The sequence below is a fragment of the Lagenorhynchus albirostris genome, chromosome 4 (genome assembly GCF_949774975.1).
Source record: "Lagenorhynchus albirostris chromosome 4, mLagAlb1.1, whole genome shotgun sequence".
Taxonomy (NCBI): Eukaryota; Metazoa; Chordata; class Mammalia; order Artiodactyla; family Delphinidae; genus Lagenorhynchus; species Lagenorhynchus albirostris.
Window position 1 is genome coordinate 85,366,089 of NC_083098.1, and position 72,089 is coordinate 85,438,177.

The 72,089-nt window shown below is 41.9% G+C and overlaps 1 long non-coding RNA gene across 1 annotated transcript; it reads left to right on the top strand.

Annotated features, from left to right (window-relative positions):
- Positions 1-7,895: 7,895 nt before the first annotated feature.
- On the top strand, positions 7,896-53,602 carry LOC132519906 (uncharacterized). Its single transcript, XR_009540364.1, has 4 exons — positions 7,896-8,443; positions 44,227-44,291; positions 49,032-49,100; positions 53,274-53,602. It is a non-coding gene; the product is annotated as an uncharacterized LOC132519906 (long non-coding RNA).
- Positions 53,603-72,089: the final 18,487 nt, after the last annotated feature.

A 72,089-nucleotide genomic window follows, 5' to 3' on the forward strand; every position in this document is an offset into this window, starting at 1 on the left:
GAACTCACCAGGGCGTGGAGTTCCTGGGATTCTCCATGGTTTCTGATACACGTTCACTTTCACAGGCTGATCGTTTGCCTGTAATGACATCCTCAGCTGCCTAACACGCGTCCTGTCCTTCAAGACTCAGTTTCAGCATCACCTTCTCCAGAAGATCTGGCCCCCTAGCCACCTCCAGCCCAGTGGTTAGGGTGCTGCTAAGTGCTCCGTGTCTTGAGGCATACCTCCCATATTATACCACTTTTTGTGCCCTACTGCCACTTTAGTATCTGTTTCTTCTAGGTGAGAACACCCTGAGGACAGAAGCTGTGCTTTGTGTCACTGTGTTCCCGGTGCCTGGCTACAGGAGGCCCCCACTAAGTCGGAGGGTAAAATGCCCACACCCCCTTTCCGGGATCCTCAGAGAAGTATGAGACACCGAATTTTAAAATTTCTTGCGAATTACTTTTTCACATGGAGCCTAAATTGAAATTTAGAATCACAAAACCACAGCACTTTCTAAACGGAAAGGACTTAGAAGTTATCTAGAGGAGTTGTTTTCAATTAAGAGTCTGTAGACTAGTGCAAGTTTCCACACTCCAAGGAAAAATGAGAAAAATATGAGCAATGGAGCAGATTAAAAAAAATTCAGGTTAAATGCATTCAGTTTAAATAATATTTCCTATTCTGAGATTATCTCTCCCTCTCATTTTAAGGTTAGTTATGAATTATATGCTTGTAGTTTTAATTGTTCTATTAAATCAAAAATTCTGGAAACTCCAGCCCTTGTGTCTTTCCCCTCAGAACTAAGACCCAGAGAGATTGTGGCCCTGCTCACAGCCAAACCAAGAAATAAACATTTCAGTCTGGTATCTTTCTGCTGTTGTGTGTAATGCAATTGTGTACATTCAAAAATTTTATAGCTATGTTTGTTGTGATTGGTTTTCCGTTCAGCATTTTAAATTAAGGAATGAAATAATCGGTTAACATATTTGTTGTGTTATAATCAGAAACAGGCTTGCTCTCTGAGAAGTATCTATAACCATATGACATTGCTGTCTGTCAGTATTTGGTGAGGTTTTAAGAAATGTCAGAGTCTTGAAATTATATCTATGTAATATTAATATTGAGTTTGATATGGAAACAAAGACTGTTTTCTTTCAAGTTTTGGATGCTTCTTAAGTTTGAAGGTGTTCTAAGCACCTTAAAGAAAGAATTTAAAGAGACTTTGGATTCGGCTATTGATATAATTCTGATCTTAAACATCTGAATACTGTCCAGCAAAAAAATTCCACTTCTAAAAGTTTATCATAATAAAATAATGAGAGATGCATGCAGAAATGCATGTATAAAGGTATTCATTAAAACATTTGTGTTAATGAAGATTAGAGAAAAATTAAATGTGCAGTTATAAAGAATTGGTTAAATATTTCGATCTAGTCATTTTACAGAAAGTGCTTTGGTTATTAAATATGGCTGTATTTTTATCTTCTTCTAGATACTCTATTTTCTAATTTTTATCTACCACAAACATTTTGTACTTATATAACTGAAAAATCTGACATTATAATTTAATAGCTAATCAAAGTTCAGTATATGAAACTCTGTTAAAATTTTTTAACTTTAGCTTTTACATCTTCTGTTTTTATGTAGTTTAGCTTAACTTCAGCACCTGACACTGAGCTGCTATAGAACAGCACACAATCCAATGGAAAGCTGTCATTTTCATTTTGAACACTGTGTTCTCCTGCAAGTTCACATCTGAGGCCTGTACATTCTAATTAAGTATCAAGAAGGATACGCACAACCATAAACTCAAAGATCTAGAAAACATTTGAAGATGTAATCAGTTGAAATATTCCTTTTTTTCTCTAGACCTGGCTGCATCTTAGCTCGGAGTAAGAATTTTGGCCATGGCTTTTGCCAGGGTTGCAGCCTAAAAGCCAGAATGAATAGTATCTTTAGTATTTGCAGCTCAAAAGTTCTCTCTCTGAAAGAGGAAGATAGGAGGTGCCTGATTCCATCACAGCTATGTATGCCTGTGTGTGCCCCTGTGTGCACACGAGTGTGTGTGCATGTATGTGTGTGTCTGAGAGAGGAGGGAGAAGGGGAGAGGAGGCGAGGGGATGGGGGAGAGGCAGAGAGAGAAAGAGAGAGAAAGTGAGTGGGACTGTGTAAAGGGTTTCTGTTATCTTCGGCACTAGGTTAATTTGTCCTTTTAAAGTTCTTATAGACTCTGACAGTTCTTCCTAGTAGTTGTCCTACTTTTAATTAATTAATTAATTAATTGTTCGATGTCTGACTCCCTTTCTAGAAGGTAAGAGACATGAGGGCAGGAGCCATGTCTCCACCCCCATCTCTGTTTCCTTAGTTCCTAGCACAGTGCTTTTTGCATATGTAGTGAGGATTTAATAAATATTAGTTGAATAAATGCATGCATAGATCTCAAAAAAACCTTCTTTTTTTTTTACCTTGTCTAACAGCGTCTGTGGCTGCTGTAGCTTCCCCCTCACCCTTCTTCCAGCTGCTTCTTAAAGCCATTTTTAGGACAGGAGAGGACCATTTCCGCAGACTGAAGGAGGTGCTTGTCGGTTACTTCTGCAGCAGGAGGGTTGACCCACCCTCCATCCATTGAGAGCTTCGAAAGGTGAGACCTAGGCTTCAGCCCCGTTTTTTTTTTTTTGCTTAAAAATTTTATTATTTTTTTTTACATCTTTATTGGAGTATAATTGTTTTACAATGGCGTGTTAGTTTCTGCTTTATAACAAAGTGAATCAGTTATACATATGTTCCCATATCTCTTCCCTCTTGCATCTCCCTCCCTCCCACCCTCCCTATCCCACCCCTCCAGGTGGTCACAAAGCACCGAGCTGATCTCCCTGTGCTATGCGTCAGCCCTGTTTTATGGACGTTAGGATCAGTGTTTGCACATCCCTTCTTAGCTGCTCCTATGCTCTAGATAGTTCCGTGACAAAAGCCAAGCATCTATTTTACCATCTGCAGAAATATAGGGCTGTCGCCTTTTTAGGGAGGCTGATTTGGATGCCAGTGTGACTGTGGGAACCCCAGCTCTCTCATAGACAAAGTACACATCCATCTTTAATTTGTGCAACATGCTAGGCTTTGCCTCGGGGAAACTTGGTGCAGGCAGGCATTTTTGTCTGTGCTCTTCACTGCTGTCTCCATCCCTAAGGACAGGGCTTGAATGCCCACTCTGTGGGCCCTCGGTAACTATTTGCTGAATGAGTGAATGAATGATGAAATAGCCTCATAGCCGGTGAATGTCGTCTTGTGTTTGATGCGCCATTTTGCCTGTATTTCACCCAGTTAAGAACTTGAAATGTGTGCTGTTTATGAAGAGGGCAACCTTTTGCTCACCCTTCCCACCCCCAATCCCCCATCACAGTTCTGATACTCTGCTGCACAGTCCTTCTAAACTGGATGCCATTTCTCCCATTTTCCTTTAGAGAACAGGCCAAACCATAAATGTTGGCAATCATGTGCTAGTGAGTATGTTGTTACAAAATTTCCAAATCTTCTGATCAACCCACAGACTTTACAAGTATAATAAATTCACTTTTTTTTTGGTAAAATGCTATACTTTCAAATCAATGTTTTCCATAAGAATACTGATCTTTGCTGTGTGATTCAGAAATCAGAGAACAAATGGTGATAATATATGCTAAAATTAAAATTAGTCCACCTCCTTTTATAAACAAGAAACTTGTCACTTCCCAGTTTGCCTTTTCTCTCAGGAAGTTCAGAGTTATGCCCACTCATGCTACCTATTCTTACCCTCAATTTTCTGAAACAGGGATTTCATCTCTGTTTCCCTTCAGTATTTTGTTATTTTAAGCTTAAAAAAATATATATATATGGCATTATGCTTTGTTGAAAGTAGCCTCAAATTCTTTTTTGGTAGATGGTAAATTGTAATTAATGAGAAGGTGCTTTTCAAAGCCTGCCTTCCCTGATGGTATCAATGCCTCCCTCTAGCTCACTGGATATCAACCCTCTTCATGAGCCCGATTTTTCCAGTGTCACAGGCACTGGGAAATAGGCATGTTATTGCTAGAATGTAAGCGTACAGCAGAAAGAGCCCCGGGTTTGGAGTCAGCAGAACTGGGCTCTTATTACAACTCCATGTACTACTGGAGTGATCTTGGACAAGTCACTTAACCTCAGTTTCTTTTCTATACAGTGGGTGTACAATCACTTGCTCTACCAACTACCTTGGGTTCTTGAGATGTAAATGAGATGAGAAGTGTCCATGTGTTTTATAAACATTGCAGTTGTTTACACAGCTGTGTCTCCACAAGTCTGTATATTCCTTAAGATCAGGGACTACATCTTGTTCATATTTGTGTCCCTAGGGCTTATCCTGTTTACTAGAACTGAAGCCACAGAGGGCACTGAACATGGGGGACACTAATTTATTCATTGTTTCCTTTCAGAAAAGTTCCACTGGTGTCTGTTCATTAATAAGCCTTCATTGGTCAGCTGATCTTAATTGAGTACCTTCCACATGCGTTCTACTACCCCTAGGATATTTAATTGAGGAAAAAGTATGGAGGATAAACACAGAAAAATGAAAATGCACACACACACTGTTACAGATTTGTAAATGTCAGAGGTCACAGAATGGTGGCTTAAGGGCTAAATCTGCCTTTAGATGTGCTTTCTTTGGCTCAAACATTAATTGTTTCAATGTAAACAAATAACTTAAAATCCAGAGATGTGGATTTTGCTTTCTCTTGAAATTGTGAACAGCTGGTCATACCAGGCCGGTCCCTCCACAGGGACAGCTGGCAATACAGCTGCAGCCATTTCAGGTACATCCTCGACAGGCCAGTCCAGAGGCAGCCCTGTCACCCCCCGTTGTCTCCTGAACACCAAGGCAGATAGGAGCTACCATTTACGATCACATTTATTATGCTTGCATTTAGGTGGTAGCACTTACTGCATATCAGGCACTATTCTAAGCTCTTTGGTTACCTATCCATCTAGATATCTACCCATGAATTACAGGTAGGGAAATTGAGGCACAGTTAGCGTGTGGCGGATCAGGATTCAACCCCAGGAGTCTGCCTCGCAGGTTCTGGCTCTTAATCGCTCAGCTATATCACATCTTGGTGGGGAGGGAAGGGTATCAAAAATCATACCTAAGTGCCGTGCAAGGTTGAGCCAGAGCCTCTCGTGCAGGACACTGTGTTCTAATTAGAGAAAGATTCACAAAAGAAGTGATTTTTATAGAGTTTTAAAGGTAGAGAGACTCATGAGTCCAGGCAGGTTCAGAGCACTGTGCAGAGACCTCATTGGAGATCTGAGCACTGGAGCCTTCGGAGCATCTGAGCATTGGGGCATCTGAGCCTCCTCATTGGAGGCCTGGCTAACTGAGCTGCGTGAGGGCGCAGACGGAAGACAAGCAGGAGGTGAGGTGTGGCAGTCGGGACTTGGAGCTTGGATCTGATACCCCAGGGAAGGGGACTGCCCTGGGTAGCTGAGGGAGGCCGGCGATAAGGTTGAAGTCCTGTTGGACCAACGTGATGTGGGATGAATCTGCGTTCTTACAGGAGTCCTGCTGAACTTATTCATTGCTTTCACAATAAAGTCAATTTTGTAACACAGGTGTCCCTATAATACTGGCCTGACTGTTTGCTTCTGCTTCGGTCCCTGAGCGTATGAGCAAACACTTCAGACACTACAGCGAGCAGAAACTTGAGACAGAGCTTATCTTGTAATGCTGGGTTTTGCATCATATCCAGGGTGTGGTGTTACTTTAGAAGGCAAGTTCAATAATGATGTGTTTACGGGTTGAGCAAACGGTGCCTGTGCCCTGCGAGGGCTCAGGATTTATACTTTGAGAGCCCAGCAAACTGATTAATTTAGCTGGTCAGCGGGCTTAGTACCTGGATGTAGCAAATGGTCACCATATATGCAATATATATATGTGTGAATGTGTGTGTGTATATTTACATTGAGTATTTATGTAGCCCCTTGTATTTAATCATACTTATTTACAAAATAGCCCAGGGAAGCTTGGAGATGTTAAATGAATCAGTAAAGCTAATTCAGGCAAGCCTTAGTCATTGACCCACCCAGTGTGTCCTCTCTTGTTTCATGTGATATATTAAATAAAGCATTTTGTGTTTTTGGTGTAACCCAACGATATAATGAAGTGACAAAAATGAATGTTAAAAGCATTTGGGTCACCTAAACTGCCTTCTTTAGAAAATAAAAATGCCTATTAAACAGTTACACTCTTTATTCTCTTGGCCTATTTTTATTTCTCTCTCCAGGAGAGAGATTGGAACCATGTTTATTACTCTGTTCTTAACAGGTCTTGTCAACTACCGTCATTACAGTAAGTGTTTATAAGCATCGGTAATAGTGAATTGCAGCCCACACCCCTGCCTAATCTCTGTTTCCCTGCTTTATTGCCCTTAGATAATTTCTTCCATTTCTATTTTTGCCTTTTCAAGGACAATGCAAGGCAGGATAGTTATGTGATTCAGGACTTTTAAACACATTTGAAATATGGCAATTACTTGTTATTCTTGATAACAAACTTAAAGGCAAGCTTTCAAGCACTGACTTGTCTTCTCCCTGCTCATTCCAGCTACTACAGACTTAAAGAGAAGGGCTTTGAAATTATCTCCTTAATTGGGCTGCAGGTCACTGCTATTTGTACAAGTGGCTTTGGGATGCAGGTGTTGGTTTTAGGGGCCCCCTTTGCTGTGGTTTTATATGTCTTGTTTTCATTGCTACACTGGCTTCAAGGACCAGGCAATATCCTTGGCTTCCTCTGGGGGGAGTGGCAAGGGGCACACTTGGATTGTTCTATTCTCTTTGAGGTAGATGCCATCTGACCCTGGCCCTCCTTTTTTCTGTTCTTTTAGGTGTTCTGGGCTTGAGTTTCTGCTCCTTGTGGAATAGTCATCAGATGTCCACATACAGACTTTTGCTGCACTTAGAGCTATGCTAGGAGAAGCATGAAATTACTTCCCAAAGGATGTGGTTCCTGCCTCCTTGAGAACTAGAAAAGGGAATGTCATGGTTGGAGCAGTAACCCATCCTAGGTGACTGTCAGTTTCCTTATTTGTAAAGTGTGAAGGTCAGACAAGATTGCCTCTAACATCTTTTTCTGCTCAAATTTTCTACGAGCCAAAGAAGGCTGAGAACCCATCTAAACTGAGAATCCTGTAATTTTAAGAAATTTCTGGAAGAATGGGATGTTGGCACCAGCCAACAAGACTGAGATAAAGTTTGCAGTCAAATGGAATTAAGGATAAACCCAGTTCTGCCAGTTCCTTGCTCTGCAACCTTTAGCAAAGTCACTTCTCTTTGAGCCTTAAGTCTCTCATCTTTGAATGAAAATACTACAGTCTACCTAGCAGAGTTATTGTGTGGATTTAAGACACACACATAGCATATTTGTAATGCTACATGCATAGCTGACACAGAGGAACCACTCTGTAAATGGTTAAAGTTACTCTGATGACAGTGATCTTATGAGTGTATGGTTTGGGAAATAGCTAAGGGTTTGGAATAGATTCGATCTAAGGAAGATGGCATGTGAAGAAGTGTTTGAAGTTGAAATAGGACTAAGAATGATTTTGAGGATAGGGTAGCTACTGAAAGAAATGATGCCAAGGGTGTGATAAGAAACTGAGGTGAAGGGCACTGATGGGCAAGATCATTTATTCACTTTTTTTCTAGCACTTGCTACAGGTGTAGATACTGTCAAGATACTTTCAATGAGACAATCTCCTCACAGTCAGTATTGTCTTGTGCCTTGTCCAGCATGTTAGCTTCCAGATGCAGTCATTCTCTGTATTCAAAGATGGTGGCATGTTGATGACATATTGTTCCTCTTGCTATCCATAGTGGATATGGGCGTGTCTGAAAAGACCAACTCAGGATCAAACCCAAATACGCTCCAAAACCCAAATATGAACATTGCTTTTGTTTTGTAGCTACTATCTTGCATAGAGTGCGTGTCGCTTTTGTTGTTTCTGCCAACATCTGGATTCTTGGCAACTTCTCCTTACTTTAGATCTTTTTAACTTGGACTCCTCTAGTCTCGGGGGATTTTTGAAGTCCTTGAAATTCTTTGCAGAATTGCATGTATATAAGCGTATGTGCATTTTGGGAGGCGGGGGCGGGGTGGGGACCCTGGCCAGAGCAAAGGGATCAGACTCAAAAAAGCCAAGAACTGCTGCCGAATGTGTCTTAGACTAGGAAGGAATTAAAATGACTTCACAAGATGAAAACATGGTCTAACACAAACACAGAGATATCCCCGAATACCTGTTTGCTTCCATAGCTCTAATAGGTCCGCACCTTCTCCTTTCCTCTAACAAACAGTGCAATGGGTGAGTCTCTTTGGCAAGATCTTCACAGTTTCCAAGCAGCTCTTCATGACGTGATCCGGAGTCTGGTTGAACGGTCTGGAGGGTTTCTGGTGAGTGGATGTGAAGACTTTGCACTTTCTTCATTGTCCCTAGAAAGAGCATTAACAATTAAAAACAATTAAAAAAAATTTCTTTAGGAAGACTAAAGAGTCAGAGAATAGCGTTTCCAGAGAAAGAAATGAAAACTGATTTTGACAACAGCAACTTAGAAGTGTAAAGTAGAAGTGGCAGGGTAAGATTTTTAAAGGAAAAGAAAGAAAAGTACTTGTTATCCAGATTTCATTTGCAAAGAGAATCAGTCCTTTGTGCCTGGCTTTGCCTCTGGGCCAGCAGGGGCCACAGGGCCACGCCCCAAGGTTGGTTTGGGATCCTTTCAGTCTCTTCCTCCTTTTCTTCCTTGCCCTCCTCCTCCCCCCTCCTCCTCCCCTTCCTCCTCCTCCCCCTCCTCCCCCTCCTCCTCCCCCTCCTCCCCCTCCTCCTCCCCCTCCTCCCCCCTCCCCCTTCCCCTCCCACTCCTTCTTCTCTACTCTCTCACATGTGCGTACACACACACACACACACACACACACACACACACACTCTCATCTTTAAAAGAAGCAAACTTTATCACCAGTGTTAGGATTTGGAACATCTTAAGGAGATGTTGACCACCACAAATATAGATTAGGAAAGGAAGTGAATTTTAGCTGAACCTGTTTTGAAAATACAGAATTTCTGTTTTAAGAACAAGCGGAAATAAATAAATAGAATTTTTTGAGCCTCTGTGAGTCCAAAGCTCCTATTAAGCTTTCTGAGAGAGTCAAAAGGCCAAAGTTTATCATTTGTCAAGTTATTACATAGATGCAATGATTCTATTAGATACTAGCCATAGAAGTTGCTCTCTAGAAGTTTACTTTCTAGTCTGGGAGACAGACCTCACATACGTGGAACAAACTAAGGAGAATAAAGTACAGTCAGACTTCTGAGAAGGGAAGGCTTAAGTAGGCTGGAAGAATGCATTAGATTAGCAACAGACAAATACTGAAAGTACTTCAATAGGGAAATGGGTAAATAAAAGTGGTGGTTTCGAACCATGGAGTACTATTCAGCAGCCAAAAGTATTGAAATAAATCTATATGAAGCCACATGGATAAGTTTCAAAATACTGTTAAATAAATAAAGCAATTTTTAGGATATGTATAGCATTATACCAAATATTTAAGAAAAACACATAAAATAACATCATTTATTCTGTGTGTGTGTGTGTGTGTGTGTGTGTGTGTGTGTATTTCTTTTTAAAGATTTGGAAGGAAACACCTTGACTCATAATCATGGTTACTTTTTGAGGATGGAGAGGAGATCAGGATAAATCTCTTTAGTTTCCATGTGTTTTGTGCTGATTTTGCATTTTGTAATTTACTCTGCTGACTGGGAGTCTAGAGGCCCAGCTTTCTTCTGCAGAAAGCAGTTGATGGTTTTGTAAATATCTTGTCTTCTCTTAATACACCACATGTCTTCCTGGTAGCCAGGGCCTCTCAGAGGTCCCGAGAGCTGGGTCTCTTCCATTATTTTGCGGCTTCCAGCACAGTAATAAATGAAGAAATGCCAGAAGAATGTTACAATCAGCACAGTACATTTAAAATGTTTATATTTAGCCATTAAAGTTGTTCAATGAGTCCTTTCTCTTCAATCCTATCAGGGTATCTCTGTGATAACATCAAAAGTCTATATTTTAAATCCTGGGCCAATGGTCCTCCTGCTGCACTCCTCCAAGTGGCTCCAGGGAACCAGAGAAAGGCTCTGCGTGAAGCAGGCTGATGGAATGATAGTGGGAGGCGTGTGAAGGCAAGCTCTAGTGCCTTCAGTCCTTCCCCAGGGTTCGAGTTTTCCCCCAGGCCTGGCATTTGTATCTATAGGTCTCACCTGCAAAATGGGTTGAGTTTCAGCTCTATGCATGTGTCCTAGAACATCAAATGGAGAAAATTTCACCTTTCCAATCATCCTCCCCTGGCCCCGTCAGGGCATTTAAGGTCAAACAGGCTTTCAGTACACACTGTGTCAGCCCAGCCCAACACTGCCTCCCCCCATGTTCAAAGAGAACTGGGGTTAAATGTATCATCGGTACAGTTTCATAGACTGTAAAATGTCCAACCATTTGATTTTTTAAGTAGGAAATGTTCACCCCAAGAAAAAGTTGCAAAGGGGCATAAAATATTAAAACTTGCATCTGTTTCACTTTATAAAAGGGAAATGGATTTCATCTTTAAGTTTTTGCACTTGGTGAAATTCTCATAAGTATCTGGAGAAGTTGATAGCCTTAGCCAATTATGAACACACTTCTGAAACGTTCTGAAGAGGTTTGTCCCTCTAGTCTCCCTCTTTTTAATATTATATCGAGAGTTTATGTCTAATCTAAAGCAGTCTCATTATGACAGCACTACTAATCATTTGAATGAATACATTCATATAAACAAATACTACACTCCAAAGAGAATCAAATGCTAATGCATTTTATTAGATAAAAAGACAGACAATATAATCATACTTGAATTTCAGGGAATCAAATGTAGTAAAACAAAGTTTACATCAGAGCCCAGGGCCGGATCTAGGTTAGCCATACATGCCTTCATTTTTCCAAGTTTGGAAAGTTTGCTCGTTCGAGCTGAGGGCTACTTCACCAGACTAACAAAAAGGAAAATGTCTATCAGTTTTTTCTTTTGTTCTTTTCAGATCCTGTTCAAGTGCACACAGAACTAGCAGGTTCACCAGAAAAGCTATTGAGCATTTGCTGGAACACATTATGCAGGGTGAATTTCTTCTGGAATGTTGCCAAGGGTTTTTTATGCTTCTGTGGTAGGCATTTCTGGAACATTGTCATTTAGCCAAGCAAAGAACATTTGTTTAAAGGACAGAAAGTGTTTAAAAATTCTTGTTTGTTTAAAAGCAAGTTAAATAGCAATATGAGTTCAGGGTAGGGCAGGGAAAAGCACTTATTTCTCTAAGTGATCTGATTAGGTCATTTAATTTGGGGGGGCGGTGTTAACAGAGTCATAGTTTCTCCTAACATAATTATATATTAATACTGTTTTCTAGAAAGTGTCTTCCAGTGCCTACTTTTCTTTGATGTGATTAGCTGTGTTTTTCAAAACTGAAAATTTACTTTAGAGATTTCTCACGTGTTTGTGTATATAGGAGCTACTAGTAATGGCTAAAAAAATTGGAAGTGCAGAGAACATGCTAAATTAGGATTTCTTTTTTCACTTATAATTCCAGAACTACATCAAAAAAATAACATAAAAAAGGAAAACGTGAAAATATCTCTAAATTAGAGGAGATAATATTTTTAAAGTATTGCAAATTGGAGTATAAATCCCAAGTTCAAATTTTTTTTTTTTTTATGTTGGGGGTAGGAGTTTATTAATTTATTAATTTATTTTTGCTGTGTTGGGTCTTCGTTTCTGTGCGAGGGCTTTCTCTAGTTGTGGCAAGTGGGGGCCACTCTTCATCGCGGTGCGCGGGCCTCTCACTGTTGCGGCCCCTCTTGTTGCAGAGCACAGGCTCTAGACGCGCAGGCTCAGTAGTTGTGGCTCACGGGCTTAGTTGCTCCGCGGCATGTGGGATCTTCCCAGACCAGGGCTCGAACCCGTGTCCCCTGCATTAGCAGGCAGATTCTCAACCACTGCGCCACCAGGGAAGCCCCCAAGTTCAAATTTTGACATGTTAAAAAATACAATACATAAACACTTTCCCAGAAATTCTTCTCTAATGAGTAGTAAAATCTGATCCCAAATCATTTCACTTTAAGAAGTTTCATTAATACCAATGTCTGCATCATACTCTCTGTAATACCCAGTGATATATATAAAGACTCTTATTAAATGTGGCAAGGAAAAATCCTAAGTATAAAAATTTGAATTTTGTCTCTGCCATTCACTGGCTGTGTGATCTTGGGTGAGTTACTTAGCTTCTCTGAGCTTCAGTATCCTCATCAGTAAGATAGGAGTAGTAATACCTATCTCATGGGACTGTTGTAAGGATCAGAGATGTTTGTAAGGAATCTCAACAGAGCCTAGCATTTTGTAAAGGCTTAAAAAATATTCATTTTTAAATGAGATAATATTAAAATATATATATATTCATCATTCATTCATCAATATTCATTCCTTTCTCATCTTTCCCAATCCATTCCACCAGTATAAGTCAATCTGGAGATTAAAATAGGCAAAACTGTGATCTAAGTTAGAACTGTGTTGTTTTAGTGTTAGGATATTCCTGGCTGCTTCATTTTACACTTGGACTTTAAATATACAAGTTTCTATAAACATTCTTTAAACAAAGTTAAACTGTTTTTATTTTGATGAAGCTAGGACTGAGTCTGATATAATGCTTGGAGAACTAAATGACATGCAGGAGAATTTTGTTTCTGTAGGGCTGACCCTATCATGAAAATGTACTCAGTGAAAAGTAAATATGGTGCTACCTTCTCCTACTCAGTATTTAAATTAACTCTTAAAGAAAAATATGACAATTCTCCTTTATACCTAAATACTATGGAATTCGCTGCCTCCTGTATTCAAGTTCGGGTTATGATCTTATACTTGGCTCCCTTCAATTGAGTTTTGTTATGTACTTGGCATGTTCCCAGAGCCAAACCTCCCATCTGTAACCTGCACCTACAGTTCACAGTATTCAGCCCAGAGAGCTCTGTACTTCCGGGCCACTCAGGTACTTGCAAGCTTGGGCTATGGGCTTTCACACTAGTTTCTTGGCCAGTTTAGACACTGCAAACATTTGGGCGTTCCAGTTTCTGCAATTTTGCTTTGGTTCTTTAAAAACAGCTCTTCCCCCACCCCTGGCACATCACCATTCTCCAAGGCATTCATTGTGAGATGGGAAGGCTGGTGTCTGTCATTTGCATTCCAGATTGAAATGAACAGAATCTAGACTTTCTCTCTCTCTCTCTCTTTCTTTGGTGCCATGACAAACAAAGGAAGATATGAGATGTGTTTATTTTTTTGTAAAATGCAGAAGTATCATTTCCAGGAGATGTTGAGCTTTCCTCATTTGCTTTGGACTGTTCGCATAAACTATAGCCCCATGCTTTTTTAAATGAACATTTTTAAAAATTAATTAATTAATTAATTAATTTGGCTGTGTTGGGTCTTAGTTGTGGCACGCAGGATCTTCGTTGTGGCATGCGGGGGCTTTCATTGCGGCAAGCGGACTCTTGGTTGCAACGTGTGGGCTTCTTTCTAGTTGTGGCGCATGGGCTCCAGAGTGCGGGGCTCAGTAGTTGCAGCACACAGGCTTAGTTGCATGTGGGATCTTAGTGCTCTGACCAGGGATCGAACCCGTTTCCCCTGCACTGAAAGGCAGATTCTCAACCACTGGATCACCAGGGAAGTCCCCATAGCCCCAGTTTTTAATAGATACGTGGAAAGTATGAATTTGGTGGAGATGTTGAGAGGAGAAGATGGTGATGTGGGAAAACTATTTCTTTTTCATTTGCCATGAGGCATTTAATTCCTGGAAAGAACATATATAATGGCAAATAAAACGTCTTGGTCTTTGGGGCCAGAATATCTGTTGTGAGTGTGTGTTATGAGTCTCGCAGAGGCTAGGTGCAGGTTTGTGCATTTACGGCTCTCACAGCCTTGGCTCCTGTGGTTCTTCCCCCTGCACAGCATATTCTTCCAAGGCAAAGCAGCTTGCTGTTAGACCAGGATCTTTGGATAAAGAAGAACAGATATGATAAATTCATAACAATTAACGATTTCTTTTACAAGAACCATTTAAAAAGAGAATGTTAGGAAGGAGTGGCACCAAAATGGCACCCTCCCTCAAATGGATTCTAGTCTGAGGGGTGGAGTTGGAGGCAGATGTGATATGACGTAAATGGGGGTTCTTAAATATTTAAAAATATTTATTGGGAGGACAATACTGAGAATCTATGGGTCAATATAATGCTATTTAACATTATAAGTTTTGGTTAAGGTAAACCATTAAAATTTGGAGAGTTTACAGCTCAGGCATCAGCATTACTTCCCACCTTCCCTCTTCCCCCCACCATCTTCTTCCTCTCTTCTCAGCTTCTCTCTAGCAATGGGCAAGAAACTTGTCTTCTTCAAGATGCTTGTGACGTAGTAAAGGAGACCTCTAGGCAAAAAAATGCAGATAGGCCAGAGTGAAAAGGGCTATAGAGAAAAGGATATGTACCTGCCACAAAGGGAATCAATCCAGAAGGGCTTCACGGAGGAGGTGTCTTGCAGATGCCTAGACAAACAGGAGTGAGGAGCTAGTGGTGGCGATGGGATCCTGTGGAACTAGCACAGACAAAGGGAAAAGGCATATGAACACTAATAATAGTAAGAGTGCCTAGTACTTGTTGAGAGTTTATTGTGTGCAGCCCCCTGCCAACTATTTTTCATGGATTATCTCATTGAATTCTCACATGAAAGTTTTGGGGCAGATTTTATCCCTATTTTAATCAAGAGAAAATTGAAGCAGAGCAAGGTTATGCTGCTTGCCCACAGCTGCACGCTAGAGAGTGGGAGAGCCGGGATCTGAACCCCAGAGCCCAGGTTCTTAACTTCTTCAGCAAGGGTCTGCTGTTTGGGGACTATTGAGCGGCTTGATAGAGCTAGAGCCCAGTCTGTTTCTTGAAGGTGTGGTGGGAGATTGTTTCATTTTTATCTGGGGAGTGATATGTTTCCTAATGAAAAATCTGGTCAGAATTTGCAGATGGTTTTTTTTGGGGGGGTGGAGGTGGGAGATGGGATGGGGTGGGGTGCTGGAGGTGATGGTAGAGGTGTAGAGGGGAGCTGGGGTGTAGCACACTTGGGGGCAAGAGAATAATGAGGAGACTCCTGCCATCTCAGGTAAGAGATACTGATGATGAAGATGATAGTTACTGTTTAACTGCGTCCTTACCATGTGCCACCATATCCTTATTTAATCTTCACAGTTGCCCCATGAGATAAATAGTCATACTCTCAATGTACAAATGAAGGGACTGAGGCTCTCAGAGGTTAAATAACTTGACTAACATCACACTGAAGGTAAGAAGCAGAGCCAGAACACGGATAAGGGTCTGTCTGATTTCAGACTCTTAACCCTTAAGCTGACAGCATGCTATGGTAAGTGAGGTAGGCGTATTTAGGGAAGCGTAGGGCTCCTGAAGTGTCATCCAAGTGTGGAGATGTCTAGGAAATAATAGAAATATACACATTTGGAAACTTGGAAGCTGACAGGTGACAGAGTCCGGGGGAGTGAATGTGTGTACAGGAAAATGTTGGGTGAGGATGGTGTCCTGGGAACCACTCCATGGAGGGAGACAAGATGGAACATGAAAGACCTTTAGAAGAGGAGATGGGGAATGAAGACCCTACCCCTGGGCTCTGTGACTCACCCACTGGGTGGTTGTGGACAAGACCCTTACTTGGCATCTCAACCCCAGCACCTGTGAAAATGAAGAAAAGAACCCACTTCCCCATCATCAGTGAGGTGCGGTACATAAACATGCTTTAAGAACTCCAAAATTCTTTACGACAGATCGTGTATGAAGGCAAGAAGGGAGCAGTGGAGGCTCTGAGCCCAACAAGTGGGCTGAGGATGCTGGGGGAGCAGAGCTGTGCACTTTTAAGTAGGACAAGGGGAAGTTACTGAGATGTGCCTGTGGGCTGGGTTTGGATGGAAACTCTGGAAGAAAAAAACTCCCTAAGGAAGGTTCAATAGTAGGATGAGAGAGAGGAACAGGAAGAGAGAAACTCTGAAGAATGTAAGTGAAGAGGCTGGTGCCACAGGAGGAACCTGGTCTGGGTCTGTAAGGTGGGGATTCCTGCCGCATCTCTGACCCTAACAGGCTCTTTGCCCTTTAGCACGTTGGCCTCCACTTTCTGGGCTTCTGTAAAAATGATTCGTTTGGTTAGCATAGATGGACCAAACCAGCCCAAATTGTGAGTAACGAGTACCACTGTATCTTACCCCTGGTCCCTGGCTCTGTGACACTGTGTTGAGAAGGTGGGTGAGGCCAAGAGAACAGAAGTCAGGGTTGATGAGTGAAATCTGCTGATGGTGTGTAATGAGGGTGGTGCTTCATCCAGGCCCCTGACCCAGCCCCAAGCAAACAGGAGATTCACAGTCCAGGACACTGAGAAGGGTCCGAGGAGAGCCCTCTCTGGAATTCTGGGGACAAGGTAATTACCCGTGAGATGTCAGCCTTGTGGCCTTGCCCCTATGGGGTGGACCTGGCTCCTTGGGAAAAGTCTCTGCTTTGTGAGGAGACTGAAAGAGGGCGTGCTGGGAGTGGCCAGATTCTTCTGAAAGGTGACTCCTGGGGTCTGGGCCAAGAAAGGTTTATGAACAGGAAAGGGGATTCACAGCAGGGCATACTTGAGAGGAATTGTTTAAGGCTTTAAACCCTTGCCAAGGCAAGTAACATGAGCCGGGACCTATAAGTTACTTTGGATCGATCTATCTATCATCTGTCTATCTATCCATCATCTATCCTGTGTAACCTGAAAATCCCCGGCAGCATTTGTGTTTTTGAACTCCCAGAGTGTGCCTCATGGGGAGGATGGAGTGGGGGAAGGGATTCCGCTGGGGACAGACAAAAGTGGGGATGCACTAGCTTTGAAGACCGAATTTCCTCCGTTTTTATGCCTGGGGTGTAACCAGAGACCAGTGTCAACAAGGAATCAGGCTCAGGAACGCTTTTGTTTGCAGCTCTCCTTGGGGCGTGACTTGCTTTTATCAGAGGTCAATGAATTGTAAATTGTGTAATTTCAGGTTCTGCTGAACGAGGGTAGGGGGGACTTTTGAGGGGGGTGGATGGTGGCACTCAGGCATCTAGGAAACTCTTGGTGTCTGTCTGTGAGTCCAGACCTGGCCATGTGGGACTTCGCAGGGGAGAAGAAAATATATGTGGATTAGGGTGTTTACGTCTGAATTTGCTATAGCAAATGGATCTGTGTCAAATCTCCAAAACAAGTTAATATCCTACGTTCAGACCAGCAAAAGCAATAAAACCAGTTTTTGGTGTGCTTGATTACACTTTTCTGGGTAAAACTATTTGTTGTGACCTACAAAGGTATATACCCTATGCTGTGGGGAAGGGTACCAAACGGGGAGCTTCCAAAAGTCTTAGTCATTTGTTTTTAAACAATGTTTTGACTTCTATATTTAATTTTAAATTTTTAAATGGAAGTATAGTTGACGTATAATATATTAGTTTCAGGTGTGCAACATAGTGATTTGACATTTATATACATTAGAAATTGATCACCAGGATGAGTCTAGTAACCATCAGTCACCATACAATATTATTACAATATTATTGACTATATTCTCTGGGCTATATATTACATCCCCATGACTTGTTTATTTTATAACTGGAAGTTTGTACCTCTGGATCTCTTTCACCTATTTCTATGTACCTTTCCCTCTAGCGACCACCAGTTTCTCTGTATCTACGAGTCTGTATCTCTTTTGCTTGTTTTGTTTTTTAGATTCCACATACAAGTGAAATCATGCAATATTTGTCTTTCTCTGTCTGATTTATTTCACTTAGCACAATACCCTCTAGGTCCATCCATGTTGTTGCAAACAGCAAGATTTCATTCTTTTTTATGGCTCAGTAATATCCCATTGTGTACATAGGTCTTAAGCATTTTTTATCTACATTTCTCCTCCTATACCCTAGGATTTACAAAAGACTTGCTATTTATTCATGCACTCAACAAAAATCTATTGAGGATTTATCTTATTGCAGCCACTGTTCTAGGGGCTGAGGACAAAGAAATCAAACAAGCTATTGCTCTCCCAGAACCTACAATCTACTGGGGTGGGCCAGACAATAAAATTAATGTGTTGTATAATCTACCAACTAGTGAGACCTGCTAGGAAGAGAAATATAGAGGGCTCTAGGAGATGGAAAGGAGTAGTATCTCTGAGGAAGTGGAGTTGGAACAGAAGTGAGGGAGTGAGCCCTGAGGCTGACTGAAGGAAGCAAGTCCAAGACAAAAGGGGCGGGGCTTCCCTGGTGGAGCAGTGGTTGAGAATCTGCCTGCTAATGCAGGGGACACGGGTTCGAGCCCTGGTCTGGGAAGATCCCACATGCTGCGGAGCAACTAGGCCCGTGAGCCACAACTACTGAGCCTGCGCGTCTGGAGCCTGTGCTCCGCAACAAGAGAGGCCGCGATAGTGAGAGGCCCGCGCACCGTGATGAAGAGTGGCCCCCACTTGCCACAACTAGAGAAAGCCCTCGCACAGAAACGAAGACCCAACACAGCCAAAACTAAATAAATAAATTTAAAAAAAAAGAAAGAAAGAAAAGGGGCGTCCAGAGAGGGCTCAGGGAAAATGGTAGGCAGTGAGGTCAGAGGGAATCCGGAAGCAGAGGCGGTGCAGACCTTGTGGGGCTTTGTGGGTCACCACAAGGACTTTGGATTTTACCTTGAAGGAGGTGGGAAGCTTGTGGAGGGTTTTCAGTAGAAGTGGGACAGGATCCTTCTGGCTGCTGCTTTTAAAATAAATTGAATAGGGCAAAAATGGAAGTATGAAAACAGGATTCGATAATCTAAGCAAGAGATGATGGTAACTTAGACTAAGGATTTACCAGATTCTAAATTTTTTGAAGGAATAACTGGCAAGATTTTCTGATGAAGGGAATGTGAGCCTGGAAAGAAAGAAGCAAAGATGAGTCAAGGTCTTGGGTCGGAGCAGCTGGAGGAATAGACCTGTTGTTTACTAAGATGGGGAAGCCTGTTGGAGGTACAGGTTTGGAGATAGGGGAGCCAGAATTTGGCTTTGGAATTAAGTCTATCAGATGCCTAGTAGAGAAGTCTAATAGACTGTTGGATACATGAGCCTGGAGTTCAGGGGGGAGGATAGGGTTAGAAGTATAAATTGGGGAGTGGGACGCACATAAAAAAAAATTGAAACTATGGATGGAATAAGGTCACCTAGGAAGAGAGAGTATAGGTGGAACAGAAAGCAACCTGGGGCTGAGCCTTGGGAACCCCAGCATTAGTGGTTGGGGATATGAGAAGAACCAGCCAAGGTGATGAGGAACCAGTGAGACAGGAAGAAAGAGGAAAGTCCCAGAGAACAAGGGGAGAAGTTATTTCAAGAAGGGCGTATCCAATTGGGTCAGATGCTGCTGAGAAATGAAGTACAAAGAGGACTTAAAATTAGTCATTGACTTTGGAACATGGAAGTCATTGATGAGTTTCACAAAAGCAGTTTTAGTGGAATTGTGGGGATGCAAACCTAATTTGGAGTAGTTTCAAAACAGAGTGGAAAAAGAGTAAGTGGAGATAGTGGAGATGTAGATAATTTTTTCAAGAAAGTAGGTATAAAGGGAAGCAAAAAAACATGTCAGTCTCTAATATGGCCCCGTAACTTGTTAGGAGCTGTTTTTCAAACAGAAGTACATTCTCTTCTCAAGAAGGTGGCTCCGGAGGGACCACAGGAGTCTATCCTATGGCTCTCCTATTGGAGCTTGCCAAAGACCCTACACAGCATCCCTGTCCATCACAGATACCTCTGGCATTGTTGGATCCGCTGGATCATATGAACCAAGGGCACCTTGCATGGCAGCCTGGATCTACTGCAGAGCCCTCTCTTGTTCTGGGCCCCATTCAAAACCATGAATGTCTTAAATCACCCAGTACATACGTTGGAGCAGTATTCCCTACTGTAGGTTATGTTTATCCAAAACCCAAAGGGGCTTACCAAGCATTGGATTTCTTTCTTTGTAGTAGTAAGCCCAAAGTGTAATAACTTGTTCTTTATCTGGGAGGGGATATCCTGACATGCATTAGATCATTGAATCCCTAAAAACTTCACTAGTGTGGGAGACACTGCAGGATCCTTTCTCAAGGGAACCCAGGTTTGGGGTCTGAGAACTGACTCAGATCTGGAGATTATGGGCACATCAACATTCTCCTTGATAGCTCTTGACTTTTTTTTTTCTTGTTATAAAATCGTGTAATACCTTCATTGGTTGATCGTCTAACCCAGTGCCAGGAACACCATGGTCTATTAGCCATCATCAAAACCCTTGTGGGTAGAGGCACTCTGCTTGTCCCTCTGGGCTTGTTGTGGTTTATGTTCACCTTGACTCTGATGGTTAAGCACTGACCTCTGGCCTTTATTATTCTGGAATCCCATCATTCCCATGGAGACTATGGAGCCCAATTATATGGCAGAGTCACCTCTTCTCACCCTGGCCTACAGTGGACAGTCATCTCTAAGCTTCTCAGAGATGTAGTTGCCCCTGACTGACATACTCCTTATTGCCTAAAGCAGGGAAATGTCCTCTGAACCCTCCCAGGAAGCATAAATCTCACATAAATGTTGTTCGAACATTTCTGTCTCCCTGAGCATTCCGACCCCTTCTTCAATTTTCTGCCATTGTACTGCAGCCTCTCCCTGTAACTTACTGTAAGGCATTGTGTCCAAGCTTCAAGGAGCCATTCAGAAATACAGTCATCCTAACTTTAAGGGGGTTCCCAAGTCAACAACCCCTCCCTCGCCTTTGTATTCTGCTCCCCTCCTTCCTCTCCTGTTTATCATCCTTGAACTCGCTCCCACATGTGTCCCCCCTAGTTCATGCCGGTACATCTTAGCCAAGTCCTGCAGCTCTTTCTGAGGATAGGACATCTTCTTCCGGACCAGGCACTGTATTTCTTCACCTGGACTACCTTGAGACCTAACCCCAGTTATTCAACCAAAAGTAAAGAATGGAGGCAGGGGCAGATCATGAGGAAGGCAACATCGTTTTGTCATAGTCACTGTCAAGAATCTAGTCTCACCCAGATCTGGAGAATAAAATAGAAGCAATGTTCAGGTAAATATCAGTCAACTAATGGAATATTTTTGGTGAAATAAAAGAAGCCAGGAAATGTACCCTCAGGCTCCAGGCTTCTCCCTGCAGGATTGGGAAGAAGTTGGTGGTGGTGAAGTGTGGATGAGGCCGAAGGGGACTGGGAAGGATATTCAGTGCACTCCGTTTGGAGAGTTTTCATAGGTGGCGTGCAGTTCCAGATCTCTGATCCTTGCAAGCAAAATGACACCATAGACTCTTTCATTTGTCTATTCATTCATTCAATATTTATTGGAAGCCTCTTATGCTAGTCACTCTGTTAGGTGCTTGGGTTCAAAGACAAGTACTACCGTGTCTTTATTTTTCAGAAATTCAGAGTGTAGTGGCAAGCAGACAGAAATGCGACTTATTATTGGTCACCTTACATGTGCTAGAACAGAGGAACGTAAAGGATGCTATGGGAGTCCAGACGAAATTACAAAAACACTCTTGCCTGTTGTGTGTGCACACAAAGGAGGAGTTATATAATGCCTTGTCTAGTTTCTTGTCCCACCACACTTCCATTCCTCGTTCCTAGAGCCACTTGACCATTGCTGGTCAGGGTTAATTTAAAGAATCTTGGTTTGGTAGCTCAGAGGACTATGAAGCCAACCTTCCTTTCTGTTCTCAGCATCTGCATGTAGTTTCTTAATCTGTTTTTGTGACCCATCTCCTCTTGTCCCCCAATTCCATTGTCTTAAATATCTTTCCTACTCTTATACCTGTTGTACTCTCACAGATCCCCTGACTCCTTGCCTAAAGCCCAGACTTTTGGGCAAATCCTAGTTCCTTTTCTCTGTACCTGTCTTGGGAGAAGGGACAAGTATCTTAACAGGTGCACTAGTTAGCACTTTAATTTCAGCCTTATAACTATTTCCATTTTATAAATGAGGCCCAAGGAAGTTAAGGAATTTGCCCAATTCACACAGCTAGAAAAGTAAAAAGGCAGGATTTTGAATTCAGGTCCGATATTCAGAGTACTGACCCATACCTTAAAGGCTCCCAGATGACCAAGCATTTCTAAAACATTCAGTCGCAAAGCTTTTCTATTCAAAGTCTCGCAGGAGCAGAGAAAAAGCACTAAAAGACTGTCTTGTACTTTTATAATCTCTTCAAACATCTTGTCCCCACTACATACCCTCAGACTCATAAAGCACTTATATCCTTCCTCCAGGAAGTATATGCATTTCTAGTGAATATAAGCCTAGAGGTGGAATTCCTGGGTTATGCAGAATGCACATATATATCCCTGCTTAGTGAATATCACCAAATAGTTGATCAAAGTGATCATGCCAGCTTACATTTCTACCAACGGTGTACGTGCTAATTATCCTCATCAACATTTGGTGTTGTCAGTCATTTGAATTTTAGCCATTCTGGTGAGTTTGTAGTAGAATCTCATTGAGGTATTAATTGCATTTATCTGATCATTAATGAGGTTGAGCATTTAATAAGTATAATGTAATAAGTATATAGATGGTTCCTGACTTATGATGGCTCAACTTAGGATTTTTCGACTTTACAAAGGTGTGAAAGTTGAAGGTTATTTTCTTCCAGCACTTTGAAGCTGTTATTCCATTGTCTTTTGGCTTCCAGTGTTGCTGTTGAGAAATTAGCTGTCAGTTTAATTATTGCTCCTGTGATGGCAGTCTATATTCTCCCTCTGGCTGCTTTTAAGATATTTTCTTTGTTTATGGTCTTTAGCACTTTTACTTTAAAGTAACTAGGTTTGACTTTATTTTCAGTTTTGGATTTCTTGAATCTGTCAATAGATACATGTAATTAGTTTTGGAAAAGCCTCAGCTATTATCTCTTCAAGTCATATTTCTGTTCCATTATCTCTGTCTTCACCCTGCAGGACTTCAATTAAGCATACATAAAACTTTTCATTGGTTTTTTATGTCAGTGCCATGGTCTGAGAAAAGTGAAGTACAAAATTTGAGAGTAAGCATTTTGAAGACTTTATAGCAAATGACAAAGTAATTTTATGTCTTATGAATCTAATAAAAATTAGCACTTATATTTGGGTATGTCTATTTCTTATTTCACTGTTCTACTATTATTAAGTAAAGCCAATACTTAAGAACAAAGAAAGCTATAGAGCAGCTATAAAAAGCAAGCACAAAAACTCACAAAGAATAGTCATCTCAGGCCAATAAGTATAGGAACAAGCAGCTTTAATAGCTTTCGTAGACCCTAAGAACATGGCAGAGTCCACACAATGAGGATCATGAATTATCCAGAAAAGATCATATACTGTTTTTATTTCCTTTTTTTTTTAAAGATAAAACAGATAATGCACATTTTCTTGTCTTCTTTAACAATGTGTTGTTCTTAAGGAAGTTTTGGCAGTCTAGAAAGGTATTTTCTCTGGAGCAGTGGTTCTCAAACTACCATGCATCAGAATCACCTGGAGGGCTTACTAAACACAGATTGATGGACCCCACCTTCAGAATTTTTGATTCAGCGGTTTGCATTTTTTTTTTTGCGGTACGCGGGCCTCTCACTGTTGTGGCCTCTCCTGCTGCGGAGCACAGGCTCCAGACGCTCAGGCCCAGCGGCCATGGCCCACGGGCCCAGCCGCTCCGCGGCATGCGGGATCCTCCCGAACCAGGGCACGAACCTGTGTCCTGTGCATCGGCAGGCGGACTCTCAACCACTGCGCCACCAGGGAAGCCCCGAGGTTTGCATTTTTAATAAATTCCCAGAGTGATACCAATGTTATTGGTCTGGGCACCACATTTTGAGGACCTCTGTTTTGGAGCATCCACGTCTCTGATAAATAAAGCATTGTAGTGCTAAAGAACCAGGAGTAGTAATATTTAGGCAGAATATGGAGTAAAATAAAATCCAAATGCTTTACTATGATATTCAAGGCCCTGCATAATGTAGCCCCTGCACAATGTAGTCTATCTCACATTGTGTTTCTTTTTTTTTGCATTGGCCTTCATTCTGGGCCTTAAAGACACCAAGCTCATTTCTGTCTCAAGGCTGCGCTTGCTGTTCCCTCTTGGTGGGGCTCTTCTCTCCCAGATTATGGCTCTCCCTGTGTCATCACTGAAGGCCTAGCTCCAAATGTTACCTTTTCAGAGAGGTGTTCTCTACTTAAAGAAGCCATTCTCTATCACACTCCCCACTCTCCTAGTTTATTCTCTTCGTGTCACTTATCATGAGCTGAAATTGACATTTTATTTTCTTGTTGGAAAATTCCAATAAAGCAGACATCTTGTCTCTTAGGTTCTTTTTGCTGTCTCCAGCCTGGAATGGGGCCTGATATGTTGTAGGTGCTCACTAGCTATCTGTTGGTTGGAAACACCGATGTTTGGCATGGGGCTCTTACTTTATGCCTTTTTTCTGAGGGGAAATGAAGGGCACTGAAAAAGGAACATGGCAACCTGAGGAATATGAAACATGGCCCCTCCCTCACCTGCCTTACTACATGTTAAAGCTGCCAGGATTCTTCCCGGCTTATGATGCGAAGGAAAAGGTGTCTGTATTTTCTCTGCCTCCACACTGTCTTCTACACCCTAGGTTGCCTCATAAGAAGACAAGATGGTGACTTGGGCAACACTTTTCACTCTCAGGGATTCCAGAGAGTTGCTAAATGGGTCACTTTTTCATACATCCGGAACACTCCTAGCTTGTATAAGTGATTCTCTGTAGGATGGCTGGCCTCTGTCAAGTTGTCTCCAACTACAGTGAGGGAAGGAGAGCTGCTTCTCTACCTCTATTGAGTGCCAGGTGGGCTCTGTCTGTGGGTGCTCCTCTCAGGTACCTCCAGCTGCTTGGAATCCCAGGTTAGGAATGGACCTGATCGATCCCGTTGGAGAAGATGTGGGCCACTAAGATGAACAGAGAAGCCGACCTGCTTACTCAGATATTTAAAGCTGTATTTGTTTTCCTCTCAGTGGTTTGCTCATTAAAAATTGAGTGCCTGTACCCATGCTGGCTGCAGACAAGACCTGCACATTCTCTCTACGGACAATTGCTGGTGAACTGAGCTGACTCACCCCCATACCCTCCCTTCCCCATGGCTCTGCCCCTGGCGCCTGGTCTTGGAAGGTTGGCATTCTTGTTATAATCTCAGGCTGCTGCCCTGAGCCATAGGCAAAAGCAATAGGGCTTTCTTTAGGGAATTCAGGAGTGAGCCTCAAGGGCTAGCCACTGATTTTTTTTTTTTTTTTTTTTTTTTTTTTTTTTTTCTGTATTTGGGCCTCTCACTGTTGTGGCCTCTCCCGTTGCGGAGCACAAGCTCCGGACGCGCAGGCTCAGCGGCCATGGCTCACGGGCCCAGCCGCTCCGCGGCATGTGGGATCTTCCCGGACTGGGGCACGAACCCGTGTCCCCTGCATCGGCAGGCGGACTCTCAACCACTACACCACCAGGGAAGCCCCTAGCCACTGATTTTTATTGCTGTTTGAATGAGGTTTGGGGGAGGGTTTTTCCCAAACAGGGAGAATTGAGAGTCCTTTCGGTTGGGGATGTTCTCTATCCCCATAGCACTAGGGTTGAAAATGTTTACACAGATACATTTCATATTTTATCTCTCCTTTAGATAGGCATGTAGAATATTCCAACTACACTAACTTCTTTCACTTCTGCCCTTTATCTGTGTTAAAGCCAGTTAAAGACACTGGTACTTGATTAGTGACTTTGGCATTGCTTGCACATCTTGTCGTGCTGGGAATGAACTGAAGATGGTTGTGACGAGAAGCAGAGGTCGTGGGTGGGAGGCTTTGGCAGGTCTCAGAGGAGCTGCCTTGAGGGTTTTGTTAAGCCAGCTCATCTGCTTCTAGAGCTTTCCGTGTTTATGTGGGAGTTCACACATCAACTTGTTAAGTACTTACTCTATACCAGGCACCCCTTCCAGTTAGGTGCTGGGGGTACCAAGACTAATAGAATTCTTTCTTTGCCTTCAAGGACCTCAGAATCTTATTGGGAGAGGGACCTGTCATGGTGACTTCAAGATAGCTGTACATTCTTTTTATTCCTTCTCTTGAATTTGAGCTTGTCCTATCACTAGCTTTGACCAGTAGAATGTGGTGGAAGTAACTTCCAAGCTTGGGCCTTAAGGGATCTACAGCTTCGGCTTTTGCCACTTAAAATGCTTCTTCTTGGAAGACAGCCACCATGTAAGGAGCCAATCTACCCTAAGACCACCATGCTGTGAGGAAGCCCAAGCTAGCCACATGGAGCAAGAATGTGAGAGGAATGCTGAGGCACTACACATGTGAGTGGACCCTTCATGGGCCTTCCATTCAGTCCAGTGGCTAAATGAATGCAGCTGAGTAAATGACCTCAGCTGATGCCATATGGAGCAGAAGACCCACCCAACCAAGCTTAACCTAAATTCTTGACCCATAAAATTGTGAGCAAATAAAATGGCTGTTGTTTGAAGTCATTAAGTTTTGGGATATGTTGTTATGCAGCTCGAGATAATTAAAGCATACACATATATTCTTGATGGAGGTATGATTAGGATGTTATAGGAATATAGAAGAAGATAACTGTCACAGACTTAGAGAACTTATGGTTACCACGGGGAAAGGGTTGGGCAGGGAGGGATAGACTGGGAGTTTGGGATTAACATGTACACACTACTATATTTAAAATAGATAACCAACAAGGACCTACTGTACAGCACAGGGAACTCAGCTCAATATTCTGTAGTAACCTAAATGGGAAAAGAATTTGAAAAAGACTTGATACTTGTATGGGTATAACTGAATCACTTTGCTGTACACCTGTAACTAACACATCATTGTTAATCAACTATACTCCAATATAAAATAAAAATTTTTTTAAATATACAATTGTGAGAAATAGTGAGAGATCCTGTGCACACTCCACCCAATTCCTTCAGTGGTTAAATCTTGCAAAACTGTAGTACAATATCACAACCAGAATATTAGCACTGAGGTAATCATGGTATAGAACTTTTCCATCACCACAAGGATTCCTTGCATTTCCCTTTTATACTCACACCCATTTCCCTTCCACCTCCACCCAACCCTTAACCCTTGGCACTGGTCAGTTTTATATTCTGTTATTTCAAGAATATTATGTAAATTACATTAACATAAAAATTAACATTATATAATAAATTAAAGTATTGATACTTAATCTTTTGAAAAAAAAAAAAAAGAGGAAGATACCTGAGCCAGTGTGTGGTGATGAGAAGATGGTTATAGAATGCTTCCCAAAGAGGCTTGCTTGAGTAGAATCTTCTCTAAAGACTCAGTTGTGAGCCAGGCTTGGGGGAGGGTAAAGTTTGTCTAGATACAGGAGAACTGAGCAAATTAACACAGAGGTGATTAACAGCATGGTAACATATGTGAGGGGACTTCAAGCAACTGTAAGATAAGGAGTAATGGACAGGTTGCAGAGATGTTCTTCATCATCATCATAGTAATAGCAATAGATTACATTTCTTGAACACTTACTATGTGCCAGATACTAACCTATGGTTTTATATATATTAACTCATTTAATTCTCACAACAACCCTGTATTATTATTCCCTTTTTACATCAGAAGAAAATGAGGGACAAGGAAATAAGTAACTTGCTCAAGGGCACATGGCTGGCAAGTACAGAGTAGAGATGTGAACGCAGACAAAGGTCTTGGAGAACTTTGTGTGCCTCCTTAAAGAGCTTGGGATTTGTTCCGTAGGTGATGGGAAGTGACCCAAAGGTTTTAAGTAAGGGACTGACATGGTCATGTTGAAAGATTCTGTAGTCTTTGTAATTTCCCTGTCTTTCATTATTTTCTTTGCCTGTTACCTATTTCTCTACAGTGACTAGCAGTGAACTCTTTAAAATAAGCAGGGCCTGTGAGCTTATCTTTGGAGGCTACAAGGAAAGAGGGAGGAGTGGGGGACACGTGCTAGTCCACAGCTGGTCATGGGAATAGAGAGGAGGACAGAACGCCCAGGGAGAGAATGGGTGTGGCGGCCGCCAAGAGAGAAAAGTGGGCCATATCCTTGACCTCACGGCAGGATAAGAACAGCAGCATATGGGAGCCAGCCTGTTCTAAGACCTTTAGGCTGAGGCACTGATAGGCTCATGGGCTGTGCAGACAATCTGCCTTCCTCTCTTTCCTCCTCCCCATGGCCTTTCAGGTGATTAGCATCAAAATATTAAAAACAGCTGTTAGATTTCCAGTGGTGATTAGTAAAGAAGAGAGCATTTCACATCAATTCAGAAATGCCTATCTGGCCATGGCCATTGCTTTCTGAAGGAACCCCACCTCCACTGCCCCCGGGAGCCATTGAATAGCTTCTCCTGCACACACCACACTCACTTTCTCTCTGTCCCCTGCTCTGTCGACTGTGGATGGTAGGGCTGACTCAGTAGAGTCTTAATCTGTATGCAGACTCGTCACGTCCTCCTTAGATTTTGTGCAAGGAAGGAAGAGACGGAGTGTATAAGAAGAAAGAAGTCTGGCTTAGGTTCTAGCAGAAGCTAGGAGATCCAGCCCTCAGACGTGGGTTGGCTGACGGTAGCTTTGTGTGATATGGACAATTGTCTGAAAGTCTCTAGGTCCCAAGGTCCTCGTCTGTAATATGAGGGTGTTGGTTGAAGCCTAATCTCACCACAAATAATAAAAATAACCATAGCTGATGTTTACGGAGCAGGTACTAAAAGCCTGACCCCATGCTAAGCATTTTGTGCACCTTATTTATTTAATCCTCACCATAACCCGAGCTCAGTGAAGCTCACTGAAGCCTTTCCTGATCATCCTATCTAAAACTCCCTGTATTAATCATCTATTGCTGTGTTACAAATGACTTCAAATCTTAGTAGCTTAAAAAAACCACACAAAACAATTATAGTCACATAGTTTTTGTGGGTCAGAATTCCAGAGCAGCTTGGCTGACTGGTTACGGCTTGGAGTCTTTTATGAGTTTGCTGGGGCTGCAGTCATCACTTTCAACATGGCAGGTAGACATTGGCTATTGGCAAGGTCAGCACTGGCTATTGGCAAGAGGCTCCTTTCATCACCACCTTGCCATAGTGCTATCCATGAGACCATTCGAATGTTCTCACAACACAGGAGCTGGCTTCCCCAAGAGTAAGTGATCCAAGAGAGAGCACGGTAGAACCTGCAATGTCTTTAATGACCTGTGTATGTTTGTATACAAAGACGGGACCACTGGGAGGTGATGGTCATCAGGGGCCATCTTTGAAGCTGGCTGTCACCTTCCCACTAAATTTATATCATATTACTGTGTATTACCTTTAATAGCACTTCTCTGAAATTATCTCTTTTTGTTTACTTCAGACTCATTTCCTCCCTGCTGGAATGTAAGTGCCCTGAGAGCAGGGATTTCATCTTTTTTAAATTAATTAATTAATTAATTAATGGCTGCGTTGGGTCTTCGTTTCTGCACGCGGGCTTTCTCTAGTTGCGGTGAGTGGGGCCTACTCTTCGATATGGTGCTCGGGCTTCTCATTGTGGTGGCTTTTCTTGTTGCGGAGCACGGGCTCTAGGTGCACAGGCTTCAGTAGCTGTGGGGTGCGAGCTCAGTAGTTGTGGTTCGCAGGCTCTAGAGTGCAGGCTCAAGTAGTTGTGGTGCACGGGCTTAGTCCCTCATCTTTTTTTATTGCTGTATCCTTAGCACCTACAATAAAGTCAGGTGCATAGTTGATGCTCAGTACTGAGCATGGGGTAGGTACCATCATTATGCCAGTTTCAGATGCAGAAACAGAAGTTCAGAGAAGTTAAATAATTTGCCTGAAGCCACATAGATAGTAAGTGTTGGAGCTGGGATACCAACTTGTGTGTAGGAACTGATAACAATCTACATAAACAGCATTCAATGAATAATTGAATAATTATAATCAAACTGGATAATTCCAGTGCTGTCATTATGTGAGTGGAATTATCTGTGGAGTAGAGAGCAGGACAGCATGAAGGAGGAGGGCTGGGAGAATTCCTGGATAATAGCGAAAAACTAGGAGGAAGTATGTATGTGTCTATATAAATGGATATGTGTACATGGTTGAGAAGGTTGTGAGAGATAAATAGAGATATATAGAGAGATAGGTAGCTAGATAGGTAGAGGATGTGTGGGTATGGTAGTTGGATCGTTAAAGGGGAGATAATATACTCAGAGCAGCTGTTATGATACAGACCTAGAGATAATACTTTGACCTTAGTCTTATTTTGCCTCAAAATTCTTTGAAAAATTTGTCTCCAAGAAACATCAAAATTAGTAATTTTTCCTTTAAAAATCCCACAAGCAATTTAAGTTATTATGTGACTTACAAGCATATTGCCAAATTGTACATGGATTGCTAACTTGATTGTGTTTGTGGGAATTATCCATTTTCTGGATTATTTGCCAGAAAAAGAAAAGTACTGACTGTTGGCAATCCATTCTCCATTCTCCTTCCCAGACTCCTGAGGGAGGGGCCCTGGTATTCATCAAACAGACAATGCCTCACCCACCCCCTCTCTTGGCCTGGGAGATGGAAATTTGGGGAGAAATGGAGGGAAATGATTATAAGAGTCTCTCACTCTCCCTCCTCTGAAGCATTCTGGGTCCTGAGTTTGGGGTCAAGGGGTATCGTCTGTGTGGAGGAGTCTTTGGTCTTTGGGCAAGACTAGGGTGAGATTCAGAGGAAAGGCTACAGAAGTTGGTTGCTGAGGCTGGCTTTGATCTAGCCTTGAAGCAAGGGTGGTGTTGGTCCTTTAGTTTCTTCAGTGCCCAATCCAGTTCACCACAGTAAGAAAGCAGACAGTGATTGTACGTGGGAGGCCCACTCAGGAAAAACAAAAGAGTTTGCATTCAGCTTGAACGTATCCTCAGGAACCTGTGGGTAGCTGTAATTAGTTGGAGCAAAACCAGACCTGGTGGAAAGATTGAAATAAGCTTCCCCTCAAATTACTGAGTTTGTCTTCATGAGTTGTAGCAAGACAGAGACTCCATAGTCTTGTGTGAAGGAGGATGGTATTCTCCCTGAGCTTTCCACTTAGACTAGCCAGTTGGTTTATTCAAGGCAGATACTAGGAGGGCCCACCTTTCCTTTTCCATGACTCCCTTATGAGGGAGTTGTAGTACAGTGGTTAGAGCAAAGGCCTTAGAGTTTGCTTTAGTTTGTGCCTTGGGCTCTGGCCCTTACTATGTGACCTTAGTTGAATTACTTAACTTCTCTGGGCCTCCATTTTCTCAAATGTAAAAGGGATAATAACTGCTCTTACTTCATAGAATAGTTGTGAAGATGAGATTGGGATGATACATATAAAGCTCTTATAACAGTACGTTGCATTCAAAATTCATTTAACAAACATACGTGGACCAGTATACATTGCTATGTGCCAGGTGCAGGAGAATGGTGACAAAGACCTGGTTCTGGCCCCCAGTGAAACTGATATTCCAGTATGTATGGAGGGTGGTAGCCCGAATAATGTCCCCCCAAATATGTCCACGTTTGAATCCCTGGAATTGGTGAATATATTAGGTTACGTGGCAAGGGGGAATTAAGGCTGCAGAAGGAATTGAGGTTGCTAATAAAATGGCTTTAAAATATTATGGATTATTCAGGTGGGCCCAATGTAATAACAAAAGTCCTTAAAAGTTGGAAGAAGGCAGAAGAATGAGTGTCAGAGTGATGCCATGTGAGCAGGACCTGACCCGCCACTGCTGACTTTGGAGATGGAAGGGGGACAAATGCCAAGGAATGCAATGGCTGCTGTAAGACGACAAAAGCAAGGAAACGAATTCTCCAGTAGGAGCACAGCCCTGCTGATATCTTGATTGTAGCCCATTGAGGCCCATTTCAGATTTTCGACCTCCGGAACTCTAAGATAATAAATTTGTCTTGTTCAAGGCACCACGTTTGTGGTAATTTGTTACAACAGCAATAGGAAACTAATAGTAATACAGACAAGAAATACATCAACAAGTGAATATATAATGTAATTGCAGGTGATGATAAGAAAATTAAACAGGTTAAAGGGATAGAGGGTGATGGAGGTGGGGCCTCTTTTAGATGGTCAGGGAAGGCATCTTTGGAGAGAGAAAATTTGAGAAGAGGCTTGAATGAAATGAGAGGACAAGCCATGGATCTGCACTCCAGGTAGCGGGAATAGAGCCTACAAAGGCCTTAAGGAGAGAAGGATCTCGAATTGTTGAAGAAGGATCAGTGTGGCTGAGGCATAGGGGCAAGTGGGAAAGCAGTAGGAGATATCAGACAAGGCAGAAGTCAGATCCTACAAGCCCTTGGAGTTTTGATTTTATGGTAATAAGTTCGGATTTTATCCCCCATGTGACAGGAAACTACTGGAGAGGAATTACTGGAGGGGGTGATATGAAATAAGTTACATTTTACAAAGCTCACTCAGGCTGCTGTGTGGGGAATAAACTGGAAGGAGTTAAAGAATGGAGGTAAGAAGCTAAATGAGAGGCTTCCCTGGTGGCGCAGTGGTTGAGAGTCCGCCTGTCCATGCCGGGGACGCGGGTTCGTGCCCCGGTCCGGGAAGATCCCACATGCCGTGGAGCGGCTGGGCCCGTGGGCCATGGCCTCTGAGCCTGTGAGTCCGGAGCCTGTGCTCTGCAACGCGAGAGGCCACAACAGTGAGAGGCCTGCCTACCGCAAAAAAAAAAAAAAAAAAAAAAAGAAGAAGAAGAAGAAGAAGAAGAAGCTAAATGAGGAGGATGCTATGGAAAACTATGGACTAGTCTCGGCTGGTGGTGATAGAGGTGGTGAGAAGGAGCTGGATTCTAGACGTATCTTGGTGGTTAGAACTGACTGGACTTTATGTTGGTTTGGATATGAGGTTTGAGGGAAGGAAACAAATCAAGGACACCTTCTAGCTTTGGGCTGGAGCATCTGGGTGGATGGACATGCCATTTACTTACACGAAGAAAACAGGAGAAGGACATGTTTGGAAGGTAAAAGTCCAGAATGTTCACCAAATCAATGCTTAAAGATTATTTTCAGTATCTGATGCCCCTGATACACTGGTCTATTGTTTTTTCCCATCCATATCTATGCTCATCATGTTTCCTCCATCTGAGGCTTCCTCCTCCACTCCATTGTCAAGGGTTCAATTCATATCAAGGCCCATATCCAATGTCACCTCTTTCCTACTTCTGCTATAGGAGAGATTGCTCTTCCTTTTGACTTCACCAAGGCTAGTATTTAAGTCTCTGTAACAGTTTGCTTTTGGACCTCATCTGTAAGTACCTTATCTTTCCTACTGGGCAGTAATCTCCTAGAAGGCAGGGATGTGCATTCCTTTTCTTGTATTCTCTGCTGCTTAGTGACTTGCACACAGGAGGGGCCCAGTAAATGATCACTGAATGGAATTGGATGTTATGGAGAAGACTGTGTTGTGTAGGGGAGTTGAACTAGGTATTCTCTAAGCTAGTTTCTGCTCTAAGATTTCATGATTCATTTGATTGCATGTTGGCTGTCCCCACTACTCAGAAGGTTTCTAAGTTGCCTAGTTCTGCATTTGATTAGGGAGTCCATGAAGAATGCAGTCTACCTTCAATGCCCTCCCAAGGGATTAGGAAGGAAATATTGGGTTTGTAGATATATGCAAAGATGGTTTTCTGCTGCCATATATAAATGGTTTCAGATTCTGTGCACCCTTTCTTTCTTTTTTTTTTTTACACTGCAAAACCAAATATAGTTTTTAATATTATATACGACCAACCCCTTCAGCATCAGTTATTGCACTGATGAACACATACATACTTTATGGTTAACAAACAGAAGTATGGAATTTATATAATTTTTTTCCCTGTAAACATACTGCTACTAAACCTTAGCCATGCATTTTTTTTTTGCGGTACGCGGGCCTCTCACTGTTGTGACCTCTCCCATTGCAGAGCACAGGCTCTGGACGTGCAGGCTCAGCGGCCATGGCTCGCAGGACCAGCCGCTCCGTGGCATGTGGGATCCTCCCAGACTGGGGCACGAACCTGTGTCCCCTGCATCGGCAGGCGGACCCTCAACCACTGCGCCACCAGGGAAGCCCCATGCACCCTTTCTTGATACTCCCTTCCTCTGCAGTTAATAGGGATAACCTTACAACAGGTCAAAAATAGGAAGTGAAGGTGGGATGCCAGTATTGTCTTCAGTTGTTCCTTTTCCACAACTGTGCAAGAGTCTCACATGAACTATATATTTAATGACTTAATTTTGACAGCACACATATGTATCCTTTCTAATACCAAGACAGATATATATTCAAAGATTGCTTAATGAAACATATGGTTAAGGGAAGTTGTTGTTCTTAGCAACAATCTGTAATTTTACTTTTATCCATGTATCAGTTAGCTTTTGCTAGAGGACAAATAATCCCACAACATAGTGGCTTAAAATAACAACCACTAATTTAATGCTTAGTTGTGTAGCTGGCAGTTTGGGCTGGGAGAGCTGAAAGGCTGGTCTGGGCTGGCTTGGCTGATCTTGGCTGAGGTCATTTATGTATCTGTGATCAGCTCATGGGTTGGTGAGGGCTGGACCGTTTGATGGCTTAGTAGAGGTGGCTGGGAAAACTGAGTTACTCTCCACAGTGTTTCTCCTCCTCCATAGGCTAGCCTGGGCTTCTTTATGTGGTGGCAGCAGGATTCCATAAGTGAGACGGCAATTATGCAAAGCCTCTTTAGGCCCAGGCTCTGAACTTTTCAACATTGTCCAAAGCAAGTCACAAGCCCAGCTCAGATTCAAGGAGTGGAGAAATTGCCTCCTGACAGAAGGAGAGGCCAAGCTGCATTTTGCATAGGCTGTAGATATCTGGGAGGGGTGAAGAACTATGGCCATTTTTGCAATCTGTCACCATCAGTTAGGGTGCTTTTGGCTTAAGTAACAGAAAATTCAACTCCAAGTTGCTTAAACAATAAGGATACATTATCTCACAGAATAAGAAGTTTGGAGGAAACGTGATTACAGGGTTATTTCATCTGCTTAGCAATGCCATCATGGACCTAGGTTTTTATTGTATTCAGCTTTCCACTGTGTGTTCCCAGCATGTTCGGTTTTTGTGTACATTTTAACAAGTTGTCCATGACAGTTTCAGCCTTTACTTATAGATGACAAAGTCCAGAGGAGAAAAATGGAATGGCTCTGTCTTGTGTCTCCTTTAGAAGTGAGGAAAACCTACCCAGAATCCCTTGCAGCCTTCCTGTTTTGTCCCATTACATCATATGCCTGTGCCTGAGGATAAGTAGATTGAAAAGCTCTGCCTATCAACGTCATATTAGTAGCTTTTGGGTAGGAAGATGGGAATTAAAGGCGGTGAGCTATGCATATATTTCCCTCAAGAAATACAGAGGCTTAGCAACATTGAATGTAGGGCAAGTAGTTCTACCCAGAAAGTGGCTTTGGGTTTATCGTTCTGGACATTCTTACCATTTTCGGTGATTCCTTTAATAACAACAACAACAACAGCAATCTATGGTAAACATCTGTGCAAACATAAAACTAATTCAATTAGTAGGAAGTTTTTGGCTCAAGAAAATTTCAAGTAAATTAAAACAAAAATTAAAACAAAAACTCTTGTTAAGTGATTTTTTAAAGAAGTGATTCTTATTTTGACTACTTATGTCTGCTTCTTGACACATGTAATACAAAATATATTTCTTTAAATCTTAGAGGCCACTGATGAAGCCTGAGTTTCACAGTCTTAAGCAGTCAAAGAGTAAAGGGATGAAAAAAACAGCCACCAGCTAGGAAACTTTAAAGGTTTTGTTTACAGAGTACATTTGTCCTTAATTTAATTAAGTCACCACAATATCTATTAGTTCTCCTGTGTTTCAAATTTGACCGGGAGTGACATATATGGCAAATGCAAGTATCGTTTTTCTAGAAAGTCTCAAGTAAAATATACCTCTCCTTTAACTACGCTCCATAAATAAAATGTCTTGTAAAAAGGCCATCACCTTAGCAACTGTCAGCTGAATCAGCTTTATGAAGACAAAGTAAAACTACAAGTAAGCCTGCAGATAAGGCCTGGGTAATTTTTTTTTTACCGTTAAAGAAAGTGAATTTTTTTAAAAAAGTGACTTCTGACCATACTTCGAGAAAGATTAAACTAAGTACATTTAAAGTAAACACTTTTTAAAAAAAGAAGTTACCCCGAAAAGCAAGTTTGAAAATTGCATTGTTCTACAGTTTCCTTCCATTTATGATTTGTTTGACTATCTATTTTCTCTCTATGTTAAACTGCTTACACTTCAAAAGCTTTTCCTCTTTCTATAAGTAACGCTTTTAAAGTGAAATCAGCCAGCACGTTTAGTGAATCCCACACTCTGGGTTTCTTTTATAGTATTTTGATCCTTTGATAGGATTTTGTCAAGAGCATGCTTGTGGGTATAGGGTGTTTGGGGCTGTCAATCCTCTTGCCTACAACAACTTAAATATCTATGACAGGACTTTCAAAAGCAAACCACAATGATTTTAGAAAGGAATTAACAATTTGGGTAATTGGTCAATGATCAAATATTAATAATAAGAGTGTAAATCTAACATATGATTGACTTAATTTTTTTATTTCAGAGTCACGTATTGCAGGGGTGATGTAGTTCAGACACCAGGGTATGATGCTGGTTAGGAGAAAATCTTGGGTAAATTCCACCTTAGAATATTCTTTTCTAAGAACAAAAATCTAAGAAATATAAAATCATTTTTTGCACTCACCCCCAGTGTATATGCATGGAAGAAAGCCTGAAAGCACTGCCTCCAAACTGTGTTAACTATGATTACCTTGGAGGTGATTCCTGGTTGGGGGCAATTCCCCATTGCGTTGAGTTTTGGTAGAGTACCTTGCCCTAGTCGTCTGTGGAAGCTGAAAGGGGAAACCCTTCCTAGCTCCCTGCCTAGCAACCAGGGTGTGGTCATATGAACTGGGCTTGTACCTTGAAGCTTCCACCTGAAACTTCAAAACTTGGGTGTGTAACACAGGGCCTGGGGTAAGGTGAGGCAAGTGAGGCATATAGGGTGCTAGAGTGTAAAATTTAAGGAGGCATGCATTTTCAAAGTCCTGGAAGTACTGATTTGCATTTGTCTGACCCTGAGAGTATGTGCCTCCTTAAATTTGGTTCCCTAGGCTCTTGACTTGCGTCCTCAAGTCCCAGCCATGGTTTGACATTTGGACAGTCAGCAAGCAGATCATCACAGTGGGAGTGGAGGTGATGATAGTGGAACAATGATGGGGGCGGTGCTAGTGACAGCAGAAACGATGATGGCGGCAGTGGCTGTGGTGCTTCTGACTCCATTGGTGTCATCTTGTACCTTGGGATGAGATTGGTACTGGATCCCATGGGAAGGAATACTGGTCCTCCTGCCTTTGGATTTGTCAGCTCCTTAATAATCCTTCCGACACATTACTTTTCTACTTAAATGAAGCAGCACTGGTTTCTGATGCTCGCAGCCGAGAACCCTGACTAATACAATGGGATAGTGAGCAATTTATATTTTGTCCTCCTTTATCCTTTTCTGTGTTTTCGTGATTCACATATTTATAACCACGTTACTTTTTCATGGAAGGCCAGATATTTTTACCAGCGTGTTCTGTCATCGAGTAGACCAAAGTGTGTAGGATGGGCTCCAGAGTGAGTTAATTCAGCATTTCAGTGATGTTAACATGAAGGACCTACATCCTCTTCCACTGTTCCATGGTTGATATTGGCTTTACCTTCGTGTTAGTGACGGCCTGGCTATAGCAATTCCAAGAATTACGTGCAGAAATGACAAGGTCTAGAGGAAGAAGCGAAAGGGTCTCTTCTTATGGTACTTTCCCAGGAATGAGACACAATTTTCCAGAAGCCCCACTACTAATTTCACTCTCATTTTATTGGTCCAAATTGAACCACATGCCTAAGGACGGCCTAACTCCTGACAGGGCAATATTCACCTGAGACCAATCAGACCCATTCCTGGAATTGAGGTTAGTTTCCCCTGAGGCACATGACACTGTAGAGGAAAGAAAAGTGACTGAATAAAATTAGAATTCTCTAAGGGAAGAAGAAAGACTGGAAGAAGGCTGGATAGTCAACTTGCAGTATCCATGATTTATTTTGGTTGCTTGTTGAATGCTTTGTTCACTTTTGGGTGGGTGTGTGGCTGCAGTCTGAGTGTTAATGTGTATGTGTTACCTTAAGCAGCTGTTAATCCTGTCTGCTGAAACCAGTTTGAAAATGCTGACTAGATCATAGTAAAATGGTGTAGCCACTGTGGAAAATGGTATGGCAGTTCCTCAAAAAATTAAACAGAATCACCGTATGACCAAGTAATTCTACTTCTAGGTATTCAAAAGAATTGAATGCAGGGTCTCAAACAGAAATTTGCACACTCATGTTCATAGCAACATTATGCACAATAACCAAAAGGTAGAAGCAACCCAAGTGTCCACTGATAGATGAACAGTGAACAGAGAAACACAACGTGGTATGTACATACAGAGGGATATTACTCAGCCATAAAAAAGAAGGGAATTCTGACACACACTAAAACATGGGTGAACCTTGAAGATACCTTGAAGTGAAATAAGGACACAAAAGGACAAAGCCTGTATGATTCCACTTCTGTGAGGTACTTAGATAGTCAAATTCATAGAGACAGAAAGTAGAATGGTTGTTGCCTGGGGCTGGGGGAGGGGAAATGGGCAGTTACTGTTTGATAGACACAGGGTTTCAGTTTGGCAAGATGAAAAAAGTTCTGCACAGCAATGTGAAGGTACTCAATGTCACTGAATTGTACACTTAAAAATGATAAATTTTATGTTGTATATATTTTACTACAATTTAAAAGAAAACATAAATTTTTTAAAAAAAGAAAAAAAGCCCATTGTGAGGGTTAATTTTACGTGTCAACGTGGCTAGGCTATGGCACACAGGTTGTTTTGTGTAACATTGGTCTAGATGTTGCTGTGAAGATATTTTTAAGATCAGATTAACATTTAAATTAGCAGCCTTTGGTTCTGTTTCTCTGGAGACTAATACATCAATTTTTTCATAAGCATTATATGGTATTTACAGAAATTTTATAATTAAACAAACGCTCTCCTATCTCTGTGAATAGAGGATGTGGGACCCAAGGTTGTAAATCCCAGCAGCCCTGGACCCAATGCCCATGAAATGGGTGGAAGTCATACAGGAACAAAGGAGGAAGTGTATGGGTTGGGAAAACCCCACAGAGTTTTCCCCTTGGTTTGGAAGTCCCTTCCTGTCCACAGTCCTCTACTGTATTCTTTATGAAACGACTCAAAACAATAGCTGGTATGACAAGCACTCGAAAAACGTTAGCAACTTTTATTATTATTTTAGGGGAAGATGTGTCTTTCCCATTCATAATATTTCCTTTTATGTGGAGAAAGCTCCACTAGGGAAATAATCTGGCCTCTCCCTCCTCTCTCTACTCACAGATGGCTGAGTTTAGAAGAAGAAACAGAGTGTATTAATCTCTCAGAATTGTTGTAACACATTAGCACAAATCGAGTAGCTTAAAACAATAGAAGTTTATTCTTTTGCAGTTTTGGAGGCCAGAAGTCTAAAACCGAGGTGTGGACAGTTGGTTGGTTCCTTCTGGAGACTGAGGAACAACCTGTCCAATGCCCCTCTCCCCGCTTCTGGTGGTCGCCCAAATCCTTGGTGGTCCTTGCTTGTAGATGCATCGCTACAATCTCTGACCATCTTCTCTCTGTCTTCCGCCCTTTTCTTTTAAGGCCACTTGCCATTTGATTTAGGGACCAGCCTACCCCAGGATGATCTCATTTCAAGATCTTTAATTACATACGTGAAGAAGCTTTTTTCCAAGTAAGGTCATAGTCACAGATTCTGAGTGGACACGTCATTTGAGGTGGGGGGTGAGTGGGTAAGAAGGGGTCACCATTCAACCCGCCGCGCAGAGCATGTACATTTCAGCCTCCTCCTCTCCTTGTTTTGTGGGGGGGGGGTGGTGGTGAACCTGCCTGCTGAGAATATGTGTTCTGCTCTGATTCTCCTGTTGTAGGTTTTATAGGAGTCTTGCCCTCCATCAGAAAAGCTGTGTGGTAAGGCAATTCTGGTGACTGCATGGATAAATCTGTCTAATTCCGAGTTTAGAATTGGAAATCCACTTACCTGAAGTCAGACAGTCTTATTCTTCACTATCAACTTCATCAAGTAAAGGTGATAGCTTGGTCTCCCACCTACCCTATTCTTCTATTTCATGCTTCTATTCTATTCCAGTTTAGAATTCAGGAATAGAAGTAAGGTGCCCTTTATTCAGCTCCGTTGAAAATTCAATTAATATTTCTTAAGGCTCACATCAAATGTCAGCAACTTTCTAAATTCTTCCCTCACTCTCACAGGCAGAATTAGCCATCTTTTCAGGCCTTTGCCCTCCTTCGCGTTATCTCCTGTGAGTACTTTTTCGCTTGGGATTACAGTTGTTCACAGACTCGCTGTCTCCCATTTTGCATCCCCTGAAGCCCATTCCATTGTGGTCTATGAACAAATGATTGGGGCAAGCAGGAACTATATTTTGACAACCCAGACATCCTCCTAAGAATACTACAGCACAGACTGCATAATTAGCCACCATGTATCCCATTATTCTGTCATGCTTTTGATTTCATTGTCATCTTTGTTTTCTTAGCTGTTATGGGTCATGAATAAGAAAGGAAATCTCACTTTTTACTGGAAGCAGGATCCAAAAGATCTTGTATATTTTGTCAAACCAATTTATGGGCTTTACCTACTAAGTAAGGGTGGTCTTTTATACTGCTTTATGTATCTTATAGTTGTGTGGTTTTTTGGGTTTTTTTACCTTTGAAATGTTGAGAAATACAAAAATGCATATGAAAGAACTTTTCAACGCACACATCACCCCACCATCCAGAGTTCCTGTTAACTCATCTCTCCAGTTTATTCTCTCTCAATTTCAGAGCTGAATGTATAATTAATTCACTAATAATACTATATAACTTATATGTACTAATTTTTATTTAACATTACATCAGTCAGCATTTTTCTTTGTCATCATATATTCTCCAAATCATGATCCTTTGGAAGGCTGTATAATATTCCTTCTTATAAATATAATTTTTTCAACTATTTTTTTTCTTGTGGAGTATTCAAATAGTCTTAATTCTTATGTATTTAAAACAACTTTTCAAAATGTACTAACAAGTTATAATTGTTATAGCATTTTGTCTGACATTATTTGTAAAAAGTTGAACAGTTGAAATAGTCAAACTCAAGATGGCAAACAATGCACTAGGACATTGTTCTGCAGAGAAGTCAGTTGATGTGATCGCCAGGATGAACCACACCCTCTTGTGACGCAAGCTGCTGCAGACAGTGCTCTATGCATGGGTTGACATGATGTAAACCGGAGCCCTGCTTCCCTGGCTACAGTGGACTGAACAGAGAATTGATGCTTGAGCCAAAGGCAGTTGTACCTGGGATGTCCAGTAGCCAATGAGACTGGCTGATGCAAGAACTCCACCCAAGGTGGTCACTGTATCCTGAATGATGTCTGGCCAATCAAACAAAGCCTCTTTCACACAATTTGAATTTGAGACCTATTGGGGGGACTAAGCCAAAAGGTTGGGCAGAAATGGGCAGACACCCAGAGAGGAGTCTGGAAGTCCTGTCTATGCGGCAGTGGGAGCCACAACAAAACAGGAGCAATGGAGTAGAGAAAAGAAATACAGAAAGTATTTGGCGGTACAAGCAGAGGAAGCAGAGGCAGAGTGTAGCTGAGTCACCATATTGGCAGAGCAATAGAGAGGGAGCAACAGATGCCCACTGCTGAAGCAATGTCAAGAAAAACAGGTGGCTGGAGGTATACTGTGTCCTGAGTGACATTCCCAGCTCCGCCAGGCAGCTGCTAAAACTGCTTCCTGCTCTTCCCCACTTCCTCATGTATCCTTACGACGCACCACATTCACCCAAGTCACCAGAGCACGTCTCTTTTCCTGGCAACCTGAAAGAGCCTCGTCAACAGCACGTAATATTCATATCTCTATTATGGCACGTATCAGGTGGCATTATGATGATTCGCTTTTAGGATGCTCCCTGACTAAACTCCTGAGGTCAAGGACCGTGTTTTACGCCTTTTTAAAACATCCTCAGCAACTAGGACATACCTTATCACGTAGTGTGTACATACTAATTGTTTCATGAATGAATGACTGGTGAGGAGTATGAGTGTGCATGTGCCCAAAACAGCCTTCAAAACACAGGGAGCTCAATTAGAGAGCATTTCTCTCAAGGAAGTACATTTCTGGTTTATTGTTTTGTCTGCTATTAATAAAGGTATCAAACCTTTTACTCTCACAAATTTTATTCGAAACAATGGCTAGACAAATATTCTCCTTTAATTTTGTTGTAACTTAAAAACACATTTAAAAAAATATATAACATTTATCTAGTCTGCCTCATATCAGACATGACACTAAGCTCATAGTATATGTTATACTAAGCTGTATGGGGAGAAGGCACACAATAAGACAAAGCCCCAGCACTTTGGGGCTCTCAGTCTAGGAAAGGAAGCATGCCATCCACACCAAGAGAAATAAAACAGTGTAGAATGGCCACAGGGCTGCTACAAAGTGCTGAGGAACTACTTTGCTGAAATGTGATTTTAGAATAGGCACTGGCAGGTTGAGTAGAGAAGGCTTAGCTCTTAAGGAGATAGCATCTTCTAAACAGTGGTTAATAGTCCTCTCTACATTGTCAGCTTAATAGGACATGATCTCTAAATTTCAGATTTCCAAAACTATTTGGAACACAATAGGTTGTGAGTGCCAGAATTTTTTTTCCTGGTAACATTTATCCACTGTCTTAGGGCAAGGAGTTATTTTTCCTATTTCAAACGAGACAAGAAATCACTAATTAATTTTTCTGAAAAGAAACTTAGCAAAACAGTGCTTTGATACAACAGAGTTGCATCAGCTTCCTGCTGCTTTTTAACAAGCTGAATGAGTTCAGTTTGGCCATGTGGGGCTGCAGTATCACCACGCCACCATTGTTGATAACCTGTCAGCAGTGAAGATGACACTTAAAATTGTGACTCAAATTGCAAAACGTTTATTTTACTGTGTTCAAACTTTGAACCACGGTTACTGAGATATCTGAGTTTAAAAAAAGTGATATTGAATGACTATCACCCAAAGGAACACAAATAAATGTTGGCAAGGATGTGGAGAAAAGGGAAGCCTCCTGCGCTGTTGGTGGGAATGTAAATTGGTGCAGCCACTATAGAAAACAGTACGGAGGTTTCTCAAGAAACTAAAAATAGAACTCTAATATGATCCAGGAATTCCACTGCTGGGTACATATCTGAAAAAAATGAAAACACTAATTTGAAAAGATACACACACCCTAATGTTCATGGCAGCATTATTTACAATTGCCAAGATATGGAAGCAGTCTAAGTGTTCATCAACAGATGAAGGGATAAAGAAGATGCGGTATATATATATATATATATACACAGACACACACACACACACACACACACACACACATATACACACACACACAATAGAATACTAATCAGCCATAAAAAAGAACAAAATAATGCCATTTGCAGTATCACGGATGGACTTGGAGGGCATTTGTCTTTCTCTGTCTGACTTATAAATGAAATAAGTCAGACAGAGAAAGACGAATACTGTATGATATCACTGACATGTAGAATCTAAAAAATATAACAGACTAGTGAATATAACAAAAAAGAAGCAGACTCACAGATATAGAGAATAAACTTGTGGTTACCAGGAGGGGGAGGGAAGGGGCAATATAGGGGTAGGGGATTAAGGTACAAATTATTGGGTATAAAATAATCTACATGGATATAATGAACCACACAGGGAATATAGCCAATATTTTATAATAACTATAAATGGAGTATAACCTTTAAAAGTTATGAATCACTATGTTGTACACCTGTAACTTGTATAATATTATACAACTATACTTCAATAAAAATAAATAAAAAATAAATGAAAATGATATTGTTGAATTTCTCATCACATGCTGCAGATATATCTGAAAAACCTCTTCCCAGCGAACACTTAAATTAGCAGAGGAGCCTCTTCACAGTTTAGGTAAGTAAACTTTGAAATGGAATTGCGTATTACTCAAACTTACAGCCTGCTTTTAAACTTCGGCAAAAATTTAATTAAAGAGTATCCTAAGTGTTCCAGGTACACTGTTTGAAAAAGTTACTCTTTGGAACTGCTCACCTATGTGAATCAGGATTTTCTCAATACCATGCAAATAAAATAAAATACAGAAGCAAACTAGATGTTAAGGCTGATATAAGCCTGCAATTGTCATTCCTTAACCCAACTTTAAAATGTTTGCATATTATTTGCAAATTAGTAGACTGTGTTATTTTAACCTGCCCAGCATCTTTCCTTCTTCTCCAGGTAATGGCACCTCAGTTTTCCTCTGAGACCATCTGTCTCCCCTCTGAGTCCATGGAGACTCTGGGGGGACACAGGACCCACTGTGACCATTCAGTGTGTACCATGGTCCAGGGTGCAGTGACAGGGCCAGGGATGGGCATGTGAGTCAGGCCAGGCCACTGAGGCTTAGTTCTGAGATTGTGTTGGGTCCTGTTAGGAAGGAGATTGGAACTTGTGAATATGGTTATAAGCCTGGATCTGCCAGGGACTGCCACAGGGAGGAAGCTCATCTTGAGAATGGGGCAGCCACCATTCTCCGTGCCCCTCCATGGAGAGGGACACGGAGATGAGAAATGGACAGACAGCTTTGATGGTATTCCTTCAGCCCCTCAGTCAACTGATTCTGGAATCCCAGAAGCACTTCTGGATTTAGTCAAAAAATCTTTCTCCTCCCTCACTTTTTTTTTCTTCCCTGAGTTAGTTTGGATGGGGTTATCTGCCACTTGCACTAGAAAAAAAAACCTTGATTGATGTGCAAACGATTATATTTTTTCTCATTAGTTGATCTAAGAATAAGCAAATGTAGGAAATTCCCTGGCGGTCCAGTGGGTAGGACTCTGCGCCTTCACTGCCGAAGGCGCGGGTTGAAATCCTGGTCAGGGAACTAAGATCCCACAAGCCTCGCGGTGTGGAAAAAAAAAAAATTTCACAAATGAAACATCACGTTTCTTTGTTCTATGCATTCAAGTTCCTCCTAAGAATCACTTGACAATATAAATATTTCAAATATAAACATTAAAAATTAAATATAAATATATAAAATGCTTACAATTCCCTGCCTACAAAATAAGGTCAAGTGCATGTGTCACAAGTCATCACAGACCATTTGCAGTCTGTCCTGAGTTACCTTTCCAGCCCCAGGCCTTGAATTCCTTCCATGTCAGAATTCTAGCACTCTCTCCCCAGCTGCCTCTGCCCCTCAGCTCTTCTGCGACTTACTTAGCTTGTCTCCTCTGCTCAGAATACCACCCTTTTCTGGCTGTTGGTTTTTTCACTCATTCCTTATGGTTCCGCTAAATAGCACTTCCTCTGTAAAGTCTTCTAGAATCTTTCCACGTAGAGTTAATTACTCTTTCTTCTGCTTAGCCCTCATCACAGTCTGACCTGTATCATGGCTGGGGGCACATAACTGACTTCCTTCTAGTCTGGAGTCTCATGGGCTGGGTCTACTTCCTATTCATCTGTGGATGCGTCCTGCTTAAGCTCTGTCTGGCACCTAGTAGATGCTCAATGCATATTTGTCAAATAAAATTTCAATGCTGGGCCTCGGGGTAGGTTTTGCTCTTGTTTTCTCTCTTAGGTGCGACTGGCCCTTCTCATCTAGGGTGTAAAGGGAGCTGTATATACTTAGCAGTACTACTGTCAGCATTCGCAATCACCAAACACCATTAATGACCTAGGTTCCACCCATTCCTGGTCCAAGAGTGACTTTTATTGGCTCTATTTATTGGCCCAAACATGAACTCCTTGGTTTTAATGGGGCCTTGAGCCAAAGTTAGAAAAGCACAGATCAAAGAGCTCCAAGGGCATTCAGTATTGGGGATGCTACCATTCTTCACCAAGTTTTATTTTGGCTGAGTGGTTTAGTATATTTTTCCTTGGTAATTTCCGTTTATCACAAGAATGGGAGATGTTTAACCAAGTAGTTTACAAGTATTTCAAAACACGTTCAGCTATCAGGAGGCTTGTTTCGTATCCAGACACGCTGGGCATGTCAACTTCTTTGGGCAACACTCTTGCCTCCTGTCACCTTCATTCTGCTGCTTAATTGACTTGCATGCTTTAGGCCATCTGACCTGGTAGTGACTTCCCATGTTGCTTTCCTGAATAACTAATGATAGATATTATACCTACAAGTATTAACCACTCCTGATTTAAGTTAGACTTGTTGGGCAACATGAAATGTTCTTAAGCTGGCCTTCTTTTCCTGATGGACTTTCTTGGGGATCGAGCACCTCACCCCACCACCTCCCTGTCGAGGAAGAATATTGCTGTGGACACTTTACCCTGTATCACAGGATACCCTCACACTTGGAAGAGAATGTAGAGACCATTCTTTTAACTGGTGGGTTATTAATTGTGATGACCCAGTTCCTACTGCATGATGAGGAATGTTTTCTTCATGGAAACAGCCATGTGGAGGGGAGCGACAGATGCCAGGGTTGTTGTGTTGGCCCAGGGCCAGTTCAGAGGTAGCAGGACTAAACTCTTATCTTTGGGATTGAATTCCGCTGGCTTGTCCTTGGGAGTAGGGACAAGGCAAGAGAGGTTGGCAAGAGAGGTGATAAGGTCCTGTTCCCTTGGGTGTTCCTACTTTGTTGGACAATGCGGGCAAATTATAGGCTGCAGGACAGCATGCTGAGATGTTAAAAAGAGACGGCTACTCTGATTTTCCAGTAGTCAATGCCATCTTCAACCCTTTTATTTTCAAATTGATCTTTTCTGTTGATTTTTTTATCTGTTGACAGCCCTCTCTGGGTTTACCCAATTGCCCCTTCCTACCAGTTGAGACCAGGGAAACATTACAGGAGTCACAAAATCAAAGGGGGAGAGTGTGTTTGGAGTGGATGTGTTGCTTTCCATGATTAAAGCCTGAAAAATTAAGAAAAAAATTTCCCTCCCATTCTCTAGATCTTTTTTGTGTTGTTTGCCTGGAAATGTAGAATTACACATATTTTAGAATGTAGAATAAACTAATTAAGAAACTATGATGATAAATGACTACTCCGTGATCCCTGGAACCCAGTCAGAGACAGTCTGTTGCTAAGGGAAGGGCAGGAGCCTTGGAGTCTGCTGGACATGAGTTCAAATCCTATCGCTGGCTCCTACTAATGTGAATAGAAGGATTACTATGAACTTCAGAGAGAGAATATGTATCAAAATACCCAATTCCTAATAGTGTAGTTTATTATACAATTAGAGCATTTTTAAAAGTAAAATTAAGTATTCTTGAACCTTTGGTAAGTATATATACCACGCAGAAGTAAACTGCTTGCTCTCCCCAGAGATTCTGCCATTTTTATAAGAGAACGGGGTGGTGGGCAGCCTCTCCTTTGCTTGCAGATTTCCTTTTGTTGCATTTTGATCTTGAGATTGGTGGATGTCTTCCTGTATCCTCAAAGGACTTATGGTTTGGTGGACACTGAGAGTAGCACCCACTTGTTCCTGCAGAGATGGGAAACAAGGGGCTTATTGGCCATCTCGCTCAAAAGGCCCTAGACAGAGAGAAGGAGAAAGAGGAAGTGAAGAGGTTTGGGACTTGGAAGGAGATCAGTACTCTCTGTATCTGCCTGGCAGAGTAAAAGCTTCTAAGTGCAGAAAACATAATGACTGCCTTTGTTGGCTGGAAGTTTGCTGGTGCCTCTGGTTTTCAAGTTTTTGCCTGCTTTATAGAGGCAGGCAGAAAGCATGAGATGCTAGATTCCCTTGAGTTCAGCGCTCTGTGTTGCCGGGATATTGAAAAATCATTTTAATTTGTTGGAATGCAAATTCAAGAGGAAAATGTGGAATTGTTGCATAAATACATGATATCTTTAAGTCTAATAAGTCCAAAGCATTCTAACTTTGTGAGAAAACCACACAATGTGAAATTTTAATGCTATTAACCTAGGAAAATCATTTTAATTACGTGCACTAAAAATACTGCAGACGTTGGTCTTCCCCTCACCACACTTCCATTAAAAGTGGGAGAAGGTGAACAAAAGTTCTTCCCCCCGTTGAATGCATTGAAACATTTTAGTAGCACCCTTTGTATAACTGATTATCATATGGAGGTAAATGCATGGATTCTGCCTCGGTTTGAGTGCCAGCTCCACCCTTTATAAGCAAATCCTTTAACCTCTCAGTGATGTGATTTCTTGTAAAATGGGATTCTTGTAAGGATTAAATGAGTGAATATGTGAAGTGCTTGGCAAGTAAGCATTATATAAGTGTAATACTTTCTTCCTCTTCTTACAGACCAGTTTATCTTCACAAAATTTTTGCGAGGAAGACAGCGTAGGAGTTATTAATGTCCTTGTGGGGAATATAAAGTCCAGAATAACCGAGTACCTTCCCTGGGATCAAATATTTAGTAAGCTATAAAAGTGGGATTCAGATTCAAGCGTTCTGACTTTCCACTCTATTGCCCTTAACTTCTGGAAATTTTACACTTTTAGTCTTCTCCTTAATGCTCGGGAGTGAATTAAGCACAACTACTGATTGAATATGTCTTCTTCAGATATATACTTATTAGCTGAATAGAACAACTAACAAGGAGGTATTGCCTAAAGGAATATTGGTAAACATTCTCTGATATAACAGCACAAACATTCAAGCATTTTATAGGAAGTTTTTTCCCTTCGTGTAACCAAGTGTTTTATTATTATTTTTTTTTAGATAAGATTGAATAAAGACAACTGATGCTCAAGCCATTACTATGGAGATTCAAGAACCAAGCGTGAACAGGTCTGTATGTGTGATGATACGACACAAAAGCCACGTTACAAATGATGCAGTCATTGAAAATGAAGCATTTGCTCAATCCGAAAGTGTGATTTCAAGAGATCTATTTCCATACCTTTCGTCCACAGTGTAGCTATCTTTACTTTTAATCAAAACACTGAAGCCTGAATCACCCTGACAGGGCCTGAACAACAGCATCTATGACAGAGAACATTTCGGAAGAAATCCCTTCATTTTGTCCACATGTCTACTTCGAAGCTGTGGGAGTCGGAGAGGAGAAGAAGGAGGAGTTGATGGCTATATTGTTTCGTACAGTGTTACATTGTACAACAGTGGAGGGGGCGAGGAGAGGAAACTGACCGTAACCTGGAAGAGCAGAGATGAAGGAAAAGAACTGCTTAGGGCACGGTGCTTGTCAGGAGTAGATAGAGTTGCTATGAGGAAGTTTGTTCTAGTCCTTTTAAGGTTTTAGAAAATATTTCTACTTTGATTTCACAGAATTTTATTACTGAGAGGGATTTTAGAACTTATTTGCCACAACTTTTTTCACTTTTTTTTAGTCAGGTAGACAGTTGAGACCCAGAAGGGTCAGCAGTTCCTCCAACTTCACAAGTTGAGTGTAACCAAGTCGCGATTGGGTCTTTTGATTCCCTTTCTGATTCAGCAGTAGCTCATTGTGGGATCTTGAGCCTGATACATTGCTGGTACTCTGCAAATATTTGACGAAGGAAAGAATGAATTCCTGAATGACTCTGTCTCCCATACCTTTCGATCGTGGACCATTTTTGTACCCCCAGATAAAGTCAAAAGAGATCGTCGTGTGCTTTGCAGTTGGGCACAGAGATGGAGAAAGCAAAGTTTCTAGTTCTGGAACAGAGACATCAGAAGAATGACCCCACTTCTTTTTAAATTTTCTCTTTGCCAAGGGGGGAATCATTCAGCAGAGATGTGTCTGCTGGGAGGGCCAGGTTCTGAAGTCAGCCACGAGAAGAAAATCACAGATAATCAAAACTTCCCTTGAAGTTTTCTTAGGGAGGTACCATGCCAAAGCCTGGTGGACTATTTCTCAGCCAGTTTTCCCTCCATCATTGGAGCAGACAGCTGTTTTCTTGTTTGAGTACCAGTGAAGCAGTTAGCTTACATTTTGAGGTCATGTATATGAAAAATGTGTATTTTAAGCAGAAGACTACACAGGGAAGGTCCGTAGGCATGGAGACAAACCTAGGGCAGAACAGATTTGTTGGTCCTGTCTCATGTTCACTCTGGGGCACCTGCTTTTTAAGACCAATACCCATTCCCTCTCTCTCTCTCTCTCGTATATAATCCAACTTACAAAAGTTTAATGTATGTTAGATTTCATTCCGCTGTTCTACCTAGTACATTGGGAAAGCTGAACTAAATACTGACCCAGTATCTAGAATCAAAATCTACATTAAAGGTATTTACTTTATCTTGTGGAACTTCTTAGATAAAGATGAGAGGTCTAAACTCTATAATTAGATAATTTTATTGGCAGTGATATGAATTATTATTATTTTGCTGTGGAGGCTTAAAAAAGAGGAAGTTTTGGTATAGATATGCCTGGGAAAAGGAGAATATATTATATGATGACTGAATTTAGAGAAATTTAAATGCAAAAGGAAATCAGCCTCTGACATTCTTGCCCTCTTTTCCCATCTCTGAAAAAACAAAAACAAAATCGCTGGTTTACTCAGAGTCCCTCTTTTAAGACTTGATTCAGACATCCAAGCCTTCTATCCTCAATAGGCTGTTTGTCGCTTTTCCTGCATCTCTCTCCCTCTTTCTTCCCTTTCTTCCTACCCATCTCCACTCCCAATTCTCCATTCCCATTCTTTCTTATGCTGCAGCTTCACTGTGGACACAGACCACAGCGTCAGGGAGGCTTTTTTAAGAATTTCTTAAACTTACTAAAAAGTAATAAACTCTTGCAGACATTACGAAGGAGGACTTTGGACAGAGATACCTAGCTGATTTCTTGGAACAATAGCTGGGGAATTATTTTTCGGCTCCAAGAGGATAATATTTAAGTTGCTATATGTTTGCTGATCCTGGTGAGAGGGTTGGAACAATCGAGCATGCACGGGAAGCTTGGGCTCTTGGCCCAGTCGGCTCAGAGTCTAAATATTTGGAGGATGAATACTTGAAAATACATTTAAACATTTAAAACATTTTATTTGTTTTTCCAGGAAGTCGCATTGTTAATGCGATACAATTCTGCAGCAGGACTCTGTCTGCGGGAGGTGTGAACCTCCTGGACAAGCCCACGCTCAGGCTCCACCTTAGGCCTTGGTGTGAAGCCAGAGATGTGCATGTCTATTGGCTAATGTCCACGCCTGTGAAGTGGGTTATTATTACAATCGCTCACCTTCAATGCCTGTGTTCTAAAGTCATCCTAAGGGTCTGACCCAACTCTGCACTGAAACCAAGAATGGAACTTCACACACACACACACACACACACACACACACACACACACACACCCCATTTTCCAAACCAAATGTTGCAATGTTTATCTTCTTTTGTCAGTGCTGCCGCTTTATTATTATTGCCAGCTTCCAACTCTACACAGATGGTCATCTGTGGTCAGTTTTCCTCTCCTGCCTATGAGGCAACATACCTTTGGGCTGGTATATGCTTAGAGAATTCAAACTAATATGAATGCATTAGATTATGTAAAACATAATTAGGAAAGCAAATTTGTTGTAAAAGCAGCCTATGTGTTTATATAACTTACAATCAATTATAAGCAACTGGGGGATTTTCAATGTTCTTTAGACATACAGATATATTCCAGGACCTCAATTATGTCAACTATTTGCCTATCTCAATCAAATGATCTAGATAATTGCCAAATATCTACTTTGCTATGCTATCAAGTCCCAAACTCTCATTGTCTCGGTGGAATGGAAGTGAGAATCACCTTCACTTCTAAAATTTGAAGTAGAAAGCGCTGGGGAGGGCTGAGGTAGAAAGAAGCATGGGTGTGCACCCGACCTGGTAATTGCCATGGTAAGGTGTCTTAGACAACATGATAATAACTCTCTCGATAGAACTGGGGATGCGGTAGCAACAGTAAAAATTATATTAAACTGGGCCCGATGCCCAGACTATCAGCCTCAGATAAACAAAATATAAGAGAAGCATTTCAAGAGGGGCTAACTTGTGAATCAAGGAAGCTAAAACAGGCCAGAGAGGTGCTTGCTTGAGGAGACAATGCTTTCACCTCCTTGAAAAAGCTGTGCCCAACCTAATTAAAATGCCCAATCTAATTAAAAATCTAACCATAATCTCCCCGGTGGCCCTTCACTCCACCCCTTTCCATTGTTAAGATGCTAATAGGGTCGCTTAGCTGAAAAATTATTAAACCAGAGACTATTTGAGCACACACGCGTAATCCCCAGCCTAGTGAATTGGAGCGAAGATGCTAGTGATTTGTACAGCGATGGTGGTGTCTCCCTCAGCAATGATGTATGACATGGATTAGTGCAGAGCAGCCATCTGCTGTTGAGGAGGGTGATAGAATCTGTTCCACAGCGGCAGATGACTCCCCAGTGCTGGCCAGCTGGCTCAGAGTGGACGAAGTTGGGCAGGGTAAGTGATGCCCCAGCGACCCTCTGGGGAAATAACTCCGGGACCTCTCCCTTAGGTGCCTATATTTGTCCCTGCTGGCTTCATGCATACACATATGTCATAGAGCTGATATGATGCAACACACTTTAGAACATGGAGAAGAAGGAAGAAGCACATACCCACCATAAAGTTTAAAAGTTGCTGGTCTTGAGCATGAGATGTGCCCTTGAGTCTCACGGTAGCCTGGACAAAAAGAGGAAACCTGATAAATCATATAGCTCACATTTTCTGGGAAAAGAAGCAAGTCAGTTTCTTAGAAGAAATAAAGTTTTTTCTTACTTTTTCACGTTTAACTTGATAAAGAGGAGAAACTGAATTTCTCAGGGTGTATATTAGAAAATGTCAAGCTGCTAGACTGCTTGGCCTATTTACAGGGAAAGGACCAGAGCATGGATTCCCCAGTGACTAATGAGAAATAGGTAGCACTCAGCAGTTCCCTAATAGGATTGTGATGTTTACCTTTTTCTCTTTGCATATCTGTATTTTCTAAAATTTCCACCATCTGGGACTTCCCTGGTGGCGCAGTGGTTGAGAATCTGCCTGCCAATGCAGGGGACACGGGTCCGAGCCCTGGTCCGGGAAGATCCCACATGCCGCGGAGCAACTAAGCCTGCGAGCCACAACTACTGAGCCTGCGCTCTAGAGCCCACGAGCCACAACTACTGAGACCATGTGCCACAACTACTGAAGCCCACACGCCTAGAGCCCATGCTCCACAACAAGAGAAGCCACTGCAGTGAGAAGCCTGTGCACCGCAACGAAGACACAACGCAGCCAAAAATTAAAAACACAAAAAGCAGAAACAAATAAAATAAAATTTCCACCGTGAACATGCATGACACTGTCATATAAATGTGCTGGTTCTGGGTCTGCTTGACCTGAGGTCCATTCCTCACTCTTCCTTCCCTGGCTGTGTATTCAGGGGGCCTGACCCCTCCAGGCCAATGTTCTCAGACCCCATGTCAGCCGGCTCACAACTGGGTTTGGCCCATGGAGGCTCTAGTGGGAGTTTGGAGAACAGGAGGGAGGTTGAAGTTAGGGTATTTCTCCCTCTCTCTCAGTCCTGGGTGGTATCTCTGGCAGCTGCTGCCTCTCTTCCTTGGTTCCATCTCTCACAGGAAACCTGCCATAGTTCCTGCTTCCTCTGGGTAATCCCAGGCCCAGGGCTCGGGTAGCATCACCTCCTCCCTTTGTCCCTCCAGCTTGGGAGTGGTGGCGACTTCCTGCTGTGGCTAGACTCTGGATTGCCTCACCATCCCTTGTTTGGCTTTTAAGTTTCTTTCATCTCATTGCACTAAACTTCCTCTGTTCTAAATATTCAGAGTGGTTTCTGTCTTCCTGGTTGGGCCCTGACACAAAGAAACAAAAATGTATTTGAAACAAAAATGAATGGGGCAAAAGAATTTAGAGGGACTTGAGCTGGAGAAGTAACTGAAGAAGCAAAAGCCGATAGATCATGGCAGCACACACAAAGCAAAGTCTGGGCTTGGTGCACACCAGCTGGAAAGGACTTCCGGTCACGTACGGGCCTTTTTAGGCACATTTACGCACACGAATTACAATTTTACTTAGAGTTGTCAGCTCCAGAAGTGAAGGATAACAATGTGTCAGTTATAGAGAAAAAACAAACAACCCCCCTCTCAACCCCCATGAGATTTGGAGTCCTACGTCGTTCAAGTCCCATAGAACTCAATTCCTGGCTTGTGGTGGATACTGTGGTTGACTCTGCAGCCTCCATTCCACCCCTCCCACATGGCATAGCAGCTGTGGGGTTTGGAGGGGACTGATCCAACCTCTAGCTTCTGGGTTGTGGTCTTGGTTGACATGGTCGCTGGATCATGTACCCCAGGCCTCAGCCAATCAGTACCTGGTATTCCCCTGGCCACTGGTGCAACAAAATGAAGCCGGGGTCTCATGTTTGATGATTGGAGAAAGAAAAGTTCTTTCTCCTGCTAGATAGTGTGGTGGGCCCTGAAACTGCTCCAGCATTTTGCTACTAAATGGAAAAAGAGACTCAGAATAGAGCTGACACAAAAAGAAGGGTAAATCCAACACAATCAAAATAAAACAGCTGGATTTCTGATCAAACTGTGCCTGAAGCCCACCGCACCACTGAACTTCTTCTGTTCTAGAGTTTCTCTCTTCTATTTACTGTTTAGTACATTTTGATTTGGATTTTATGTTACTTGCAACCAAAAACATGCTAGATGAGACATAGAAATATTGTCTTATTGACTGTGTGGCCTTGGGCCAGTCACTGAATCTTTCTGACCTTCAGTTTCCTCATCTATAAAATGGAACTATAAGATGATTTATCTTAAGGAATTTTTGTGAGGATCAAATGAGGTAATAAATGAGAAGGTGCTTTGTAAATTGTAAGCAGTTATTTGAATCTTCTTATCACACGTATAATTTCTTTCAATTGTTAATGCAGTTTTAGATCTCTCCTACATATAAATAATTAATTTTAGCAAGCATAAATTTCTGTAATAATTACTCCATTGCTGTATTGTGAGCGTTCATCAGGATTAATCAGTAATAGCCATATTTCACTCTGTGTAGCCCTAAATAATTTACTTTTGAAATCCCGGTTGACCTATGTAATCTTGAAAGGATTTACCTCAAAACTCTCAGCCTCGTGGACATGAGTTGAGTAACTCCTCTGTGTGACCACGCATCACTCACTTGTAAAACGTGTGGTTTTCATTGCCATCTGGAGCAACCCGTGAAAAGTGGGTGTGCAGCATTCCTCTCACAGCGTGAAAGTTCGAGCACATCCAAAAAGGTCCAGCTGGTCAGCTCTGCCCTTGCATTTTCTTGGAGTTGCTGCCCTGAGGCTGTTTGGTAACCTGAGAGAGCGGTTTACACATGAATCTTTGAAAGGGCTGCAAAAGGAAGAGCGCCCAGGGGAACAACACATAGTGTTTAGGTTTTTGTAATAACAAAATATTAAGGGTAATTAATTGATCAAACCTAATTAGATAAGGTGTCTAACATTTAGGCAATGAAAATAAAAGTACACAAGAAGTATGCTTTATGTTTTTCTTCCAATAATTGGCATATCTTAGGACAGGACCTGGGATGACCTTGCTGACTATGGTGGGTCAGGGCAGACAAAGAATGACTGGGACTAAGAACTTGACCCTCCCATGGGGCTGGGACAAGCCCAGAGGACAAGACCTGCAAGTTCAGCCTTGATTTTTCTCACCAAGCACTGTTGATTCTACCTCCCAACCAGACTTCCCATCTCCCCCTTCTCTGTCTGCCTTGCCACTGAGTTGGGTCAGGTCCTCATTACATGTCTCCTGGGCTAGTCTCTCTGCTCCCAGCCTCAACCCATCTCTATTCATCCTCCACCCTGCTATAGGAATCATCTTTTAAAATTACACTATGCTGCCCCGCCCCCTTCCTCCCTTAAAACTTTTCACTGGCTCCCTATGGCTGATCCTATAAAGCCCAAAGCCCTTAGCATGGCAAGACCTTGTGGGATCTGACTTCTCTTAACAACCAATCCAGTTTCTCTCCCACCTCCCTCCCCCCTCCCTCCCCCCGCTCCTCAAGTTCCTTCCAAATCAAATCAGAGTCCTGGGACATAGCTCTTCAAGGCCAGTGGTTATCACAGTTTGACCGTCATAAAAATTACTTGGGTTTGTTTAAAATACAACTTCCTGAGCTGCATCCTCACAAGATTATGATCCAAGGGGCCGCATCTGGGAATCTGAAATTTCACAAGAACCTTGGCAAAGTCAGGTGCAGGTGGTCCTCAGACTGTCTCTGGAGAAACACTGTATGATAACACTTATCACATTTTAGTCCACGTCTTTTCACATCTGTCTCCAACTGAAAGCAAACAAAGAAAGAAAGTCAGATTTCCAAATTACACCCCAGAGTCACCGAATGAGACTCTGGATGTGTGGAGGGGATTTCAGAGCTCTTTATACCAAAAGTTATGAAATTTTATCATCATGGATCCATGCATGAGATTTCCTCCCCCCCTTATTCACCCTGGTTGTTACCCAGTGGGATATTTCTATTTAAAGAATAACATTTTTTCAGCTTAGAAAAAATATCTTCTACTATCATTTCTTTGCTTATCTCTTCACCTCCGTCTCTCTGGTCTCTGCCTGTCACTTCTATTAGGTGGATATTGGAATTTCTGGGTCTAATTTCTGATGTCTCCAACTTTTTCGTATTTTCATTTATTTTTCCTTTAGTATGGTGTTCTGGAACAATTTCCCAGCATACTTTGCTGCCTAAGTGCTGTACTCTGATGTGTTCTTTCTGTTATTCAGCACATTTATTGAGATTTTCATTTTTATTTTGATTATTGTATTATTCATTTCTAAGATCTATAAATGCTTATTGTCACAACAGCCTTTTCTGGCTTAGGAAATGTCATAGCATCCTTAATTCTCCAGACTATTCCATGTACAGTACTTCTTTCAAAGTTTTTTTCTGTTTATTTTATTTACTCTGTTTCTTTGGATGTTGGTTCTTAGATTTGTTTAGTTTGCTTTTCCTTTCATGATGTTGATTTTCCTTACATATTTGGTGATTCTGGATTGTGCACTCATCTCCGTATTTGATAATCTTTGTTTTTTCTAGGTCAGGGCCCACACACCATGGCCCATGAGCCAAATTTGCCTGCTGCCTATTTTGAAAATACAGTTCTTTTGGAACATAGACACACTCATTCATTTATGAATAATCAATGGCTTCTTTTGTGCCACGATGGCAGCATTGAGTAGCCCTCAAAGACTAGAATATTGATTATCAGACCCCTTACAGAAAAACTCTGCTGGATCTGGCCATCACTTTATAGGAACTACAGCTCAGAGAGAAACATAGTAAGCAATGGTTGGTTGATTGATCCATCAACTAAAGCAGAATGTGAGTTATTCTATAAGACAAAAGACAGTTTTTTCACAGATAAGTGGCGTAAAAATGAAAAAAAAAAAGAAGAAATTCATGTGGATTAAAAGATATTTAACAGAAATATCAACCAAAAGCAATGTGTAACACTTGCTTGGCTCCTAATTTAAACAGGATCCGAATTTAAATTTTACTTTTTTATAAAGTAAAATTTTGAAACAATGGGAGAAAATCAAATATGATCCAGTGTTTCTGAATTTTACTGATGCGAGACAAATCACCCTACCACTTGGTGGCATGAAACAACCACAGTGTTTTCATGGTCACAGGGTCTGTGGGTCAGGGCATAGTGGAGATGTCTGGAGTCTCAGCTGGGAAGACTTGAAAGGCCAGGCTCAGCTGGGAATGTTGATTGGACACCTACCTGTGGCCCCTCAGGTGGCTGGATTCTGAGAGGGACCATCTTGAGATGGAGCTCTGGAGAGTAAGCGCTGTAAGAGGACCAGGCGGAAGAGAGGAGACTGCCCTTTCTAACCTTGCCTTCAGAGTCAGGCGGCTTCTCACGTCTATCCTTCCAGTGAATGGCGAAGGCCAGTGCCGAGTCAAGAGAAGGGGATGGAGACGTCTCCTCTTGTTGGCAAACTCACCTGAAAGCATTTTTGGAAAATGCAATCTGCCACAACCGGCTATTAGATGATGTTAATAAAAAATTATTGTCATTGTTTCCTTGTAGTGTTTTCATGGATTTGTTTTTTAAAAAGTCCTTTATGTGTTAGAGAGTCACACTGAGTATTTATGAGTGAAATGATATGATATTTGGTATTTGCTTTAAAATACTCCAGGAAAAAAATAATAAAGGTAGCAGTGGTAGTGGCATAGAGAAAGCGAGAATGACAGAATGCTAGTTGTTGTTGAAGCTGGGTAGTGTATACTGGTTGTTTGTAATGTTCTCTTTAATTTGTATGTGTTTGAAAAGTTCTTATATTAAAAACAAAAAAGAAAAGAAAAAGTCTTGTTGCCTGTTTATGAATGCTCTTTCCACCTCCAGCAGTTGTGGGTGAGTCAGAGCCTCGGTGCTGAGGGGGGAGCATTGGTCACTCATCTGCCAACTTTAGGGGCTCCCTGTTCTTTCCGGGTGTTACCGATGCCGTGAGGCATTTCCCTCCCTCTTCCTGCTAAGGGCTTATGCTCGCTGTTCTAGCCTGAGGCAAACACATTACCATCTACTTCTTGGCACTATTTGGTGGAGGAGAGGGACCTCCCAGATTGACGACCAGGATTAGGTTATTATAATCCCCCATGGCTGCCCCACTTCTCCCTCCTTTTCCTCCTATCTGTTCCCTCTGTGTTTGGAGTGCACCAGGGGCCACTTCTACACGTGCACCAGTCTCCCAGGAACATGACTTTTGGTGTAATTTGCTTTGTCAATTTGGTCTTCTCTGCTTTCTCTATTTCAAGGATTACTTAAAATTTCTGATCTGATGATAGCATGTTTTTTTGTAGTGTTATTATGGATCTGACATTACCTCCTCCCACTGCCAACCCTCCCCCAGCAACAAATATCTCACTTTTCTGTCATTTTTAGAGATGTTGATTGGAATGGAAAACTATTCATAAGCACTCAGTTGGCCATTTTGATTCCATACCTCCAAGGTTTTTTTTGTTTGTTTTTTTTGTTTTGTTTTTTTGCGGTACGCGGGCCTCTCACTGTTGTGGCCTCTCCCGTTGCGGAGCACAGGCTCCGTACGCGCAGGCTCAGCAGCCATGGCTCACGGGCCCAGCCTCTCCACGGCATGTGGGATCCTCCCGGACCGGGACATGAACCCGTGTCCCCTGCATCGGCAGGCGGACTCTCAACCACTGTGCCACCAGGGAAGCCCCCCTGATGGGCCTTTTAATTTGAAGACTTGTGACTGTCTTCAGCTCTGGGAATTTTCAACTCTTTTTCAAAAAATTTCCAGTTTTGCTATCATATGCCTTTATTTATTCTGTTTAGGACTTTGTTGGCTGTCCTTTTGTGACTACAGTGGAATATCTATTAGGATTTTTCACTCTATGCTCTGTATCTCACCTTCTCTTTTCCATCTTCAACCTTTTGCTTCTCCATGCTACACTCTGGACATTTTATTCTTAAATATCTTTTGGTTCACTAATTCTTTACTGCTTTGTCTAATCTGCTGTTAAACCTGTCCTGAGTTAAGAACCTGAGTTCTTAATTTTGACCATTGTATTTTCAGTTCTAGAATTTCTATTTGATTGCTTTTCAAATCTTCAGTGTCACTTTTATAGTTTACAGATCTTGTCAACATTTTAAAGCTTATTTTTTTATCTCCTTGAACATAGTAAGCATTGTTGTGTTAGAGTCTATGCCATATCTATTAGAATCTGGAGTATCTCTGGGTCTGTTTCTGTTGTCTGTTATTTCTGTTGGTTCTTGATCAAGGAGTTTCATCCTTTTTGTGTGTCTAGTTATTCTCAATTGTGTCCTAAACATCTTATTTTTAAAACTTGTAGAAATAATTTGAGGCCTGAGATGATATTATCTTTATCATGAAACATGTTTTCATGGTTTCTGCATCCCATGAGTGTATTAGCCGTCTGGGATCACCTTAATCCAAGTATGTATTGACTGACATTTTTTAGCCTCCAAATGTTATAAAACTGGGCTGCAGTCTGTGTGAGGGCTTATTTGCTTCCAGTTTACCTTGATACTTAGGGTGCAGGTCTTCAGGGTCCCACTTCAAAGTAAGGGGAGAGGATATATTTTATCAGAGAACTGGGCTGACCTTGTTCTTTGATTGTTTTTTACTCCTCATTCCAGAGAGGCTGTCAATAGTGGACACATCCTCTAAGCCTTTTCTTCCAGATTGGCGAGTGTCCCCTCCATAAAGGCAGTGTGAGTGCCAGACTCACTTCCCTGGCTTCATTTCTTTTCCCAGATCTTGTTCCTTAAAGTAGAAGTCTCTCTCTCTCTCTCTCTCTCTGGTAAACTGAAAGAAGCTCTTCTTTACCAAAAGGAGAATAAAATATCTCTATGAAACCTCTGTATGAAATGAGAACTCCCCCTGCATCTTAAGCAAGGGTTTCCAAACTGGCTGATTAAGAAAAGCACTTGAAGAGCTTTTAAAATGACCCAACCCTGGGATGTATGTACTTCAGTGAGTGAAGACTTTTCCAGGATCTGCGACCACAAATGATTTTAAGGTAATTTCCAGATCCCCAGGGTCCATAGGTACTTTTTCCTCAGAAACCACCTGTGCTTAGATACTCCCTTTCACAGAGACCTTTTCCTACTAACAGCTACCTGGGTGGACACTGAAACCGATCAGAGTTCACAGCCTTTCTAGCTTTAGTAGTTTTAATATGTCCATGTAACTGAATTAAGGACAATCAGAATCCTACCTGGGATTTTTTTTTCAAGGGCCATCAGAAAAGATGTGTACCTTCCACTGTGGTTACTGAGGTGGGAGGACCTGAGTCTGGCATTGCTGGTGGCCATCTTGCCTTCTCTAAAGAAAACCTGTTTAAGAGAAGAAGAAAGGAAGAGAGAGAAATAGATTTCTGACAATACAATGAAACTTAGGAATCTTGTGCTGGACACCAGTTGTATCCTTGGACTCCACAGTTAAGTGAGACAGTACATCCCATTTTTTTCTGCTTCAGCTAGTTTGAGTTGGGTTTGTATCACTGGCAACAGTGAATGCTCTGTCTCTCCATTCTAGAGAGACTGTTGTGACTAGGCAGGTTGCCAAGACAAGAACTTGGGTCCAGGAGAAGAAGGAGATATTTAGCTGGGATACCTGGGACATCTGGCCTGATATGACCAGAAGCACAATATTGAACTGGAAAGATACAAAATACAGTCACCGCATAGACCCACCATCTCTACCTTGTACTCATAAAAGACATCACTAATCAATCACAGCATTCTTTCCTACCAAGTCAGGACAAGTAATTGCAATCTTACTTTTAACACTGAGTGCCAGGCAACCACTATTATTGATTTGAATTTGTGTGTACTTCCGATCCTGGATTTAACGCCTGGAGACTGAGATGCATTTGTACAAGAACTGGGCTTGAACTTGGGATTTCTTCCTTGTGGATGCTTTCAGAGTATGCCTGGTCAATTATTATTATTAAAAATATTATGAATATGAATAATGATAAATTATTGAGCTTTCTTTTTATTTTTTTAATTTTTTTGTTTTTGTTTTTGTTTTGGTACGCAGGCCTCCCACTCTTGTGGTCTCTCCCATTGCGGAGCACAGGCTCTGGACGCGCAGGCTCAGCAGCCATGGCTCACGGACCCAGCCGCTCCGCGGCATATGGGATCTTCCCGGACTGGGGCACGAACCCGCATCCCCTGTATCAGCAGGCAGACCCCCAACCACTGTGCCACCAGGGAAACCCTCTTTTTATATTCTTAAAATATTCTACATGTAACTGTAAATCTGGTTCCTGAATCCATGTCTTTCCACTGGTATCTTTGTTTCTTTTAGTTGTTCCAGAGTAATGATATTTTCGGTTGGTTTTGAGTGTTGTCAAGCACTGCTTTTTGGAATTGTCTCTGTCATTTACAGAGAAAGTCCATGAGATCTTGAAGCTGACACAATGGTATATCACTTGGCAGTTACAGATCCTCCTTCTGCAGTTGCACAATGCTTCCTTTTGCTAACCACCTTAATTTCTTGCCCTTATCAATCTGAAAATCAATGATAATTGTCTATTATGTGGATTTTCATTTAATCTTTTATGTTTAAGTTCAACCATTTCCCCATAACCAAGCAAGCAGATGTCCTATTCAGCAGATTCAATTGCAATTGCTAAGAGCATTTGTAACAGAGTTCCATGGGCTTTAGCAACAAGTCAGGACAGCCAAATATCATTCAAACCTCTACCTATTTCTAACCCTTCTTAAAATCTGTTACATCTTACAGAAGAAATGTCAATTGTGTTATTGTTGTAGAAATAGTAGCTGTTTTGTCTCAGGATTCTAACTGACCCACAGATTAAATTTAAGATGTCTTAGGACAAATATAAAATTCATCCAGTGCTTTAAAAAATGATGGTATATCAGAAAGATCACCATAAAATGTCCAGTGATAGAGTTGAAAGTGCATTCACTTTGGCTAATTATGACTCATTATCATCAACCTCAGTTTTAATAGCTAACATTTATTTAGCATTTACTCGTGCCAGACACCGTACCAGGGCTTTATTTGCATTATTACATTTAATCCTCACGTAAGAAGTATGTACTTTTACTCTCCCTATTTTACAAATGGGGTGCCTGAGATATGGAGAGATTAGGTAACTTACTCAGTGTTACAACTATTAATAAATTAATGTAGATCTGCATTCAAACCTAAATTTGTATGAGTCTGGAGTCTGTGAATGAAATGTGACTATAAAGACTTGCATATATATTCATTAGGATCAGACACAAGTAACAGAAAAACTCAAAATGGCAGCAGGTTAGTTTATCCATTTTCATTGTGTTTAACGGGCCTGGAGAGAGTCAGTCCAGAGCTGGTAAAGCATTCCATGGTGTTAGGGACTCAGGCTTATCTTGTTGCTCTGCCAATGTGTGGCTTCTATTCCTGAAATCACCTTATGGATCAAAATGGCTGCTGGAGCACCAGTCATCACATCTACATTCTAGAAAGCAGGAATTCACACACCAGTGGTATTTCATGCTTTTGCTTTGAAGTTAGTCATAAGGTCATACTTAGCTTCAAGGAAATCTAGAAAATGTAGTCTCCATTCTGGGCAGCCATGTGTCCAGCTAAAACTCAGGAAGAAGAAAGAATAAATATGGGGAGTAGCTTAAATAACCGTTTTTGCTAATGTCATATTTTCAGCTGCTTCCCCATAATTCGTGTGAATGCAAGAATTTTATATTTTTGCATCCAAAAATATTCAGATTATTAAAAAAATCAACTCAGAAAACTTCATTAAAATGTTGCTTATTATTATACATTCAGACATTTCACAAAACAAATTAGTGCTCCAAATCTAACATGACATAAAGCAAAAGTTTGACATTATCATTTGTCTACTACACAGGGAGGGGTCAGTCCTGCCTTTAATACTAACATGAGAAGGGGTTCTGCTATTGAGGAATATATACATTTTAAAAAATTTTATTGAAGTATAGTTGATTTACAAAGTTGTGTTAGTTTCTGGTGTGCAGTAAAGTGATTCATATTCTTTCTATAATGTTTTATTACAGGATATTGAATATAGTTCCCTGTGCTATACAATAGAACCTTGTTACTTATCTATTTTATATACAGTAGTTTGTATCTGCTAATCCCAAACTCCTAATTTATCCCTTCCCCACCCCCTTTCCCCTTTGGTAACCATAAGTTTGTTTTCTATGTCTGTGAGTCTATTTCTGTTTTGTAAGTAAGTTCATTTGTATCATATTTTAGATTCCAGAGATAAGTGGTATCATATGATATTTGTCTTTCTCTTTCTGACTTACTTCACTTAGTATGATCATCTCTAGGTCCATCCATGTTGCTGCAAATGGCATTATTTCATTCTTTCTTTATGGCTGAGTAGTATTGCATTGTATATATATACCACATCTTTACCCATTCATCTGTCAATGGACATTTAGATTGCTTCCATGTATTTTTTCGAATTAGAGTTTTTTCTGGATATATGCCCAGGAGTGGGATGTGAATTGTATGGCAACACTATTTTGAGTTTTTTAAGGACCCTCCATACTGTTCTCCATGGTGGCTGCATCAGTTTACATTCCCACCAACAGAGTAGGAGGGTTCCCTTTTCTATTTTTTTGGCTGCGCCACACGGCACATGGGATTTTCTCCGACCAGGGATTGAACCTGTGCCCCTGCATTGGGAGCACAGAGTCTTAACCACTGTATTGACGGGAAAGTCCCTCCCTTTTCTGTTGAAGAATATTTTAACAGGCATGCTTTCAGGCTTCCTCTGTTATTATTATTATTTTTTCCTGCTTAACCATTGATTAGAAGCCACGAGAAAAAACTGTTCCTAGTTGCTCACTCTTTCCTTTATAATGTGCCAAAATCTGAGCTGGAATGTGTATTTCTGTGAACATTCATTCATTCAATAAAAAATTCCAGGTACTGTGCTGGGCGTCTCATTAGCAGCACTAATACTAGTTTAATTTTGTGCTCTTGTTTACTTGTCAAAGATTTTACATGCCTGCCATCTGCTTTGATCCACGTATCTGGGAATATAAACGTACATAATCACAGAAGTCCTGGAGCAATGATCAAACTATTTTTCACTTGACAAAGTACTTATTAAGCTCTCACTATTCTCAACAGTGCTTAGACGTGCAGAGAGGAGATCCAGTAAATGACACCTCTTCACAATGCCCGAGTTCAGAACTAATTCAGAGACAAAGTAAGGGAGTAGGGCAGATGAGGATGAAAATGTCATCTTTATGACTGATAAAGCCTACGTTAGTGTGACACTGCTGGGCTTCCTAATATTGGACCCTCGAGCTCAGTGGGCTTTACACCCAGTCTCAGGCAATGCTAATGGCCATAGGCGGTCAACACAGGACCTTGTAAAACCTGTGGGACTAAGGAACAATAGATTGGACTGAGACTTGCTCTACCTCCTAGAGGAAGGCTGAGGTTATACCATGGGGTGTACCTCCTCCTGAAGGAGACGTCAGGAGTGAAGAATAAGCTTCCGCCATCTGTCTCTGCCCCATAGCGATCAACTCAGAACCACCAGGAAGTGCCCCAGGATCTACAGAGGAACTGCTTTCTGTCTCTCCAGCTTTTCCCTTCACCATCCTCCATATCCTCTGATGGAGGCAGAGGCTTCCTAGAGGCTGAAGTCCCCTCTTTCGCCTCCAGGTACATCAGCTCCGTGGCCGTCTCTGTTGGTCAGCTGACCAATCCCCTTCTACCATCTTTCTCCCTGGTCATCTTTCATTGAAAGGTGTCCACAGGACATTTTTGGTTTGGGATACTGAGATGCAAGTGGAAGTTCTTGGGGAAGCTGCTGTTCCTAATCTACAAGGCAGGGCCGTTCTAAAGGAGAAACATTTTTTGGCCTTTCATTCTTCCTTCATCTTCCTGCCTAGAATGTGAAGATGGGGTCCAGAGGAACAATGAGAAAACATCTCATAAAAGGATGAAAAAAGGCCCCCTGCTAAGAACGTGGAACAGAGCTGGAAAGCACTTGGATCCCTGACGACACCGTGGAATGCCTTCATAGGATCTGGACCAGTTATCTCAAAGATCCCCAAATGATGTGTGACCCACACTGTGTGCTACAGTCTGAATGTTTATGTCCCCCCAAAATTCATATGTTGAATCCTAGTCCCTCAAGGTGATGGTATTAAGAGGTGTGGACTTTGGGAGGTGATTGAGTCATAAGGGCAGAACGCTCATGAATGGGATTAGTGCCCTTATAAAAGAGGCCTAGACAAACCTTAAAGATGGCGGAAGAGTAAGACTTGGAGATCACCTTCCTCCCCACAAATACATCAGAAATACATCTACACGTTGAACAACTCCTACAGAACACCTACTGAATGCTGGCAGAAGACCTCAGACCTCCCAAAAGGCAAGAAACTCCCCACATACCTGGGTAGGGCAAAAGAAAAAATAAAAAACAGAGACAAAAGAATAGGGACGGGACCTGCACCAGTGGGAGGGAGCCGTGAAGGAGGAAAGGTTTCCACACACTAGGAAGCTCCTTCACTGGTGGAGACTGCGGGTGGCGGAGGGGGGAAGCTTCGGAGCCACAGAGGACAGCGCAGCAACAGGGGTTCGGAGGGCAAAGTGGAGAGATTCCTGCACAGAGGATCGGTGCCGACCAGCACTCACCAGACAGAGAGGCTTGTCTGCTCACCGCCGGGGTGGGAGGGGCTGGGAGTTGAGGCTCGGGCTTCGGTCGGAGCGCAGGGAGAGGACTGGGTTTGGCGGCGTGAACACAGCCTGAAGGGGGCTAGTGCAACACAGCTAGCTGGGAGGGAATCCGGGAAAACATCTGGACCTGCTGAAGAGGCAAGAGACCATTGTTTCGGGGTGCGAGAGGAGAGGGGATTCACAGCACTGCCTAAACGAGCTCCAGAGACGGGCGCGAGCCGCGGCTATCAGCGCGGACCCCAGAGACGGGCATGAGACGCTAAGGCTGCTGCAGCCACCAAGAAGCCTGTGAGCAAGCACAGGTCACTATCCACAACCCCGTCCCAGGAGCCTGTGCAGCCCACCACTGCCAGGGTCCCGGGATCCAGGGACAACTTCCCCGGGAGAACGCACGGCGCGCCTCAGGCTGATGCAACATCATGCCGGCCTCTGCCGCCGCAGGCCCGCCCCGCACTCCGTGCCCCTCCCTCCCCCTAGCCTGAGTGAGCCAGAGCCCCCGAATCAGCTGCTCCTTTAACCCCGTCCTGTCTGAGCGAAGAACAGACGCCCTCAGGCGACCTACACGCAGAGGCAGGTCCAAATCCAAAGCTGAACCCCGGGAGCTGTGCGAACAAAGAAGAGAAAGGGAAATCTCTCCCAGCAGCCTCAGAAGCAGCGGATTAAAGCTCCACAGTCACTTGATGTTCCCTGCATCTGTGGAATACATGAATAGACAATGAATCATCCCAAATTGAGGAGGTAGACTTTGGGAGCAATGATATATATATTTTTTCCTTTTTCTCTTTTTGTGAGTGTGTATGTGTATGCTTCTGTGTGTGATTTTGTCTGTATAGCTTTGCTTTTATGATTTGTCCTAGGGTTCTGTCTTTTCGTTTTTTTTTTAGTATAGTTTTTAGTGCTTGTTATCATTGGTGGATTTGATTTTTGGTTTGGCTGTTCTTTACTTTCTTTCTTTCTTTTTTTTTTTTAGCGGTACGCAGGCCTCTCACTGCTGTGGCCTCTCCCGCTGCGGAGCACAGGCTCCAGATGCGCAGGTCCAGCGGCCACGGCCCATGGGCCCAGCCGCTCCATGGCATGTGGGATCCCCCCAGACCGGGGCACGAACCCACATCCCCTGCATTGGCAGGTGGACTCCCAACCACTGCACCACCAGGGAATCCCCTTTCTTTCTTTTTTAAATTACTTTAAAATATTTCTTATTTTCAATAATTATTTTTTATTTTAACCAATTTATTTTATTTAATATTTTCTTTCTTTCTTTCTTTTTCTCTCCCTTTCCTTGTGAGCCATGTGGCTGACAGGGTCTTGGTGCTCCAGTCGGTTGTCAGGCCTGTGCCTCTAAGGTGGGAGAGCCAAGTTCAGAACATTAGTCCACCAGAGACCACCTGGCTCCATGTAATATCAAACAGCAAAAGCTCTCCCAGAGATCTCCATCTCAATGCTAAGGCCCACCTCCACTCAACCACCAGCAAGCTCCAGTGCTGGACACCCTATGCCAAACAACTAGCAAGACAGGAACACAACCCCACCCATTAGCAGAGAGGCTGACTAAAATCATAATAAGGTCACAGACACCCCAAAACACACCACTGGATGCAGTCCAGGCCACCGGAAAGACAAGATCCAGCCTCATCCACCAGAACACAGGCACGAGTTCCCTCCACCAGGAAGCCTACACAACACACTGAACCAACCTTAGCCACTGGGGGCAGACACCAAAAACAATGGGAACTATGAACCTGCAGCCTGCGAAAAGGAGACCCCAAACACAGTAAGTTAAGCAAAATGAGAAGACAGAGAAACACACAGCAGATGAAGTAGAAACGTAAAAGCTCATCAGACCAAACAAATGAAGAGGAAATAGGCAGTCTACCTGAAAAAGAATTCAGAGTAATGATAGTCAACATGATCCAAAATCTTGGAAATAGAATGGAGAAAATACAAGAAACATTTAACAAGGATCTAGAAGAACTAAAGAGCAAACAAACAATGATGAACAACACAATAAATGAAATTAAAAATTCTCTAGAAGGAATCAATAGCAAAATAACTGAGGCAGAAGAACGGATAAGTGACCTGGAAGATAAAATAATGGAAATAACTACTGCACAGCAGAATAAAGAAAAAAGAATGAAAAGAATTGAGAACAGTCTCAGAGACCTCTGGGACAAGATTAAACTCACCAACATTTGAATTATAGGGGTCCCAAAAGAAGAAGAGAAAAAGAAAGGGACTGAGAAAATATCTGAAGTGATCACAGTTGAAAACTTCCCTAATATGGGAAAGGAAATAGTTAATCAAGTCCAGGAAGCACAGAGAGTCCCATACAGGATAAATCCAAGGAGAAACACACCAAGACACATATGAATCAAACTATCAAAAATTAAATACAGAGAAAAAATATTAAAAGCAGCAAGGGAAAAACAACAAATAACATACAAGGGAATTCCCATAAGGTTAACAGATGATCTTTCAGCAGAAACTCAGAAAGCCAGAAGGGAGTGGCAGGACATATTTAAAGTGATGAAAGGGAAAAACCTACAACCAAGATTACTCTACCCAAAAAGGATCTCATTCAGATTTGACAAAGAAATTAAAACCTTTGCAGACAAGCAAAACTAAGAGAATTCAGCACCACCAAGCCAGATTTACAACAAATGCTAAATGAACTTCTCTAGGCAGGAAACACAAGAGAAGGAAAAGACCTACAATAACAAACCCAAAACAATTAGGAAAATGGTAATAGGAACATACATATCAATAATTACCTTAAATGTAAATGGATTAAATGCTCCAACCAAAAGACATAGACTGGCTGAATGGATACAAAAACAAGACCCATATATATGCTGTCTACAAGAGACCCACTTCAGACCTAGGGACACATACAGACTGAAAGTGAGGGGATGGAAAAAGATGTTCCATGCAAATGGAAATCAAAAGAAAGCTGGAGTAGCAATTCTCATATCAGACAAAATAGACTTTAAAATAAAGACTATTACAAGAGACAAAGAAGGACACTACATAATGATGAAGGGATCAATCCAAGAAGAAGATATAACAATTGTAAAGATTTATGAACCCAACATAGGAGCACCTCAATACATAAGGCAAATGTTAACAGCCATAAAAGGGGAAATCGACAGTAACACAATCATATTAGGGGACTTTAACACCCCACATTCACCAATGGACAGATCATCCCAAATGAAAATAAATAAGGAAACACAAGCTTTAAATGATACATTAAACAAGATGGACTTAATTGATATTTATAGGACATTCCATCCAAAAACAACAGAATACTTTCTTCTCAAGTGCTCATGGAACGTTCTCCAGGATGGATCATATCTTGGGTCACAAATCAAGCCTTGGTAAATTTAAGAAAATTGAAATCTTATCAAGTATCTGTTCTGACCACAACGCTATGTAAAGATGTTTAAAAAAAAAAAAAGATGCCTAGAGAGCTCTCTTGCCCCTTCCACTACGTGGACATAGCAAAAAGACAGCCATCTATGAACCAGGAAGCTTTCTCTCACCAGCCTCTAAATCTTGGGGTTTCCAGCCTCCAGAACTGTGAGAAATAAGTTTCTGTTGTTTATAAGCCACTCAGTCTAGGTATTCTGTCATAGCAGCCCAAATGAACTAAGACACTGTGTATCAGAAACTTAGGAATCCTGAATTTTGGTTATAAGGAGCTATACTTAATTTTTAAAATATTCTTTTGGAGACACGTATTTAACTGGACATGTCCTGACATTTAAAGCAAATCAATGCTTTTGGAGTTAAATATTCTTTAACTATATATTTTTTATTTTTTTAACATCTTTATTGGAGTATAATTGCTTTACAATGGTGTGTTAGTTTCTGCTTTATAACAAAGTGAATCAGCTATACGTTCACGTATATCCCCATATCTCCTCCCTCTTGCGTCTTCCTCCCACCCTCCCTATCTAACTTTATTTTTTGAAGTATGTATTTATACAGCGTAAATGTCAAATTGGGTTGCGGATGCATAGGCTGGAAGACTGAGAACAATGAAGAAAGGACCTCTACATCCAGCACCTCAATATTCCTAATGTCCAAGCTAGAGGGGAACTTGGGGAACTTTTGGTCTATAGGGTCTCAGACTGTTTTACCAGGGTCCTTGGACTTCCCCGGTGGTGCTTCTGGGGCTGCCTTGGGGGGATGAGAGGAAGCTGAGTAGATGGGCTCCAGCCCTGACCCTCAGTTAACCAGAACATCTCCACTTTCATCTGTGCTCTCCACTGGGATTCCTTGTAAAATTAATTCAGGAGAAAAAGGTGGAGAAGGTTTATATTGTCAAACCCAGTTTAAAATTACTCGTATAGTCAAAATTAAGTTTAAAAACCACTTATTTTCCCCAACATCCTTATTTTATAAATAAGGAAGCTGACACCCAGCAAAGTTCAAATGACTTGATCAAGTGGCAGACTACAACTGAGTTCCCCAATACCCTCCCTTCCGGTTACCAGTATATTGTTATCCCTGAATTAATGCTCAGTTTCCACAGATTATGAAAGGGGGAGTTTCCTCCAAAAACGTTAATCCCTGCAAGGTTGGATTTCTTTGGAACAGCTAAACGTGCAGGAACCTCACACGAGGAAAGCCTTAGGGTTGTAAACCCTTGTCACAGAGGGGAAGGACTTAATGCAACTGAAAATCCCAGAGGTAGATGGACTTTAGGTTCCGTTTGATCAGGGCTCTCATCCTGTAAGCTCTGCTCTCTTCCACGGGTTAAATTCAGTCTGATTCCCCATGTGATAGCTGTCTGAGGGGACAAGCATGAGAATCCTGAAATCATGAAGTAATCCCGGTCTTTGCTCTGACTGGCCCATCTATGAACCAGTAACCGTAGCAAGCTGACAGTTACCTTGCATTGTTGGTAGCTGGCACCCAGGGTTCTCTTGATCATGCTTGTGCTTATCCACAGTTTAAAAGTACCTCTTTAATTCAGTTATCTTCTATGATCTAGTGATAAATCTCCTTATTTTTTTCCATTCCTTCTTTTCTGCTAAAGCATTACCTGAGGTGTTTTTTTCCCCTAGTGTCTCGTGAGTTAGAGTCCCATATTGTGTCCCTTTAGTGCCGGCTTCATGTTTGACATTGTCCGACCTGAAAATCAGGATGGAATTGCTCAGCGTTTGCAGCTTCTCCATTAAAGTGATCTGGAGAGTGTTCTGTTCATCTTTCCTAACAGATGGGGTTGAGTTTATATTCCCTGTGCAGCATTTCATGAGTATCTTCTCTTTGGAGAGGACTGTGGCATTGTGAGGCTGGGAGAAACATGGCAAGCACCACAGTGAGCTGAGGTTGTTCAGGAGAACTCATGTGCCCAGATCTCTCTAGCTTCAAACACTGTGTTTGCAGCCACACTGCCCCACTTCCCCAGCCAGGAGTGGGGACGTGGGATTAGGGCTGTGGGATGTGCCCCAGACTCAACTTTTGGGACATCCCTACGCTTTCTATTTTGTCTGGATTAGCAGCTAGTCTCTTAAATCAAAATGACCTGTGTCTTTGTTCCTAAGGATAATGAAAAAGGATAAAGCTGGCTTGGGGGAGA